The sequence below is a fragment of the Chaetodon auriga genome, chromosome 10, assembly GCF_051107435.1.
Source record: "Chaetodon auriga isolate fChaAug3 chromosome 10, fChaAug3.hap1, whole genome shotgun sequence".
Lineage (NCBI taxonomy): Eukaryota > Metazoa > Chordata > Actinopteri > Chaetodontiformes > Chaetodontidae > Chaetodon > Chaetodon auriga.
The window spans coordinates 19,829,827-19,901,915 of NC_135083.1; the positions used below are offsets into that span (position 1 = coordinate 19,829,827).

A 72,089-nucleotide genomic window follows, 5' to 3' on the forward strand; every position below is an offset into this window, starting at 1 on the left:
CTGTGCAAGTCTCTCTCTCTCTCTCTCTCTCTCTCTCTCTCTCTCTCTCTCTCTCTCTCTCTCTCTCTCTCTCTTCCACTCTCCTTCTCCCCCTGGTCTCCCTCACCCTTTGGCATCACATGGCTCCTCTAAGTGAGAGACATTAAGTTAGTCTGTCACCCAAAAATGTTTTGCCATTTGCAGATTTAACAATGCATTATTGGAGGCACTGAGGATAAGTGTGTTTTTACTGCATGACATTTGACCATAAGCGCTGTGTAATATTCTGGTCTTCCTTGTCCTTCTTAAGCTCATTATCAGGGCTATAAAATATCTTTTTGGTCTCAGTTGGAGGATTAAATTCTAATCACAGATTTTAGAAAAAGATGGAGGGAGCTACTGTGATGTCACCTCTAGGTTTTTCAAGGAGAATTCAGAGCTTGGATTTGGGTTTACTGTGCTGCCATCTGCCAACCAGAAAATCCAAAATTGGTCAGGCACTGGATGAAACTGAAGAGTAACGGGTAGGTGTCAGCCACCCGGCTGATTCTGAGAGCTTGAAATATCCATCAATTTTAATCATTTGTTAATCACAATAAATAATGAAGAATGACTGAAATTCAGATTCATATCATTAGATTATGACGTTGCAGCCAATGAATATTATATGAGATCACCTAGCTGGGCTGCACCAGCTATGCTGAAGTTCAAACGTAACCTAGTTTGAACATATTTTCTATGTTTGGACAGTTTATACACTTCTAAAATTTTTGGGCTCCACCAGTCAGAATAGTTACTGTTAGTTAATTTATAACTTAAATCGTACACCTAGCCCTTATGTCAATCGTTATTTTACAGAGGACTTTACACCCAGTAAAGTCCTACCTAAAATAGTAGTTGACTGTTGGCCTTTGACTAAATTTGACATTAGACAGTACCATTAATGGGTTGGCAAGCAAATGTAAATAGCCAGATAAGTTTAGAATTAACAGCTCGCAAGCTGTTATTTATTAACAGTAACTTGCTGACACATCCAAACACTTTGGCATCCATGTCTCCTAAAAATGATATTCATCAACAACTAATTTACATTAGAAAATACATTTTGTATGGAATGTAGAGCTGCTCACATTATGCTTCTTATCAAATGTTCATACCCTAACACTGATCGCTGAACGTCCACTTTCACGACATCAGTTAAAATATTGAAAACACTGTCTTGAAGTATAAGACAGAGGGAAGGAAGAGGAAGAGGAGCTGTACAAACGATCTTGGTTCTGTGTATTTACCAACTGAGGCAGATTGGCAACACCAACACCTTGTCTTTATTTGTTCTGTGCAGGGATGCGATCAAACGTCTAAAGATGACACGGACCACACCACGTCTACAACTGCAAACCAGACTGGCAAGATGACACACAGCTGCAAGGCTCAAACACTCTGTCTTTTGACTTCTTATTGGAGAGCACATGGTACCAGCTTGTCCTGCTGTTAACCCAATTCTTGAACCTGGATTGTATGTATTCTGAAAGCTTACCAGGCAGGGACACTTTTGGAGCCTGGATGATGCTCTATTAGAAAACACAACACAACAGGGTATAGGATGAAGCTTGCAGGATGGCCGATTTCATCCTCTGGCTCCCCACCACTGCAGCTTTTACTCTGGGTAAAGGCACTGGTAGGTTAGCTTCACCTGTAGCTTCAACTTCCTAAGCTGGCTGAGGCACAACATTTTGAATTCGAGTTGTTGAACTGTTAAACAGGTGTGCTCTGGAGGGAATCCTGATCAGCATGCGATCAGAGGAAGGTAGACCCGCTGTCTTTCCAGCACAAATGGAATAAGGAGAACATCTTTTATTCAGGAGGCAGCAGAAATTTGTGATCTTAATTTGGAGAAGCACTGACAAGCTGACCTGGATAGAGATGACCAATCGCCTACATCATGGCTGTACAACTTCCTGAAAAAAACAGAACTGAGTACAATAGTTTGGTAGTCTTCTCAGTCATGCCCTCATCTGTCTCATCTGCCAGTCAGAAGTGGCCTGGTCCCTCCACTCCACACCAAACAACAAGGAGCTAATCAACTTTGACTGCACTGTCTGGGTTTGGTGGTGGCAGAGTCTTTGATGGGTGCAGGTTTGCAGCAGGGATTAATCTCAGCGTACTAAAGTGTCTCCCTGGCAGCTGTTGGCATGTGCCGTCCACCCCATTGATCGGGCCCGTCTGTGCAGGCAGGGCTGCATAATTCTATTTAATGTATGAGGAGCGAGGGGGGCTCCAGGCCTGTCACAGTCAGTGCAAACCGATCCAACTGGCCTCATGCTAATGCGGCCTGCCAGGCCTCCCCGAGGACAGAGCCTGGCTTTAGGGAGCACAGAGGAGGACTCATTCTGCCCATGCCGATTCGTCAAACAGGAGAGGAGAACTGTATCTCCAGGTGATCCCAAAAACAGCCAGAGCGCACGAGAGAAAGCGAGGGCGAGGCAGAAAGAAAAACGACAACCTAGAGACAGAGAGAGAAGGCAGGAGAGAATGAGAGATGCTCCTGATCATAAGATTAAGGTTGTTAAATGGAAAAACGCTAACAGCCTGCATGGGGACATTAGCATTTATTGTCTCGTCGATGTAATCAGCTGTGTGTGTGTGTGTGTGTGTGTGTGTGTGTGTGTGTGTGTGTGTGAGGAGTTAGGAACTTTCTCTGCCCATTTTTTTTTTAGTGCCTGTCACGCACCACTGATAGCATTTTGCTAAAACCTGCTGAAACACTTCCCCATATCTGAGTTCCTGCATTTCAAAATTACACAAATATAGTTCAATTACAGCAAAAAGTGTGATGTTATAATTCCAGGTTGAAAAAAAGTCAAACAAAGTGAAACTGCATCAGTCATACAGAACAACAATTATTGACTTGAAATTAAATATTACTCCTTCAAAGCACTAAAGCAGTATGCTGGAAAAACACTCCACTGGTACATGCTGCAACCGCCATTTGTACTGTTAGGGATCATATGTCACATTAAAATTACCAATCCGTATCCAAAAAAAAGTTGGGACTCTGCGTAAAATGTAGAAGCAGAATGTGATGATCTGCAAAACACTGACAAAGACATCATCTACATCAGTGGGTGAAGTCGGCACTCCAGGCAGACCAGTTTAGCAGCTGGACTCTTACTACAGAGCCATGCTGTTGGAATATCTGCAGAATGTGGTTTGACATTGTCTTGCTGAAATAAGCAAGGCCTTCCCTGATAAAGACATCGTCTACTTGGCACATAGTTGCTTGAAAACCTGTAAATATGGTTCAGCATTAATGGAGCCTTCACAAATGTGCAGGTTATGTGCCATGTGCATTAATACCCCCTCACACCATCACAGGCTGGCTTTTGATCTGTGTGCTGATAACAAGCTGGATGGTCCCTCTCCTCTTTAGCCCGGAGGACGCAGCGTCCATGATTTCCAAAAAGAATTTCAAATTTTGACTCGTCAGGCCACAGGACAGTTTTCCACTTCGCCTCAGTCCATCTTAAATGAGCTCAGGACCAGAGAAGGCGGTGGCGTTTCTGGATCTGGTTTATATACGGTTTCCTCTTTGCATGGTAGAGTTTCAGCTTGTATTTGTAGCTGCAGTGATGAACTGAGTTCACAGACGATGGTTTTTGGAAGTGTTCCTGAGCCCATTCAGTGACGTACACTACAGAATTGTGTCTGTTTTGATTGCAGTGCTGTCTGAGGGCCTGAAGATCACAGCCTGCCAACACTGGTTTTCAGCCTTGTCCCTTGCGTACAGAGATTTCTTCAGATTCTCTGGATCTTTTAATGACATTATGTTCTGTAGACAACAAAACCTCCAAATTCTTTCTAAGTTTATGTTGAGAGACATTATTCTTAAATTGTTGCACTATTTTTCAGCTCAGTCTGTCTCAGAGTGGTGAACCCCTCCCCATCTTTCTTTCAGACAGACTCATCCTCTCTGAAGGCTCTTTTTATACCCAATCATGTCACTAACCTGCTGCCAGTTAACCTAATTATATGTGAGATGTTCCACCAGCTGTTTTCTTTCAGCATTTCACAACTTATCCAGTCTTTTGTTGGCACTGTCTCACCTTTTTTGAAATGTGTTGCTGACATCAAATCCTAAATGAGGATATCATTTTCAAAAACAGTTTCAACATTTGACATGTTGTCTTTGTACAATTTTCAATTAAGTATGTTGTTTCAGTGTTTAATAAATCATCATGTCTGTTTCTATTTACATTTTACGTAGCATCCCTTTTTTTGGAAACAGGGTTGTAGTTATAAGACAATATGTTAAAGAATGATTCTTGTTTATCACAACTTACCGGATCTTATTTTCGTAGGTTTGGCTTTTTGTCAGATTGTCGAACTCCTGCAGTTTCTTGCCCTCCTCCCAGATTGCAGCAGTTACTTTAGTGAATACAAAATGTTAAACTCACAATATACAAAATAGGACCATGAATATTTAGAGATATATAGTACACATAGAGAGATATATAGAATGGTTAAAATGCATCACAAATAAGAGAAATAACACGTAATGACACAACATGAGAGGAGCACAATGACTGGTTCTTGGTGCTCGTGATATCAGCAGCTTTTTTATGTGAGCTGGTGGGATCCGGTTGTAACTTTGGGTGAATGCTAAACAGGATTCTCCCTCCAGCCTGCAAAACCATTTTGACACGAATATTAAACAAACAGGGGCTGTGCTCACAAAGCTTTAATCATTGCTATTATTAATGATTGACTGTTCTAGATAGGAAGAAAAGCCATATGAGAAGGGATTTCACACCTTAATCAGGCTGAAAAATAGCTATCACAGCACTTATGGCTTCCCCTACAAATAGGTTGCTGCTCATTCCGGAGCTTCTTATCCAGACGGACCACAGTGCCAGACCTATTTTCATCAGTTAAGGAAGGCCCCATGCATCAAAGCCAATAACTAGACCATAATTATATTGACAGTAACACAGCGTGACATTATATCATCAGATGCTTTGCACTAATTTCTTTTTAAACATCAACAAATGTTCCAGTGTCAGTGACCCCAAATAGACTCCCCGTTCATCACATTCACCCCCATGAAGAGATAATCCCACATTCACAACAGCCACTCGCAAACACTGAGAATCTCAGCGATAATGATATTACACTTATATTAACACATGTGGCCAATGCAGACCTGAGGCAGGGAAGCACAGCGGCTGATGCCCATGAGGACATTTACTGAATAATAATATGATGATTTAAGATCCTGCAGTAGTCATGGCTTTAATAAGACACACTCACACACACATATATAAATTGTAAATATTCAGACATTTTTTTTTTTAAAGCTGCCGCATCAATTGAAACATGAGTCTCATGTTTTAACCAAGAGCCATTAAAGCTAACCGTGACAGGAGGCAGGTGAATAAGGGATAGCTCTGGGTTATCACAGCTATGGTCTTACTTTCCTAGTTCTCGCCATCATTTTTGCTAGTTATGACAGCAATATACTCAGCAAAGCTAGTTTCTGAGACGTAGGAGCAGGGCGACAACATATAAACCAACTAGCTGCGTTAACTTTTAACCTCTGTACGTTGTTCTTGCTGGAACTGTGGCTCGTTGCTGTGCCTTTGTCTTGCATTTTCAGTTTTGCAGGCTTTTTCCAACCTTTCTCACTGTGTTTTTAGTGATGTTGCCTTCTTCAAAGATCTCAGCAGTTGACTCGGTGTAAGTGCGATGCAATTTCTGATGGGAATTATGGCCGAAAGTATCAAGAGAAGAACAAATCTTCAATAAAATCAGTGATATTCCAAACATCACAATAGTGAGTGAAGTTTCGAAGGAATGCGGAGCGCAGACATCAGTCAGTATCAGTCATTCCTCCTGTCATCTGTCCTCCTCCCTCTGCTGATGTGAATCACTGCCTGCAGGTACCGCTGGCAGAGGGAGGAGGGGCGGCTTCATCTCAGCCAGCAGCCGAGTCTACAAGAATTTAAGCTAAACAGGCAACACAAACACAATCTTTGTTTTGGCTTGTTTGGAACAGTTAGCCGAGCTAGCGCACTGTGCCTGTGTAAAACATTGTGATGGTGAATGAGAGGCTGTGGACAGAGCAGGTCGAAATATTTTTTCTGCATGTTTATGCTTGTTGAACAGATGTATTAATAAAGTATTGGCTTTTTAGCCACAAAGGTTTTATTGCACTTGCAGAACAAGTTGTAGTTGGAGGAGCTCAACCATGACACAGAGAGCAGAGGAGACGCTTTAGTGTGGTAATAAATTACACCAAGATGTTGAAAAGTGCAGATAAAAGAAGGGATGACATCAGAGCTTATCACCAGTCTTTAATGATTTAGCCCTGGGGCCTGTTCAGCACCAGGTTTGAGTACCATGTGTTTGCCACTCCCTCGCTCCCTCCCTCCTCCCAGCATTGAGTCAGTTATGTCTGCAATAACAACATCACAAAAACCTCTCATACACACTTCCAGCTGCAGCCTTTTTTGTCGAAACACTTTTCATTTTGTTTCTTCATAGTTCACCTTTTGTGTCTCTGGTTCTTCTGTTCAGTACTTTAGTACTTTAGTGGCCCTTACATATCAGCAGCTAGCCAGCAGTGAGTACTGTTCACTGTTTCTGTCGATTGTTGAACTAATAGGTGTGAATGAATCACGATGTTCGTGGAATTGAACCTACAGGAGATACTTGGTGGGCGCAGAGTAACTTTTTGGATCATCAGGCCACAGTTAATGTCGAACCCTGAGCTGACATGTGCAGACTGTCACTATGACGGAGGTTTCTCATAGAATAAGTGTATTTCTGAGAACAGCTGCAAATAATTGATTTGTCATTTATCTGGAGATCACACTTTTATCTGAAGACAGTGTAAACAGCAAAGATTTGGCAGTGTGAGAGGCCCACATGCATTTAGGCTGTTCTATCTGGACAGTTTAATGTTCTCGTGATACCAACTTTATTATCTGATAGCTCCATGATCAGTTATTGTAATAATAGCTTTATTAACTACCTATCTAACGTTCATGTTTTGTTCTCCTTTTCTCCATGCAGAGAAGAATGAGACTAAAACAAGATAACATTATACAGTAATGTTATGTTACAGTGACAAGTTCTATTCATTTTGCCCACGGTGTCTTGATTATATTAAAAACATCACATAGATGAGCCCCCTTTCACTGACTCTGTTGGTGTTGGAGGATCCACTGTCACAGTGTAAATGCCAGTGGATGCTGATGCTCCCCTTAGCGCTGATCTCATTTGTTGGCAGTAATAATACTAATGTATTAAATTTAGCAAGATAATTATATATTGATTAAAACGCTAACTAAGCATAGCAACTTTCAAATTAGCATGTCATTTGATTTGACAGACGCATACAAAACCCAGCCTGAATTCATATTCAAATGTTTTATTTCGTGCTGTTTGCCCTGATCTCTGCTCTCCCCCAGACTCACTCCAAGAAACTCCCTATAGCACAAGCCCATGTTGTTTTACATTTTATTAATAGCAACATCAGAGTACTAAATGTACAGAGGACGAATCCAATGAGAATCGCATTTACAGTGCTTGCAAATACAGAGCTTAGTAGTACAAGAGTAACCAAATCAAAGTCACCTGGAAATCGAAACGTTTACCAATAACTACAAAAGGAAGAGATGTGGTTCATAAGACACAAAATAAAAGTTATACAACATTTAGCCGTCACAGAGACAGACTGGAGTCCCTTTTGTGGAGGTGTACTGTGTGTGTATGTGTGTTTGTATATACTATTATAGTCTTATACAAAAGTTAACAGAGGTACTCATTGATATATTAAACACAAATATAAAAAGTTTAAGAGTCACAAAGTACAAACTCTTCATTTTTATGGCGACAACACAACTCGAGTCAGGTTCCTTCATGGTAGGTATGGATTGTGATTGTAAGTCGGCTTCAATGAACAAACCGGTGTGCCAGCATGTGGAACCACCCCCCCCACCCCCCAAAACAAAATAACACCCCTACACATCCTCATCCTCATCCTCAGAAATTGAAACTGTACGTATGATGTATTTTTCTTTTGACACCTCTGTCATCTCTGATTTTGATCAACTCTCAGGGAACAAAGCAGCCATGGATCCACTGTATATTTCCTGTTTTCCCAAATTTCCTCACTGTGCCAGTCACTCGAGGCCGACACTTTGTTGTTAAAACATTGCACGACGTCTGATGCCGTCTACGCAAATCAAATGCCGCTACAGCAGATTTGGGTCACGCAGCTAGTGTCTATCTAGCAGAGGGATTATGGGAATTATGGCAGAATCGAGATGTTGCAAAGCAAGTGTTTTTCTCTTGTTTTCCTCGGTTCAAGTCTTTGACTGTATTGATAAGCACTGACAGTGACAGTGCCTTAGCTCTTGTACATAGAAAAGTAAAAACATGACCCGAGAGGAGAGTCGGAGCCCTCCACTTTAGATACAGTAAGCGCACAGTACGTGATTTTGTGGAAAGATGAGGAGAAGCGAAGTGAGGAGCTACAGTTTTCTGGATTCAGTGAGATTCATGTCAGCCAATAAAGATCACCTTCGTCCTTCCCTCTGAGTTTAACTTTTCACTGTCCAATGAAATATTTTCGTCTCCCCGCCGAGTCTCACTTTGCTGTTTGAGTGCTTATCGACTTGTTAGAGAATTAAAATCACCACCGCATCACCATCAATGCCAGCTGTGAAACAAGTTTCTATGCTAATCAGACAGCCAAAGGCCATGATTAAACCAGATCGATACATCGACTCCTCCCGTCTCACGCGTCCGATGATATGGGGAAAAACAAACCTTGGCTTTGTGGATGTTCAGCCCACATCTAATTCAAACAACACATATGTCAATAAGTTCCACTTTGTATGTCTGACATGCAAACAGGAAATCAAGTCCCTGCAAATGAATGCCCGGGACATCCTTTATCGCGACAGGAACACTCTTGCTGATTGATAGCTTTTTTGTGCTGACGGGAGCATAGGTTTCATGGGGTTGCTGAAGAGACACTGGAGCCGCAAAATATTCATTCATTGTGAAAAAGGCATGTCAAGTCTTTGGTGTCTGTTTAAGACTTTTCTACAAGACCCCCCACCCCCACCCCACCCCCGTTCGCCCTGCCTTTGCCTGCACTGATCTCGGATCATGTTTCCTGAATCAAATCTGACCGGCGCAGTGGAATCATTTCTCTCCCTCTTAGCTATAATACAGCACACTCATCAGCTGTCCTGAAATATAAACTGAAAAGGCAAGAAAGCAGGAAGGCATTTCCTTACATATCAGTTTGATTTCAGACCGAGCGGAAAGGAGGAAGGGTGATGTATGCCGATGTCTCCAGGTATTCGTACCTGTTTAATATATACATACATATATATGTATGTGCTGTATATGCTGCAGTTTTCCTTGTCTAAATAGGCAGCGTGGCTCTAATGAGGGACGCTAACAATGCAAACAAGTTGCTAACTGACATAAAACCTTGCAAAACCTTTTCCCTACACTACGAACACAAGAAGAAATTCAAAATGTCAAAGTTTCGCATCGTTCATTAATCTGATTCTGAAAGAATGAGAGATTAGTCAAACGCAATTATTATTAGCTTGGTACAAAATTTCAGCGTTTTCAGTGGGGTCACATTTTACAGTTTTCAGGGACAGTGTTAGTAGTACAGAAACTTGGCAACCACAAGTACCTTCTTTTGATGAAACTGTTCGCAACAAGTCAAAGAACTAGCATGGTCACAAACGGTCAGCAGTCCAAATTTCAAAAGGTTGTTTGTAATATAGGAAACTGTACTTCAGCAAAGATCTCCAACAATCTTCAGTCTGCACAGTCAAAGGATAATTTGGTATTGAGTACAACTTGGATCTTATTTGCACACTTTTGGTGCTAGCAGCTCTGTGAGACTGTATTTAGACACAGCCACACTTAGAGCTAAATGCTAACATCGGTGCACTAACAAGCTTACAGTGACAATGCTAACATGCTGATGTTTACCAGATATATTGATCATGTCCTCTATCTTAGTTCAGTGTGTTAACATGCTAGTCAAGGGATCACCAAAGTCATTAGGATTCATTCGGGATATCCCTCTGAATCCACAATAAGATATATTTTAGCCTGCACCAAAGCAGTGGACTGGCTGACCAATAGCTAGCATAGTTAAAAATTAGGTAGAAGTTGAAACAAACCAGAATTATCCTTTAAAAACTTTGATGAGTGAAAAATGGTGAATGACTTCCCACATTATTGTGTGTAACTATGATCTTTGTGTTTTTTAACCAGGTCAATTTTGCAGAGAGTAGTTAATGCACAGTTTTCCTTTCACAATTCTTTCTTTAGATGTCATTCCCTGATTATTTCATATCCTCATAAATGCTAATATTAGTTAGTTTTAGCAGTCATTACAGTAGAGTATGTGGCAAATTGTACATTTTCTTGGGTGGTTGTAGCAATATTTATATACAAATACAAAATCAGAAATTATGTCAAGTGAATGCAAACCAGTATAGATCAAGTTCAGTTGGTTTCTTGGCAGCTACTGTTGGAGTTACACTGTTTTTTATCCATGAGATGAAGCACTATATTAGAATCCATGTAGAAATGATGTTAAAAACAGAGAGTTATTGGTTTTCCAGCCAACCATGAATACAGCAGAACCCAAGATATGATCACAACACTTCTTGGAACCACTCAGCACTCAGATCCTTTCAGACATTCTGCCTGGAAATCACTCCCCAGTCTCTGAACTATTGCAGCGTCTACTGAAGTATTATACTGGTTAGCTAAAGATATAATACAAGTACTGCTTGAAAGTGCAGGTAGGAAGCTTGGCACAAGGTTAGTTTTGTGTTTTGAAAGAAATACCGTAGTTACACATGTAAACAAAGACACTATCCCCGACCTAGCTGAAACCTTCCCAAAAACTGGAGAGGTCTTGAAAAATAGAACACACCTGTACACAAATAGAAGCAAATATATAGAAAATACATTTACACGTGTATAATATACAGTAAGTTTTGTAACCTTCTGACTATTAAGATAACACTCTTCATTCAAAAAAATATATGTTATGTCAAAGAAGCAACTCCGCAGCCTGACACACACACGTGAGGCTGAATTGGTATGGGTCATTCATGAGAGTGGTTTTCATGTTGTGAATGGGCAAAAGCAGGAGTTTTGCACCACAGTGTTTATCCCAGGCCGTCTCAGCACCTCCTGAATGGCTCACATTTACAGATACTGATCTCACTGGGACAACCTGTTTCCTTCGAGCCTTTAAGGAAGTATTTAAAATCATAAAAACCATCTTTGTGAATTACTGGAGATCTACTGTCGACACGCAATAAAACCCACCTTTTGAATCTGTACATATTGCTGTCTGCAGCCAAAAACGTTTACAATTACAGAATTGTATTTGTGCTTTGTACAAACCCACAGCACAATAAAAGGTAGATTCACAGGCGGCTTCTTCGAGAGCTTCATAGCACAAAGGTAATCTGTCTTTCAGAGCTTGAGGTTGATAATAAAATTATTGGTGCTAGAAAACGCTCAAGAGAGCTTCACTGTCCTTCCTGACCATGGAGTTCCTTCACCTTAGATAGATTGTTGAAACCAATTTGGCAGCGGCTGATTGGCTCGTCATAATCCCCTTACTTCAACAATACACTGACAGTATTTTTGGGTTTTGAAAGAACTTTTCTTTCTCATAAGTCTGGATCGTATTTTCACTCTGCTTCCTTTGGCACAAATTAAAACGATCTATTTGTGCACATCTACCGACTTCCTGGCTGTGATAGCTGAAATTCTGATATGCTAGAAATATTGTCCTCAAGTATTGAGTGGATCTGGCTCTGAAGAGAGCTAACTAACCCATACCGCACATTTGGTGCGAAGCCCTCCCTGCTAACATCTTCCATTGAAAACACACGGTGCACATCACTCTGACCTTGAGGGACACCAGTTTGCAGCACCTCCTTCACAACTTCTTCTCCATTCTTAGCTGGAAAACTAAGGATACGTTCAGGCTCCATCTTCAACAAATGGGTTCATGTTCTTCTTGACTTTCTCACTAAAATTCAGACTTTTGGGTTTGAAAAATTATTTATCAAAAGTGAACCACTCTGGGAGTTGGGTGCGGATATTCATTCACTATCTGTGGAGGGATTCATTTTTCAGTCTCTTTCCTGTTTATGCAAATTATCGCATGAATTATTTGAATTTGGAGTTCAAATTGAATGTCGTCCACCCTTTTAGCGTTACAGCTCAGATCTAAATCATAACCAATGATTAGAATTTATTCCAAACAGCTGCTGAAATTCAGACCAACATAAAATGTGCAAGAGAGCTAGACAGACCTGAGGCAGTATGAATGTCCTGTCGAGCTCCATGCAGTCTGTTGTGGCTGTCCTTACTCAGTCTTTACATGAATTTGCTGCTATGATTTGTTACAGCAGTGATCCTGCACCACAGAAGCCTTTTGTTTGTTTTTCCATTGAGCCAAATCAGGTACGAATCTGACATAATAAGCAACTGGAGCGGGCATTGAATTGGCTTGCACCGGGTGTATTCAGATTGTTTTCTTTGTTATAATCTCAGCTCGGGTGGAAGTATTTAATTAACAGCGCTGAATCCCAAGTGCGTCGGAGCTCCACTATTAGGGCTGTGGCAGACTCTTCTGTGTAAAAAAATAGACATAGACAACTATTCTGTTTTTAAAATGGGACCCATAGAAACAATGTTTTAAAATCAACTGTTCAGTAAAGCATATACCATTTCTTTTTTTTTTTTCCTCCATCTTCTCTCTTCCCCAACTTATAGAATAGTGTTTCATATAAATATCTTTTAGACTCTTTTGCAACATATTTCTTAAAACTATTTCAAAACATATTCAAATACAGTTGTAGTATTTTTTATCTTTCACATTTCTTTGAAAAAAAGAAACAAACAAAAAAAAAAACAATGTAGTTGGAGTCGATACAGGGTTAATATAGCGCTCTTTGTTTAGTCCATCATTTGTTGTTGAAACTTCCTTCTATCCAGGTTGTGGCACATAGTGGCATTATTGGCACATTGTTCAGAAATACAGTTCATCTTCCACTCACAGCAGCTCCGTGGGTTCCTTTTTCAAATGTCAAAGTGTTTCTCTTGAGACATCCTTGACGTCCACAGTCTTGTCCCACACATCCTGTAAATATACCTATATATAATCTATATCTAAATGACTGTACGTTCCTGGAAATATGGATTGGCAGCGTTGAGGCTGCTCTGCTTGTCATCTCTAGAAAAATAAATATCTTCACCAGTGTCCAAAGAGTGATCACACTATTTTACAAAAGAAGCTGTTTTGTGTGTTTCTTGTTTCCAACTGGATCCTGTGGAGATGCGGAGAACAAAATCACAATTACCCCTCATTATGGGCTGAGTGCAAAATAAAACAATCACTTGAACAGATAGGATTCGCAAACCCAACCTTGCTTTCCAGTTATGTTAGGGGAGACGTATCCAGCTCTGGTCTGAACAGGTGCTACCCAGTGCTTTTTCAAACCAGATGAGAAGGCAATGCTATATTAAAAAACCTGTACTGTCAAGGCCTGCTGTTACATACACTTAAGCCGAGGAAATACATTCAATTTGCAGTACAATAATGAGAGATCTTATGTCTTTTGAGACTGCGGCGATGGGAGTACGCTGTGTAGAGCTGAGCTGACTGAGACTAATGTGTGTCCAGACAACGGCGAGGCGCTGTCCTCTCACTACGCTACCTGCAGGCAATTCTATTCCTTTTAAAATCTGGGTCAATAGCAGACGTTACACCTCCCCCGGGGCTTCCAGCAACACTGTGGGGCTGGAGCATGTGTTTAACTTTCACGCTTTGAATTTCAAATGCAGGTCATTCTGGCATATATTATCCATGTATAAAAATATGTCAGAAGTCAAGTGAAAGTGCCTCTTTACTCCTAGAGATGTTCAAAACAATATGCTATTGGTGTAAGGATGAGAGTGCTGACATAAATATTAATGTTTCAGATACGAAGAGTGAAGACATTAATTGTGAGCATATAGCTTATTCACACTGATGTCTACATAATTACTTTCTTATCTCATCTACTAAGACCTCTGATATTGCACTGAACTGGATGTTTTTTCATCACTGTGCACAAGAGCGCAGAGGAGCATAATCATGTCACAAATACCAAACATATGCCAAGTTCCCTTCTATTCCCAAAGTGGGGCAGCATCACCACAGGGATCGAGGTAGCTAAGGCTCAGATGATGATTTGCAAGGGGACAAAGTGGCACAGTACCCACCAGAGTGTGAATTCAGGAAGTCTCTTCCACCCACAGGAAGTGAACAAGGCCTTCAGCTCGTCAACAAGAGATCTCGAACCATTTCTCTGACACAAAGGCCACAGGAATCAGTTGTCTTTCGGTGGGGGAGGGCCTGTAGGATAAAGTGCAAGAGGTAAGAACATTAAGTGGACGTCCGTTGGTGGATATGATGCAGTTTGATTGGTTGTATATTTATCTTACATCCAATCTCATCCAAGCCTTAAAGACCTGCTATAATAATCTCCCTTTTGCGCCTTTAGTGCCACTGTAAACATTGTACCATCGATCACAGGCACAGAGATAATAACACACTGATCAGAAATTAATCAGCAATGTTGCTGTTGAACAACACCAGTAAAAATGTACCCATCCTTCCACGACTTTCAATAAATGAATCCAGACACTGTGGACTATTTACACCAGATGAATGATCCTACCCTCACTGCCAGCATAATGAATCTGTTAGAGGGTTTGGACACACAGAGTAAGTGTGACCATCTTTTCTGGCCCTGCAGCTTGGATGACTGTTTCTGTTATCCACTCAGTCGGTAAACACTGTTGAAGCTCTACCACATTTTATCTTCAGATTACATATGAATGATAGTTTAAGGTATAAAACCACAATAGGCCAGGTGTCTACGTCAAGCACACCTGCCTTGTCAGTTCATATCACAAAGACAGACAGATCTTCACCCACTGAGAGGAGCAAGAGTCAAATGCAAACACACCAATGAGTCACCAGTATTGCATCCCTTGCCTCTTCTTTTGTTATAAAGCAGCAGAGATTAGCTGGGTTGGAAAACATGGATGTCTTCTGTGTTGTGTCTGTATATATATTTATATATATATGTGTGTGTATGTGTGTGTGTGTGTGTGTGTGTGTGTGTGTGTGTGTCTACCATTTGAAACGCTGTTAGAAACATCAGTTGGACAGAAAATGGCGGTGTAAAGACTTAAATACAGTGAAAATCACGGGTAGATTTGGATTTATGTGTGCAGCTTTAGCATGCCGAGGCACACCGCTCAGCCAGGTGTCGGGCAGATGGACGAGGAACGAGGCAACGGACAGCGGCATTAAAGGCAAACAGTTTATGTGTTGATTCGCTCTGACGGGAGCGATTGTTGCTCAGAGTAACAGCACACACGAGGAGAGGAGTGAGAGGAATCCAAGCATTTCATGAGGAAAATGTATTCACCATGATTGTTATTTCAATGTGATCTTTCTCATCCGTCTGCAATTGTCTTCTTTTTTAATGTTCTATAATTTCATGTGGAAGTCATTAGAACATTTATCCCCTCATAAAACCATCATTATTAGGAAACAGACATTGATTTCTTAACCCAATTAACATTGATCTAGCGCTGCCATTCAGCATGGGCTTTCATAATACTGAGGCCATTAAAACATTAGTGATAATAACTGTAGTGGACAGAGAGATCACTTTGGACTTCCAGTGCTGACTGACTGAAGATATGCTCCAGTGTGCATCTGCCTTTTGTGCTATAAAGAGCCCTGCGCTGGCGTACCTGTTTCCGTTGTAAGCAGTCTTGTACACAGGCGTTTGCTGGATCATCTCATCGGTGTAGATGGGCACGGCAGTCCGCACGCACTCATGTGAGCACTGCAGGCTGTCATTGTAGGCAGTGAATATGTCCACCTTGCTGGGCACCCGGGCTGGGGTGAAGTCTGTCAGGTTTTGGCAGCTTTCTTCCTGCTGGTGGATCTTGCGCTGATGGCTATTGTGGCGGCCATTTCCCGACTGCGCACAGCTACAAAAACACGCACCAAAGACAAGAAACAAACATAAAATCATACCTTGTACCTTTGGTCATCCACAGTAACTTCTGACAAAGCATGTGCTTCTGCAGTTCACGTATTTATGAGTCAAAAAGTAAAGGAATCTTTCCTACCAGTTTTTAAGGACGAGTGTTGTGATCAAGGCTGCAATAACCATAATGAGAGACACAGTGATAGTGATTATCTGGTGAACTGCCAAACCTGCGAAAAATCAGAAATAAACAAAGAGCAGAGAATTACAATCATTGGAGGAGGAAATGGTTTCGCTCCTGTTCACCGCAGATAACCGCGTACTTCACGTCTCTGTTTTCTGTACTGTACAGACACACTGCACTCTACAAAGTATTGAGGGCAGCTCATTTAAAAAGAAGAAGATGACAACCCAGAACAATTTTGCTCTTCAGTAAGTATTGATGACACTGCCATCCACTGCTATTTATAATTTAAGAGTATTATGAATTATTCCATTATAGTACAGCCGACTGTAATAGATAACCAAGTCCAAGTTTTCTCTCAGTACTTTTCTATTACTATTCTTATGTCATTAAAATAAAAAAAAATACACCCAAAATCATGTATATGTTTAGTTATTGTTTGACAGTATTATGTATTATGCTTACTTTAGTTTTACTGTTCAAACTAGTATCTGTGTAGGTTTTGCCCCGAGGCTTCTATTTAAACATTAAGGAGGAGCAAATTACTTGGCATGGTACATCAAAAAAAGCATTTGATCAGAAGGTGATCTTGATATATAGTCAGAACGCTTTGAAAAGGGCGGCATGTCAGTGCAGGGTAGAGGAATGAGGATAGACACAAACACAAGCATTGAAACTGGTTTGATAAAGCAATAAATTAGGTGTCCTTGCTATTCTGAGCTTCAAAGAAACACATACAAGACACTGTTAGCGTTTATCACACCTTGAATTTAAATGAGATTTAATACCAAAATAAAAGCTTTTTTTTTGTGAATGAACAAAAAACATTCCTTTATATCGTGTTTTATAATTTTGGGTTGATGTCAATTTTACAATGTGTCAACTTGATGAACTTGACTTGAATTTAACTTTAAAGGCACAAAATTAACAAACTTTACTGATAGATCTTACATGTAAATAAAATTCCAGGCTACTTACAGCTGTATTAAATGGGTTTTTGGACCCCTGGGAGCAGAACATGCTAAAAACACAACATCTGATGGTGTAAAAATGGTGACATGTCATGGCGAATGTATTAGGCTTAACGCAAGTCTCATATTTCCTCTTTTTTTTAGCTCTGTTTTGGTCTCCACCTCCTCCTGAAGAAAAAAATATCTCCTCTCGGTATCTGCTGCATGCTCCACTGTTTTCCCCTGATAGTCACTAACTATGGGGATTACCTTGGTCACTTTGGCAAAAGCAAAGAGACTAAAATGCTCTGCAGAGCTAAGGGGAACTGCTAAGGTGGTGGTGAATCTCTGAGTTTGTCACAACAAGCAACCTTTTCAATTGTCATTTGATTGAATGGAAATCTAAACATGTTGAATAGCACTGATTTCATGAACTAAGCTAGATGGTCTGCTGCATTGCAGGAAGGCTAATTGATTCCATTATTTCTGTGGTAATGCCACGCTCTACACAAAGTATCTGAACCAGAGATGATTTGTGACAACAGGAAGTAGCAGCTCGAGTCAGGACTTCTCCACAGGCCACAAGCTTTCATACTAACTAACCCCCTCTTCAAGCGCATACACACCAACTGTTACTTTTCATGATGAACTGGGCTGTTTAAGATCTAGTTGCACTTGTCTGCCCTCATTACAGAAAATCATTATTGGACAAAATTAAAACCCAATTACAGTGCTATCAAAAGAACAGCAGGGACACTGATTGAGAAAATGATAAATTGTAACGACTGGATCCTCTGGATTTCATAAACACTGACTGGTCAATAGACAATGAATTCTTGCATGGATTGGTGAATTTCACTGATGTCATTTGTTTCAAGAAGGATTATAAACCCACCAAACCTATATATATAATCACAAGACAAATCATCAATGAAATCAGATCATCATAATTCCACACACCTTTGTGACACCTTCCAGGTATGTGGTTTAAAGTCTTGTTTGGCTAAGCTGCCTGGATGGTGCAAAGCCATACAATTACGACTGTTCTTTAAGTGAATGCCTTTTGCTCATGAACGGCATCTGAACCACATTCTCTTTGTTCTGTATGACTAAAGTACAAGAGCATTGTTCTTATTTAAACTCTTAAGACTCCTGTGAGTGATGATCTCTCATTTTTGCCAGAGGACAGTAATCCACAAACAAAATACATGTCTAAAGTGAGGATTAGCGTGAGCTTATTCAACTGCACTGTATGGCTAGTGTGTTGGGTATGTGTGTGGGTGAGTGGTAGAGCGGCTAGGACACAATGACACACTGCAGCAGGTGACATGCTGCAGGAGGGAAAAAAAAAACTAAAAAGAAATGCCGCCATGATGAAAATGCCTTATACATCTCACCTCTCCATCAGCCAGCTGCCTAGCTGCTGATCCAAGCCAATTTGTCTTCAGAAGGCTCAAAAGGAAGTGCTGCTCGGTCATTTTGGAAAGCACACGGCCTCCTGCTCTGACTGCCTGCTGCCTGGACAGCTTCCTCTTCGATAATAAACTTCTGTGGGCAGGCCCGTGCAAAAGGCAGTCCCGTGCTAAAGGTAGGCCAGGTCAACCTTGGATTAATGATATCTCAGGCTGGCTCAGGGAAGCCTTACCTTCCCAGTGCAATCAGAGTCTCTTGCCCCAGCAAAGGCACATTAACTTATCTGGCAAGCCATTTGCATTTCCCTCATATCCTGTCTCTATCCTCCCTCCTCTCCCGCTCTGCCCGTCTCCGGCTGACGTCAAGGCTGTTAAGATGAAAGTGTTCAGTTATAAATTAACATCTGTCCAAGTTCAGGGATAATAGAGCTTGCCCCTGACCTTGATCAATAGCTGAGGTCTCCACTGAGAATTGTTTCTTTTCACACTGATGTCAGAGTGAAAGGAGACACTTCCCAGTCGGGATATGTCAAATGAAAAGCTGCACTTTGCAAATTTATCCTACAAAACCACAACCGATTAAATCACATTATTGCACTGCAAAACACAAGTAAAATACAACTCATAAAGCACATCTAAGTATCAATTGGGGAACGTGATGTCAGTGAACTCGACACATGCATGCTTAGCAGTCTGTGAGTTTATACCAGAGGAATCCAGTTGGCTCAGTTAGTAACATTAGCATACTGTGTGTAGTGGTGCTATGCTACATGTTTTCAGGGTATTTAAGTCCAAATAGCTAATTAAGAGTTACTTCAGGCTACCATTTGGAGCCAAAAATACACATGTTTTCCTAGTACAGCTTTTTAATGAAACAAATGAACCCAAGCACATGAGGTCCGGCAACACAAACATCAACATCAAGTCCATTATAACCTCATTTTCAGGGTAGTACGTTTAAGGGTGCAGGGATAATAGAGCAGATAATGACATGGGTGACAAATGCGAGTGCAGAGGCCAGTTCTATTTTCATCCAGAACTGCCAGTTAGAGGGAGGGAAATTTGGCCTGGCTATCTAAAACTCATTGTGCTTTGGCAGTCAGGTTGAAAAATCACCTCTGGCAGTCACCTTGCTTTAGAGATACCCAGTTAGGTTTTGTTTGGTCAAATCACTGCCAAACAAAGAGGCTGAGAGAGAGAGGGGGAGAGAGAGAGAGAGAGAGAGGGAGAGAGAGACAAAAGGAAGGGAAGAGAGGCATGCAGAGAGGAGGGGACAGCTAGCTTGTGACCTCTGTGGCAGCAGGATTTGAGCCCCCCCTCTCTGCTCCCAGCCAGAAATAAATGAGATTTTGGGCCTTCTTGGGCATGACAGTTTGATGAAGATGTCAAAGGAAAGCATGGCGGTTAAATGAAATTTCTCCTTGCTACAATACCTACTTTTAATAAAAGTTCTCTAGCTTAGAAGCAAAGTCGCAGTGTGCAGTCAATAAACGTGTGCAGCAGTTCACACCTGCTTTGAAGCACCTTTGAAAACTCCTCGGTTTGGTTTCTACTATTGTCACATCACATTATTTTGCCATTATTTAGGCTGAATGCATTAAAGATATATGCTTTTGATTTTAAATATATTTGCCACTTTGGCACTCTGCCTACACTTAGCAAAAAGATCAAGACAGCGATGGATAAAATCACTTAGCGTAATGTGAGAGGTGTTGCTCGAAGTGACAAACCCAGAGACTTATAACCAGACTCTGCAGTTCCCTGAGCTATGCAGAGCCTTTTCAGCTAATTGCTTTAAGATCCTCAGCCTTCCTGTATGCATGGTTCAGTCTCATCACACATATCTTGTGTCACTAGGCAGCTGGTTTCAGTGAAAAAGCTTCACTTGTTTTTATGAAACAACCGATCTGGTAAACTCCAAACGTCAGACAGACAAAGTCTGCAACTAGTTGATGAAGGTACTGGAGCATTTAGCAGCTGAAGAGACAAATATTTGCCTCAGGAGTTGATGGAGACCAAAATCAGAGGTAAAATGAGAGCGAAAATTAGACTGGGAGTCTGCTGTAGTCAGAGAAATGTAGATTGTATTTATCCATATTCCTTCAGTTGTGAAGTAGTAACTAATGCTGTGTTGCTGTATTAATCTCTAGGTCTGGTTCATTCAGTTTGCTTTTTAGTGGTTAAAGTGATGAGCTGTTGTTCAGTCAGGTATGTGGCCATGTGAAAATTGTGGTTGCAAGTGTCCTAAAGAAAGGTGTTATTTGCTAATGTCGGTCATACAGAAGTATCAAAAGCAAACTGAAAACAACAAAAAACTATTTGTAGTTGCTTCACTGAAACAAAATAATCCTGAAATTTCATTTCACTTGAGACGTTTTGTCAGAGTAGGAAAAGCACATGTGTGTTTAATGATGGCTCTGCTCTATTGAAGTGCTGCAATGAACCATGACAGTGTGAAAGTGAGCCAGTACGCACAACACAAGGACCTTGAAATGGAGGCATCTAACGTGAATCCAGCCATTCATTTTATTATTTACATCTGTGCGTTTCCTTCGGTGACATGTCAAAATGGGATGGAGGAGTCATGTATTTTCTTCCCCTGTCTGGACACACTCCATAAATAAACCTCCTCTTAATAAAAACATCACTCATATTTGAGTTGTCAATGACAGACAGCACCCCACAACAAAAAGAGCATATTGATTATCAATCTAACATACCTGTGGACATATGTTAGACATTAAAATAACCAATCATTGCATTGTCAGAGTAACCAAAAACAATTCAGCCTTGGCATGCAACCATTTACAGAGCAGTTTTTGACCATGATGAAGTCCTGAATTGTCGACCTGCAATTTACATGGTGAGCTGTGACAACATCTAAACTGCATGCAGTTTGTCCTCTGAGTAACAATGCCATAACGAGGCATTGTTGGACAAATGATGAGGAAAAGAGAATGACTATTTAATTGCTATTCCTGTCTGTATAAGCGATTGTTAGCCTGTAGTTAGTGTGTGTATGTGTGTGTGCATATATACTGAGCTATGTAGTGGTAAGCCCTATCAGCATCTATAGCTAAGAGCCATTTAGGGCTAATGGTACCTACACCCACAGTGTCGGCTTAAAAAGCTGCTGAGAAATGTGGGAAAGGCCCCTCATTTGTAAACCAGAGTTGCGGCTTACTGAGGGTGAGCCACCTCACTCCCACGCACCACAAAGCACATTTGTACAGGCATATTCAATACATGCTAATACGCTGCATGACCCCTCAACAATTGTCTCTCCTACCACCGGGCACCTGAGTAGGACAGGTTTGGGGGAAGACTTCCATCAAAGGCGGCCTGCTGATAGTTAGGAATTGCCAATTAACATCAGTGTCAAAGTGTCAATCTAGGCTGATTTCCACTGAGTCACCAAGCAATCTAAAACACTTATTGAAGAGGAGGGTGCTGAGAGAGAGAGAGACAGAAGAGTGGGATGGAGAGAGAGAGAAGGGGAAAGTTGAAGAGGGAGAGATCAGAAACAATTACTCTACATGCCTTTTCTGTCAATGTCAAAGGCACCACTGCATAATTCAGCCACGCTGGATGGCAAATGCCTGAATGACCCAAAAAAAGGGGGTCATCCAAGTATATTGCCTCGATGAAGGCACCCTTTACAGAAGGATACACTTGTCTTGTGTGCCAACCTGTAATGGGAACAGTGTGGAACATGCAGTCACTCATCCTGTTAACAACAGACAAATGGAAATGACTGCAATTTTCAGGTGGGTGTAAAATGGCATTGCTACTGAGGGAGCTTCAATCAACCGTCCTGAAATCTGTGCACCATCATGTTGGTGACAGGAGGTATTCTTTTTACCAAACAAAGCTTAGCTGAATTGTTTAGCAGGAGACTTGGCTGAAAAACACACCATGCACCTGCATTATTCTCTCTGTCTTTGCTGTCAGTTTTCAACAAAAATGGAAATTCTCTCAAAAGCTAAAATAAATAATCTCAATTGAGTTTGAAGAAAGGGGGTCATATTAAAACCCTGCCCTAATCCCTCTGATTGACAGAACAATCTCCTCTATCCAAAATAGTGTCTCAGTCAACATCTGTACTTCTCTTCCTTCAGGCAGATGTGTCAAGCCATGAAGAAAGAGCTGAGCAGCGATGAAACAGAAAGTGAAACAGCATCTGCTCAGTCTGGCCCCTTCATCTCCTCTTGGCTGAGTTTTCTGTAAATCAGGGAAAGGGGGTTTGACTCTGCACGCCTGTCACCAGGCATCAGCGTTTAAGTCCAGATTTAACGCTCGAGAAAAGGAGATTCATTTTTACCCACTTTATTGAGAGTCAATACAGAGAGTAATGGCAAATTTATTGGATTGCCATGGTAACCGTTGGGAAAAGTGGTTTCTCTCTGTCTATGTGTGTCTCTCACTGTTGAAGAGGCTGTACTGTACGCCTCTACAGGTCTACCAAAGGTCAAAATGCTGCATCACAATGTTCACTGAGCTTGCTCCTTTAAAAATAAATTCCTGAGACACTTAACATACATTGTACATGTGCTCACTTTGCTCCACAGACTTACTTATTTACTCGTTCATTTGACCCTCCACTCCCTTCACCAACTTCATACGTGACGTGAATTGTGGTCAGATGGATCTATTTATGTTAAACAGCTCCTGGCTGCTACGCTGACTGTCTTCTTTTATTTCAAACAGCCAGTAAACGTGCTGGATTCAGGGAGCCACGGGGCAGGTCTGCAAGCCTCTGCTGTATCTTAGTGGAACACATGGTGCCTTTTGCTTACTCCACACAAACCTGTAACATTTAACCTTGCGACTCTCACACAGTCTAACAAGACCCAAGTTATCAGCAGTGGCTTTACTGACTGCGGTTTTAATCATCTCACACCAATAATGCAGCTGACAGCTCCATCTGCGTAGAGTAGAGGGGGGTCGCCGTTACTAGGAGCACAATCACTGGGAACAATCAGCGAGCATCTGGAGGCACCAAAGCTATAAGCTATAACCCCCCACCACTACCACTCACCTCCTCCTCCTCCTCCTCCTCCTCCTCACACCTCATGAATGATGGGCAGAGTGCTGTGAGAGCAGCATCAACAGGGCTGTGGCATCCTGTCAAACTCCTGTCCGAACTGACTGATAGTACAGAGGGAGTAGTTCTGAATAAATACATAAGATGTAATTTAATATATATAATGATGGACAGGAATCACACAGGACTCAGTTTCTATGGCCCTGTAATTACTGGTTTTTGATTTTATTTTATTTTATTTAACCAGGGAAAATCTTATTTCAACCAATCCTGAATTCCTGAGTTTTGTTGAGTTTTATTTTGTTTTTGCCACGTTTGAATGACCTTTGTTTTTTGATGATGACATGACGGTTTCTGTGAATGGAGTCTGGCTCATACTCTTTAACAAAAAGAAACCTCTTCCATATTGTTGTCAGACACTTATTACAACAATCTGGTGGCAAAAACACTTTCAGTGGACGTACATAGACAATGCACGCAGAGGGGATTACATTGCAGCCCTTTCCGTTGCTGCTGGCTGCAGCTCTCATTGACATGCACAAAAATAGATATTTGAACAGTTTGAACACGTTTTATTTTAGAGGGAATATTCGAACGTCATCATTTTTGACAGCCCTAGAAAATATGTGCACTGTCTCAACACAGGAAATCTCACATTAAATGTCTGCGGCCTCTTCCCTGTTTGACTGCTGTGTTATTTTAACATGGGGCTGTGCCTGATGACAGAATAACAGCCACCTACAGCAAGATTGCAAGTCATTAAACTTCAACTGAGACCAATGTGCTGACAGCTGACGCTGGTGATTGGAAAACTGTGCAGGAAAATAGGGTAAACGAAGAAACCCAAACTACTTAAATAAGACAGAAAGCAGGCAAAGGGTATTTGCTAACAACCTTTTAACTGATTCTAAGCAGCAGTAACTTCTTTATCTTGGGAAAGGTGTGAACTTGAAGAGTTGTCCTGTTTGCTGTCCTGCAACATTGATGCCAACAGTGAGTGGGAGAAAAGACACATAGCCTGCAGTCAATAAGTGCAACACAGTCAAGCTGTGGCGAGCTGTCATGTACTTTCTCTGTCATTAACGTAGCTGCTTTCCAACCAAACTGGCTGGCCAAATGTCACATACGAACAATTAGTGCAACAGAAGTTGTCCAGGCATGTGGATATAAGGTCTGTGGCTCATTTCTGCACACTGACCAACCACTCCACACACTTAAAAAGACATTTCTTTGATCCAAACTGGATCTTTATCAGGTCATTTTGAGTTGTCAGTGTGCAAATATCTATTAGAGGTGTATAAAATTGTCTATAACACGTTATTCCTTGATAATACATTAAAAATGTGCAATGACAGCACGTTTTGCAGATTTGTTCTAATATTCCCTTATTCCCAAAACACATTGACTGACCTTATATACACTCACTGACACAAACAAAACAACACTTGACAGTCAAATCACATTTTCTCTTTTAAATTAACTTTAGGATGTATCTGTCATCATTTCACCAGAGAAAAAACATATTTTTTCAGCCTTAGAATCTAGACTCTACTATGTAAGGCCTTGCTAGTATCACACACGGCGATATTTTGAATCAAATGTGTGAATGGCCGTATATATATATATATACTTATTATCATTATGGTTATTATTAGCAGTATAATGTCCTCGTATGTGGACACCAGGCCCTTGTAGAGCAAAATTTAGTATTGTGGTCTAGACAACCCAAAATACGATGTCCACATATGTGGACGCAAGGTGCTAGGAGGTTAATGAGGAGACTCAGAGTGATCACATTCTGCCTGTTGGTCTTAAGTGTGTGTGTGTTTACTGTGCAGCGAGAATGTCTGACTTAATGTGAGGAGACGTTTCATTTAAGGGGGCAGGAATCTTTGACAACTTTTCCAGTGTGCTCTGAAGCTTGCCACTCCGAGTTTCTCTTCCGTATTCACGGTGAAACAGGTGCAACACACCATCAAAGATGGATCATCACTCTACGAATCAATGATTACATTCGATCAGATGTCTAGCTAGAAACTGCAAGATTCAGACTACTGTTCACTGTGTACAGTACCTCTATCTGTGTCAGAGGCATCATTTCCTCCCCCTTCGCTCTACCTCCTTCCACAAACGAGCACTTGCATCCATGTTTGACAGTGATGTGCGCACAACCCCCCCACACACACACAGCGTGAGATGATTACGGTCATGATACACACACATGCCTTACGTGGCTTAGACAAAGTACACTAATGGCTTGCATTTGTGCTGGTTCCCTACAGTACTCATGAGTCATAGTGCCTTGTTCCATGCACATATTGTAATCTCGCAGTTACTGAGAGAATGACTAGCAATTATATACTGTACTCTTTTTTGAGCTGCATTGTCTGCATGCATGCATTAATGTGAAATCACAATTAGTATTCTTCTTTAATAATGTTCATTCTAATTTGTTTTTGTAAGGAAACATACACATGTCATATCCTTTTCATGTAGATGATAATAAAAAAAAACAGGAGCCCACATCAGCTCCATCCTAACTATTCTAAACACGATGAGTACAGACAGAAAATGAGCAGCAATTAGCTGTGATGTCAGGGTGGATGGGTTCGTTTCTCCTAGAGATTTGCCTTGAACTGAGGTGGTTCTGCCTGAGACGCTGGATGAGAAAGACACACAAAAAAAGAGAGTGAGAGCAGAGCATCTTACATGCACACTGGTACTCTGATTAATGTCAGTAATCAAATAGTATGGACAACAGTACCGAAGACCATGATTTCAATGATTTTCCATGACACTGGGCACAGATCACCTGGGCATCACGGTGGTGCATGTTTTGCACGCTGCCCCGTATGTATTTGAACATTCAATGTGGAGTGCGTCAGCATTGCAAAGGAAATAAGCAGATCTTATACTATTCACCTGAGACAGTTGTCCAATTAACTTTGGCACAGAGAGTATAAGCCTGCAGGACGACAAGATACAACAATGGAAAGGAAGTTGCATACAAACGCCACCCAACAGCTGGGTGCCAAATGCACACAGCTGTAGACTCAAGTCTAAAAGTCTGTGCATGCATGAAAGCAAACATACATAATGCATGCACAGTCTTTGAACTGGTTATGCATTTTTCAGTGTATCACATCTCAATTATCATGATATTGTGTGCATGTGCACCAGCCAAACTCCTACTCAAAATGGAAGTTGACACGCCTCTGTGTAAATCTGTTTGAGCATGAACCAGAAAACTTCTTTCAGCAGTGCCAAAGCAGCCCTTTGTTTTAAGCACTGACATGTCATGCTGTAATGCAGCAGCCCCACTGACTGATGACAGAAGCAGCTATTTCATGTTATTTATTTACTTTCTAAATTGGATGATGATGTCAACTCATTCACCCACTAAAATCCCCAAAAATGTTTGTTAAAAGGATGCATACATCTATTTATTATTCACTATGCAGCTAACGTGCTACTATGACATCCCGAAGATAATGAGGATCAAAACAACATTTCACTGACACTTTCAACTTGAATGCATTGGATAGCTATCTCACATCAAAAGAGCTACAGTTTATGTACATGCAACCAAGCAGCAATGAGACATGTTTTCTTAACCAATACAAAAAAAATTCAAAAATTAAGACCCCAGTTGAAATAAACCAGAGTAATGCTTTAACCAATGTAAGACAAAATGTTCCTTGCATTAGAAACATCAGATCTGCATGAGAAAGTCTAGCTCTATATTATATAATATGAGTTCAATATGTACATGTCCTGTTTGCTCAGCTGCTCACAAAACCACTTCCCTCAAATCCTCCTGTGAGGAGCAAAGTATTTTTGAACTGAACTGAACACATGCTGCAAGAAATCAAGACATAAGCAGAAATCTAGGTGAGTAAAATTGGTATGTGAGCTCTAATTATCTCGTTACTTTGATTAAGATAATAACTTTGAAATTTTCCTATCTAAGTTTGCATTTATCAGGCTGAGACTGAATGGGACGTATCCATAAACAACCTCAAAGACAAAGCAGGAAAGATAAGAGCAAGAGACAGAGACAAAGTGAAGCACTTCTTTGTTAATAGTTTAATTTCATCAGCAATCCAATGCCGTGCTGTTGGTGCGGTAATTATATCTTGCCTTGGGGCCAATATGAGGCAGACATGGGTTAATGTGTTGTGAAGGCAAAAGCAAAGTTTTCCACAGCAGTTAAGCACCCGGGCTTTGCTTTGAAATGCGATTCTATTCATCTGCTCTGATGAGACACAGTCTGCTTATTGATACAATAATGTGCACCCAGTCGGAAAAATCTGACTTCTTTTTTTGTCTCATCAGCTTTCAGTTAACTGTGGTGACTGATTTCCTCCAGGATACAATATCAAGCCATCATTTTGAATCGCAGGTGGCTCACACTCACCTCCCAATCACGAGAAAATGAAGAGATCACAACAACGCTGACAAGACAGTTACATACTCTTAATATGAACAGTGCTGAGAGGCTACAGCAGAACCAGCTATTTCATCCAGGTTTGCTTGTGTCCCAGTTCAGGACCTGGTGCTGTCTCTGTTTACTGTCTGAATACTGGAATTACTGTATAACACAATTAAAGGAAATGACAGGAAATTACTACAGTTCCAAGATAAAGTTGATGCATTTAGGACCACCAAACACACAGCTTCTCCTATGGATGCAAATTAACGATTGATGAGGTCATCTCAGGACAGCTTCACAAAAACCAAAACAAGTGTTTGGAATGAAACTATTAAAAAGTTTAGGTTTAAGCTCCAAAACAGCACCAATGAATTATCTTGTGAATTTGTCTTGAGTTCATAACTGAGCTAAAACCATACCTTGTGAAGGACTTCTACTGTACATTTCCATATTCCTCTTCAGACATTTTCATTGCAATTGTGAAGGAGGGGGCCAAGGACTTTTGATCACTCTTACTGCCTAATCTTATGACATTTATATTAATGCACCACATGGGAAAGCTTCAATTAGCATAGTTCTTGTTCATAAGTTGTTAAACAAGACTTAAGTTTTATGACTACCTGTATGGTCCATTTAAAACACTGTGTTCCTCATGAACTTAATGAAATGGTAAATCTAATATGCCTCGTTGGAAGGTCTGTGTGTCTGCAGCACAGACGGACTCTCCATAAAATAACATATGCCCGTGTACAGTATTTCAGCCACAGTATGGTCAAGGACATTCACTGTGAAGCAGGTTATTTTCCCCTGCTGTAATATCATATTAATGAAAGTAGATCATTACTGTGGATCACTGGTCATGCGTTACAGGGAAACTGTGAGAAGAGTTTGGTTTGCAGAGTCATTAGAGAAAACAGGTAGGACAAAACTTGAAATGATTGCTTTTTATTTTATTTAGTCTTGGCAATTTACTCCCCTTTCACACCAATTTCACCCAATTGTCTATGCATCAAGGCCTTTTGTCCCTGTTGACCTGGGGAGGGAGCGAACAGCAAAGTGCTGCATGCCACATAATGTGGCCAGATGCTTCTTTTCACCCACCAGCAACAAGCTAAAATGTGTAATACAAGTAATTTTTCATTTTATCCCTCCTCTCCCTCCAGGATCCCACCCCCATGAAGTCACCCCAACCATCCAGTACTAGTCCATACTGTAATGGTAAGAATATGATCCCAAAGCAGCTCTTCACATGTGAACCAATGCCAACTGTGTTTGTTGGAACACACAACCAAGCTGGCGATACCAGTACTGGTAACCAAACCCTGGGTGTCCGTGGGGGCGGAGGTGGATGAGAAATTTCCCCCCGTGTGATCAGTATGCCCTTTATATTGATATTATTTTGTTCAAAATTAAAGTTTCCTCTTACATCTAGACTTTTCTGGGACTACCTCCACAATGGCGTACATTCAGCTGATGCTCTTTTGGGTATAAATGGCAAAATGTCTGGCAATGTCTGATTCAGTCTTTTTGTTTTGCTTATCGTTGTGTGGGTGCATTGCTCTGTTGATCCATATCGGCATAAGCTGAATGTTAAAAATTTTTGATAGAGAGTTGTAAAGTGTCAGCGTAGCCTTAGACACCCCATAACATGACAAACTGAAGTCATATGAACTTTGATACACTTGAGACACCACTCTAAATCCATGGTGTTTATTTCTGTACCATGCAGGTTCTCATGTGTTTTCAATACTGTTTTCATGAATGTATTTATTGTCTCTGGTATAAGGTGAATGGAGCTATTGTTTTGTTAAAATGGCAACTTGCAGAACAAAACCTAAGGCACAGGGTTGGACACAGCTGGCTTTGAGGGAAAATCGTCATAGCACTGCATCTGTTTTGTATCAAGGATACAGAGTGAGTCTGTAAAGCGTGACCAAAACAAAAAATGTAACAAAAACAACTGAAAGAATGATTTCTTTAGCTTACTGACTCGTTTTAACCATAAAATTCACACTAGATGTTTAGTTGTTTCGCATCTTACCTGGTGTGTCCCCATATGGCTTTGGTGGTTTGACAGTCTCCCCGAAGCTGCCAGTGGCCTTGGTGGTGCTTAGCCTCTTGGGCTCTGGTGTGGTCACCACAGTGAACGTCCTTTGAGAGAGCCTGGTTGTAGTGCTAGTGGTTGTGGCCACTGTGGTAGTTGAGACCCTGGTGGACAACGTTATGTTGGGCTCCAGTTTGCCATCGTCATCTATGCTATCTGTCCCTGTGGGTCCCCAGTCGATAAATCCGGCCACTGTGGTAGTCCGGCCCTCCTGAGACTTGTCATAGCTGTCCCATTTGAGCTGTCTCCTGGCTCTAAGTAACAACCTCACTGCGTCTCCTCTGCTTGCACTGGATAAAGCTGCTGGAGCTTCAGCCATTACCGCCAAAGGATCACCTGTCTCCATTTGAGAGTATCTCAACCGGCACTCCTTACACACTACTTGTCCTTTATGTGCTGGCTTCCGATGCTTTTGACCCTTGACTTTTGGCCCTATCCCTGCCCTGTTGTCTTGGGGTAGAGGGATAGGATTTAGGAGCCGGCGGGCGAACGGGCTCACCGGTCTCCAGTAAAGCTTGTTAGGCGTGTCCCAGAGCGGCTGCCAGCGAGGTCGTGAACGAGGCACCAATTTAGGAGTGAGTTTGATCCCCAGACCCTGGCTGAGTGGGCTGCACACAGAAAAGTCCAGGGTGAGGTGGGTCATGGCCAGCAGGATCCACACCCGGTGCCCCACACAGCTGCCTGGCCTCAAAGCAGACGGACTGCAGAGAAGGGAGAAAGTAAGTGAGAGAAAAAGTTTTAGATTCAGACACAGTTCACTTTACGTTCAAACCATACATTCAGGTTCCCTCTATGTCCCACCTTCAAGCTAGTGGCTGATTGGTAAAGATTCACATCTGTATTCACCCTTAACTTGCACAATTGTCAAAGTTCTACTGCACAACTTCTTGGCCTCCTACTCAATTAAGCCTCAATAATAATTAGCTTTGCAGAGCACCTCTTGAATTACAGTACAAAGGTCAGACACAACGTAAATGTTGTAAAACGTGAAAGATTGTGGATTCGCACTCTTTGCTCTCAGCTGTCAGAAGTAGTAAGGACTTATCCTTGATGTTACAGATTCATATCAATCCAGGGATGATTACACCAACACACAAGGTCAGGCCTGGTTTAGCTGATCATCATATTCTGTATTATCTCCCCCAGACACAAAGTCATCTGATTCCCAAAGGGCAATTTGATTATGCAGTGCAATGATCAGGGAGGTAACACGCAATGCCAGCAGAAGACGAAGCATGACAGGTATATCACAGAAATCTTCACTCTTACGGCTATTGCATTAATTTACTGTGTAACTGTGTCCCAAAATGTCCTTTGATACTGCACAGACCTCACTTCTGTGCATCAACATGATAGCAAGGTGATAGATAGGCTAGGACCCCGCAGTAGAGTGATTTTACAGACAACCTTCAGTGGCCCCTGGGACAAAGCTACACATTGATTCCTAAGGGAGAAACCTCATTATGAGCTATCTTTCATCTCTGCTGTCCTTGGCCAATTTAAGCCCACACAGAGGACTCATTTTGGAAGCATCACCGAGGTGATGATGGATGGAAAAGTGTGAATGGGTTCATCGACTGTTAGAGGCAACACGAAGATGTCTTTCAGTCCCATAATTAAGAAAGTTATGTTTTTACAAGTCTCTAGCTATCGTCTAGCTATACTGGAGTGACGGCTGACAGGACAAACTGGACCTCTGTAGGGAATGTGGAAGACTGCTCTACATGCAGATCTACAGGACTGTGTTCCTCAAACTGAGATATTCAGCAAATGGAACAAAGGCAATAGAGAAAGCTTGCACCACATGATTTGTGATTTGATGGATTATAACTGCTGTGCAATAGATTTAACATGTTTTTTGTCAGCTCTACTTAATAGGGATGTCAATTTCAATCAGAATTTCAATCTGTCTGACCCTTTGCATGCCCTGTTTTCCTGTCAGTAAATTAGGCTATTCTCTTTGCTAATGCAAAATGGAACAAATGTGTGATTTTGGATTTGATGTTTGGCACGGGTAACAGTCAGGCAGTTTGCAGGGTTTGTAAAATGCAGCTGCCTGACAGTAATGTCAGCTTGTCACTTCAGTAAGGTGGTTGATTACAGTTCTGTAACGTAGTTTAGGATTAGCTTTCCTGAGTTGCGTCTGAATCAATCTAACAAATTGATCTTTTCAAAAAGTGACAGCTTTATTTCTGCACACAATAGCATTTTTATATGGCCATGTTACTGTCACAGCACAGACTTTGATGGAGTGGTGAGTAGTAACAAACATGTTGGACAAGTTAAAATATGCTGAATTGTGCTCTCATTCATCATTGTCATGTGGCTCAGTGGCACAAACTCAGCAGACTAGAGTAAGAACAAAACAACTTTAGACTTTAAACAATTCAAGTGATGCTCGGTGAACGTTGTATAGACACTTAACACTGGCTTTGAGGAGTCATTCTGAACTGTGTTTTTCTCATTCACCCCCCTTTCATTTGAGCTGTGAGGGACCAGCAAACCACTAACTGATAAATAATCTACAATGGCATTTTAATTGAGCCATAAATGGTGACTGATGTGGAGACGAGAGAGCAGCGACAAGGTCAGTGCATTATTGACAGTTAAAAATATGGATAATAATTTGTCTTTTGAGTGTTTTGGCCCTGACCTCAGATCCTGGCATGTTCCCAATCAACACACTTGAGGCAAGTCAATTTTAACTCTCCAGGCCAAATTATGGCAGTATCTGATAAGCAAAGTGGTCTTATTCATCATGAATAATATGATCCAGAGCAGGATGAAAAAAAAGGCCAGTACAATGTTTAACCTCCATGTTTGTTAAGTGCCTTGCTCTTAACACTGCTGTGCTCAAACATGGCCGCAGTCTTGAACACTCTATGTAATGAACTCATGAACACATGAGAGAGAGGAGCCCTGATGCAGAATAAAAAGGTAAATCTTCATGTTTTTCCTTAACAATAGGCAGTGATCTAAATTGTTAATTACTGTAGTTTTTGCCGCTGCACCAGCCTCATCTTTAGTATCACCATCAGGACTGACCCTGTCAACTAGCATCCTATTAACAGATGGAGAATGTGTATAAAAATGCTAAAGCTGCTGGCCAGCACGGAGCATGATCAGTCGTGCCAGACTTCTGATAAAGCCATTTAATCTGCTAGTTTGCTATAATTTAGCTCTTCTTTTGTATTTACTACATATAGAAAACACTTTCCCATTCATCCGTCAGTTCTTTTTATCTGTCCTTATATTTTAATTTTTATGGCAGCTGTAGTGGGTCCCCTAATTGTTTAAGACTTGCTTTGTGTTGAACTGTTCCTTAATTAATGAATATAAAACAGTTTGAGGTGCTTAATTAAAAAGACATTTAAAGTACACAATTAATATAACTCTTAATAAACCAGATGGTGTAACTGTCATTAAGTCATTCAGTCATTGATTGAATTTCAACATTGTGTCTTTAAGTGATGTACATGATTCTGAATTCATAGACAGATTTGTAAAATTACTTTTCAAAATCTATTCTCCCGTTCATTGTCCATCTCGCACTATATACCTACTGTTGACACATTTACAGGTTAATTAGCTGACATCCAACCAAAGATAAAACAAGGTTCAGCCCAGAGAGCGGTGGAGGAACCTCCGCTGTCCACCTGTTAAGTGTACTGTGGTAAGCTTATCACTGGGTCTCTAAGCTTTCCCAACTACAAATATTAAAATACAAGTGTCCAGCAGATTGACTCCATCGCTCTTAATTAGCTTGTAGGAAAAGGGTGATCAGTGTGAGGAATAACCAGTGTATTATGTAATGATTTTATACGTTGTGTAATTTAAGTATGATGTAATTGATTAACTGATTTAATTAGAGCCTGAAGCACATAGCAGATTCTACAGTTTTTGAATAAACTGTCTGATAAATACCAATAACTAGCTAAACCCTAAAATTTATTTTTTATGATTATTGCAAAGGTTCTTTTTCTTTTCTTCTGTAGCTGTAAATCACTGATTAACAATTATCAAATTGTTGCAATTGCTTCTGAAATAATTTTAAAATATGCCAGTGCAGGGCAGCATTAATTACAGTGACAACGTAATGCTTATTTTCACTTGTACTGGCACTCCACGGTCTTGGTCTTGGTACTGACGTGGAGTATAATTGTCAGCACCCAGACAGCTGAACAGCACATGCTACAGATAAAATGGACTGGAAATAACAATTTCGAAGACTTTCAGATTCATTATTCAAGATTGACTCTCTAATATTCTTTGACATCCCACATAATGAAATATCATTTGGAAGTGTACTGCACAGATGGCAGATAAAGTGCAGTATTCACAGCATCAACATACCAGATTGCTTTCTGGTGGGAAAGTGTGTCTGGTGTCCTATTTTATAAGCACATGCTCCATCATACCGTCATTACTAACTTCAGTATAAAGTTAAGCCTCTAACAATATGGCACGAATTCCCTTTAGTGGAGATTGTGATCCCCTGATTGTCAGATCAGACTGTTTTTGTTTTTTTCATTGCAAAGTATTGTGATTGTACATGCAGTCGCTGTGGGGCAAACAGGCAAATGGATTGTCATGGAAAAAACATATTTCACTGAAATACTGAAAAACTGGTACGTTGGTGGAGGAGAGCCCATTCGTATGCATATGTTTATTGGAGAACTGGGAGAGGTTAAAGTTGACTGTAAGCTACTTTATATGTATTATTCGGGCAGTTTCAAGTCCTGGATCTCAGTATGCCAAGTCCATTCTAGAGCCAGACATACAGGGAATGAAATTACTTTGTGAAGTTATGGAGCGAACCGTTAATTAGCGTGTCTGTTGGCCTGGAGGACTTGGGTTTGAAGGTCAGCTGGAGACTTGCTGGAATGATGATTTTAACCAGGACTTGACAGACAGCAGATGAAAGCTGGCAGCCTGAGCTTCTGCTCTCAGACAAACCAGGCAAAACAAAATCTCTGTGCACCGCACGTACACACACTCCTGGTGCCTCTACCATCAAAATACACACACACACACAAACACAATACTTGCTGTATAGGTCATCTTTGCTGTTATCCCTCATTGTTTCTCGTAACTATTGATCAAGTAACCATGATGCCTGCCACATGTCCAATTATAACAGATCGCCAGAGCCAAGAGGAACACTGTGTGTGTGTGTGTGTGTGTGTGTGTGTGTGTGTCATCCCAACCTCTGCTGTCCCTCATCAAACTCAAGCATGTAGAATGTAGAATTTCAACAGAAAGTCAGTGATGTAACAGTATATGTAAGATGTGATATTTCGGAGCAATATACTTGGATTATGCTTCTCAGCCCAAAAATGAAAAAGCGCTGGAGGAAGGTTCACCAAGCTTGACTTCTCCCTCTCCTCAGTGCCAGCTTAAGCTGTACTATATTCAGCAAATCTACTTCCAACTTATTCTGCAGCTTCCTACAAATGCCACTGTCATGGGGGTTTGGATTAGGCCTTGAGAGGCACCCCAAATTAAACACATGATCGTCATGCTTGAGAACCAGTCATCAGCACATAATTAGGGTTTCCCATTTGATTAAAATATCATTGACATATGACTCAAGCGCTGATTTATACAGCTAAATTGTGTTTTAGAGTTAGTCATAAATAAATAACATTCTGCAACTATGTTTACAACATGCCTATGGCTAAAAAGGCTGTCCTAAAAGTGCAGACTTGCACACGAAGAAACTTTGAAAATAAGGTTTACAAAGTGGAACTGAGGACTTTGCCAGCAGACTCACTGTCTGTTGCACAAATGCTGGAACCAAAATGGACATTTTTATGAGTTCCACGGTGCACTGCTGTGCAAACAGGAAAAACATTAGACTGAGTAATCCATTGCATACAATACTTAATACCATTTACCTGCCCTTGAAACTGAAAACCTCACATAACCAACATAATGCCATCAAAAGAGCAGAATGAATGAGGAGTAGCCTTTGAAGTCCGTGCAAAAGATTCACAGCATAATTTTGAATCAAATGCTTGACTAAAGGGTGAGAGCGGTTAATAAAAAGGGCCATTCATACAGCCTGTTATGCCTTGAGGATAGAGGTTGCTTTGCATAAGAGGATGTTGTCTACATCCCTCATGTCAGATTGTTGACATGTGAAGTGCTCTACTCTGGTTTGCACGGTTTAATGATCGCTGAGGTTCCAGCCTATTGTTTTTCACTCTTTCATGATCTGTGAATTTAGCCATGGCAGCCTTCAAGGGTTCTTATTCTTCAGAGACTACAGCGCTCTAGATTCCATTTCTCCCCTCTCTGCTTCGCATGTAGCATCAGCTCAAGGGTTTCATATGGAGATGCTAAAACCGATTAGCGTTTACCTCAGTGACAGCAACAGGCTAGACGTATAGTGTGCGGTCAGAGGATAGCTGGCTTTATGTGAATGTTAGAGTTGTCAGCATGAATCGGTTCAGGGTATAAAATCAGGCCGGGTCAAGAGTTGCGACCTAGCTGCTATCAAAATCCCATGATGGCCTTATTCATCATCTTACTCATGGTTCACAGTCAGCACTGTTTTCTGCAACACACTTTGTACCAATACAATGATATTCTTTGTACAAAACACTGAAAAAGACTTTTGGTTTAGAACTCACGATAGCTGTTGAGCTCTCCTTGTGGAATTTTTGGCTAACCCTCTACATGAGCCAAACGCTAATTTCAGCAGTCACGCATATAGAGGCCTCACTGTTTCATTCACTACATGGACAATGACCATGCATGCACACAAACAGACAAACTGAATAATAAACTCTAATGTACAGTACTTACTTTATGTACACACTGTAGCTACTAATAACTACTATTTCTACTGTAGATTACTCTGCTGTCTTCTTTTCTCAATTAATCCTCTTGGTTTATAAAATGTTTTATCCAACCAATGGTCCTAAAACCCAAATGTTGTTTACTGAGACATGAGACAAAGAAAAGCAGCAAATCTCTTCTCACAACTAAGAGGCTGGAGCTGAATACGAATGTTTGACATTTTTGCTTGAAAAATGGTTATCGATGTGATTATGGATTATTTTAAGTGTGGGCTCTCAGGCAGGCTGGTTGCACTGTAACCTCTTCTGTTCACAGATAACCTCTGGCGTCGGATGTGAATGTCCTTCTCTTCTAGTGACTCCTACTTGATGCTGTGACCAGTTTCTAGCTGATGCTCACAGAGCATGCCCCAAAAATGCTACTGAGGGAAAATCAGGGGATTATTTTGTCACACACATTTTCCAGCTTTTTTTATTACTATTTTTTATGTTTGGTTAAAATATTGTTAGAGGAACTGCAACACAATATTGATTTGCAGTACTAAAGACGGATCAAATCAGCATTACCTAAATGAATTGTACAATCTAATCAGACAGTATGTGGCCAATTTCAAGGCCGTTACAGTCACCGTTTTATTGCCAAGAAGAGGAAACTCATCAAACACGCGAGGCTTGCATCATGTCAAGCATCTTGAAAAAGGTGAGCAAATGCCCAGTGCTTGATGAATCTGCTCTTCCCCCAGAAAAGATCAAAGTAGTTGAGTGCTGTGTAGGCTATTATGCACAGCAATTCTGCAAACCATGTACCAGTGGGGCACAGATAAGCAAAGAAACAAAGGGCAGGATATCATCTCTCTGAATGAGGCCAGCTTTAACAGCTCTTGTGAAGCCTTTTCAAAAAGCTTCACAGAGCCTCCATGTTTTAGTAATCACAGGAAGTCAAGCTTAACAAAAAGTGGCAAAACAGTTAAGAATACATTAAAGTAGCACTACTCATAGGGACTATTAAAAAGTCTCAATCTAGAGCCAAATTCCTTCCTTGCAGCGTATGTAAATTATTGTCATGAGAGTACAACGGGCTAATGAGGGATTATCTGACTCTTTGAACTCATCCTTTGCATCATGTCAGACCCAGTAAAACAAAACTATTATCTGTGCTGCTAATCAGATATTGCACCTAATTATTGGCTCCTGCGCTGTATCTCTGGCCCACTTCTTGTGTCATCGTCACACTGTGATCACTTATGCGAAGTAGGTCTTAATTAGAACTTCTTGGGAGTTTGCAGGAGTGAGGCCTCGGCAGATGGGCTTCCCACCTGAGGGAGGTGAAAAAGGCATGCCTTCTTCAATCCCCTCGCCCTGCGGCACCAGGCTGCCATCAAGAGAAATTTTATCAGCATGGTCTCAACAGCCCCGCCACTGAGTACACATCATTTTCTAGCCAACACAGCCATTGAAAGGTGCCTTGTTGAAGGTGACTCCACCTTTGAGGGGAAGCTGGGTGTGATGGCAGGTGCTCTCTGGCAGGCAGGATTTTGGACTGAATCAATGGTTCGCTTTTTCTTTTTCACCTCTCGGTGGGGTTTTTCCTGAGTTAACAATTTCAGAGTACAAAAAATAACCAGTGTTTTTATTCAGGGTACACTAGCAATTGAGCATTTACACGCTGAACTATGCTCTGCATGTCTCTCCCACACACTTCTAAAAAAAGCGCTGTCCGCTGGGGAAAAGGTGCAGCAGCTACAGTTCGTGAAGTTTTGGAGCTGCAGTGGGTGGCTTTCTCCAGGAGGTCCAAACAGACACAACGAGAGGTTAAAATGAGACTTTGTGAGCGTATACGGCAGCACTGCATCTCGACAACCAACTTGTTTTCACTGAGTTAAATTTTTCTTTTTGACATTTCATTTGGTTGGTGCTGAGCAGACTCCAGGAAGACTCGTAAATGCACAAGCTTTCTGGAAATCCTGTGATAAAGAAAATACAATAAATGTTCATTGGTTAAAAAATGTTACTGCCTAATTTCTAAAATTAGTAACTTAGATTTTGCCTCAGTACAGCTGACCTGTTTTTTTTTTTTCATCGCAGCCGATTTCAAGCTTTTACAGACACTGGCTTTTGGCAGAGACAAACTGAACACTGTCCTAGTTGAAGTACTCTTTAGCTGTATGAACACATCCTAATTTATTTTTCAACTGATTTGAGGACATAGACAGACATTAAACATTAATCCACTACTTCATTTGATCCCAACAGGGTGTTTGTACGCTGAGTATTACAGTATACTTGAGGACTGAAACCAACTGTCTGTAAGTTGCAGTGAATCTTATCCTGAAAACACTTGCTTTACCTCATTCAGGGGAGCAATTGTGCAAAAGAGAACTTGCTAATATCCCTGTCTGGTTACAGAATGCAACTGATGAGAGCGCTGATATATTTTTGTAAAGGGATCATTTTGCCACAGAGGGCTGCTACAAATGTTATCTGCTTATCCCTCTAGTATAATAATTCAGCTGAAGTCCAGCAATTGAAAATGGTGGAATGAACAAATACAGTAATGAGTCTGAATGTCTACCAGGACAGCCAGTGACAGAGGCAGGAATTCAATAACCGTGTATGTGCTGTTGTGATACTGCACTTGTACTACAGTATTAGCTACAGCTGTCAGTGCTGATATACTTTATCACATACTGGGACGCACATGTTGGTTAGTAGCCGGCGGTCATGTTAATATTTCTCTTTGAAGAAAGGGGAGGTTTTCCTTTTCTTTTTATTAAACAAAGTTTCAAGAAAAACCCTTTCAAGAACAAACTATAAAGGAGCTGTGATTCATGCTTTTGTGTTGATCTGTTGTATCATAACCACTTTCAAATAGTGAGGCCTCGAGGCTTAACCAAACACTTGAACTGAGCAGATTGTACTGCTGGTTTCAGCACAGTAAGGATTACCTCGTCGTTTACACTGGTGATACTCTTGTTTAAGGTCTCATTGAGGTGAAGATATGCGTTTCCTTTTATACTGAATATACCAATTAAAAGAAGATTCCTGCTCTCTAGCTGAACAGTTTTAGTTTAATTTAATAGAGCAACACGATGGAAATCAGAAAACAGGAACAGGTTTCCATGGTAACCTGTTTTAAATGGGACTAAGCAGACTTCTTAGTCAGGATCTTGTGATGATTATCATAATCTTACAATGTGACATCTGGTTAGTATCAGTCAGTCAATGAATATTTTATATTTATCAAGTCACACCATATACTGTACATACTCTATGGGAGAAGATCTGTCAGAATACAATGTTCATCTTCTCTTTGAAAGTGTCTGCACAGTCAGATACATTTCCAGTTGGAGAAATCCATTCTGGTATTCAGTGCCTGTGTGGATCATTGCATTAGATGCTATTTATAGCCAAAAAACATGACACTGTCATGGCTTTTCCTCAAATGCCTCCAGGGGTGTGGGTTGGTTATGTCTTCCTTTAAAATCATGAGGCATACTATTAAGCAGCTCCAGCAGCCATGCTGCTAGATTGAACAACTTTAAAGGATTATGGATTAAGAATACACTAAAGACAGTGGGACGCTGGTGAGAGCTCATACAATGTGTTTCCATTCATTCCATCTTCCCTGATTCTGCCAGCCTCGAGCACAGCCCGCTCACACTGGGGAGAGGACTCTTAAAATAGAGATGGGGGGATACGGAGTATGCATTTGCATTGCCCTAAGAGAGCGACAGAGATGGAGAAAGAAAAGAGAGAACAGGGAAGGAGCTGTGTGGCAGTCTTACCCCTCTGGGGGGCAAAAACTCTCTGATAACATCCAGGCCATAGAACAAGGACACTTCTCCTTTCAGATGACTCACTGTGAGGGCAGCACACACAGGAGTGCAGATTGGACCCCACTGGCAAAGCAAGCTGCATTTGACTGCTTCATCAAATTACAACAATGGCTCCTTGAGTGAGAGATGTACAGTATATACTGTGTGTGTGTGTGTGTGTGTGTGTGTGTGTGTGTGTCAGAGAGCTGGGTGATTTTACTGAAATCAATATTAATATTTTTCAGATGCCAAACGTCTGCAAAAATTCACATATAATAGCTGTAGTCCTGATGCCAACTCAGGGCCAGCTGCAGATCCGCAGGCTTCAGTAACTCAGGGCCATCTCTTATTGACTTTTACTGTTTTATAAAACATTTATTGAATCTCCTACTGCTTAAAAATGCTTAATAGTTGCACTTAAAGTGAACCGCTACCCATTTTGTTTATCAGCCATTCTGAAAACATGCATGTTCCTGTGGTTTATTATCCGTATTCATAATAACATTAATCATCATCTACTGCAGCTCTTGCTATTAGAAGTTGAAACCTCTGAGAGCTATAGAATAAATGAACTATGAAAAATGAAAAATTACCAGCACAACAGCACATCTACTTCTATCATTGCTACTTGGCTTCATTCATATCTTTGATATCCAAGAATATCTTATGTCTAATGTTACTTTTTCAACTTTTCTAGCATGAAAATCTGTCATTACTGCTATTGTCACATTGTTGATGGTTAATCCACGATGACCCAGGGACTTGTGTTAAGGTCTGCTAAAAACAAAATAAAAAAAATACAATTATTTGTTGAATTACTTTCAAGCTCTGCGTCTGTCACGATGATATTGTATTCTGGTCCAAGTCACCCAAACACTGTACATGCAGCTGTGACAGTGGGATGGTGTTGTTGTTGTTTGGTGCACCAGCAGCTCAGAGAGGTTCTGCAATGTGACATATTATCGCTGAGCCCAGAAAATAATGTTCATGTCTAGGTGAACTCTCCATGTCTGGAAGCACACCACTGTCCAGGAAACTCATCCATCTTCTGCTCCATAGATCGCTGCCTGGTCAGCTGAGACTGATGAATGTACAGTACATAAATGACATCACGCACTGTCACACTATGATAACAGGCGTAAGCTTTCAATAATAGAGGAGGGTTCCAGCCATATTAGCATCACAGCATAAAATCAAGAGTGCATGAAGCCTCAGGGAGCTGAAAATGCTGCTTAATCTCCCCTAAGACTAAACTGACCTCTAAAAAGAAACATGAACCACAACGCTGACGCACAGTAAATAATATCATCACTCTCACTTATTGGAAACGCCTTTAATATACTGGTAATTGCCTTCTCGTAGAAAACATAAAATTCAGATCCCACGGAAATTACCATGACCCCTCTGGGATTAGTGAGGGAAAACTGTTTTTTTTTTTTGTCTCAACTGCAGCATATTGAGAAAATGAGGGCATGATAGCGGTCCTTCTCTGCCCTTCCCAGTTCCATTAATTCCAGCATATAGCTTTAAGAGAGTCTGACCCAGAATAATCACTGTTTTCAAGAGGAGGTCAGCAGAGATGTACTGTAATGCTGAGACAGCCTCAAGTAGGGGAGCTCTAAACAATTGAACTGAACTACTGCTCTCTTTGTAAAAGAGAAGCAGTACAAGCGAAGGTATTACACATCAAAACACCCCATCTGGCCAGTGTTTTCGGTGATGTATTACAGGGTTAAAGTGATACTGTGGTTTACAGAGGAGCAGAAACAAAGAAAGGAATCTGTTCTGTAAAACCAGTACAGGACGTTTAGTTTTATTCTATTTCACTTGGCACAGATACTCTCTTCTGCCTTTTAAGTCCTATTTCTGTCCATCAAGTTTCCCCTACAGAATGAGCAGGGTTATAATCCTTCAATGAAGAGTGAAAAAGAGAACAAGTTGCATGCATTTCTGGGACAGGTTTCTCTTTCAAACCCTCTGCTGCTTTAAAGCTTTCAAAGAGCGACTGACATATTCACTGAGCAGGAATCACAGGGGCTGAGTTGGACCTGGGGTTGTCTCAGTGGTGCCATGTGTCCACCTCTACAGAGAGCGGACGAGTTCACGAGGCAGAGGGGAGCTCAGTTGGACTGCCTGCCTCAGTCCTTTGAAGCAGACTCGTTTGCTACTTCATCCAGATCAAATTCAGTATTGAAACAAGTGTTTAATACAATATTGAATAGTTAAAAAAAAAAAAAAAAACCTAGCAGAACAACGTGTAATCATGGAAAATGTGTCAGAAAGACGCTGCTTGAGGAGATGTCTCACTATCGTCATGGTTGTGGTGGACCTTAACATTAACTAAGAGAATATTATCATTTATCATCATTATTCTCTTTATTTTTTCATATGATTGAAGTTACAAAATGTAAATATGAAATAAATTTTCTGCTTCAAAGCAAAAACGCAAACTTCTCTGCTTTTTATCTAAAATGTTCCTTCTTTTGATGAAAATGACAAACATTCAAGTGTTGATACAAAAAAAAAGGATAAATGAACTAGAATAAAATAAAATAAAAAAACAGAGGCCCTGTTCTTTCTTTTGATAGATTCAGCGTTTACATATTCATGGAGGAAAATATTCTGGGGGGTCTTGAAAGAAAAGTGAATATGATGAAAAATGCTTGCTGTGGCTGTCAACTTCTAAACAATACTCCAGTAATGGAAGTGTTAACGGAGGCAGCTGCTGTCATGGGTGACCTGTAAACAACGTGCCGTGACAGCCATGTGCAGACGGTGTCGTTTGCACAGGATGCTGTGGATGTCTTACATAATTTTAATTCTGCTGGGTGTTTGAAAATGCTGCCATGTTGTTCAGTAAGCGCTCAGTTCTTGAAGCCCGTCTTCTCGGACCGTGTGTTATCTGGAGCCGTCGGCGAACACCGAACTGTTTTGGGATGTGGTGACTGACTTTAACTTTAAATCAGTGGTGCCGGTGACTGACATATCCACAGACTGAGATTGACAACAATCTCACACTTGCTGATGGTGCAGCTTCTAAAGCCAAAAAATCATAACAGGGAATGAATTTCTTTTAATAGATAAACAAGTCAAACATCATTAATCCTTTAACTGAACAGAAGGACAGTGAGGACGATCACAGGAATAGATCAGGCATCACTTACAACTTTACAATGACCTAATTATAAATACAGAGTGATGCAAACTACAGTGCTCTTATAATGAGACATTTGAGCTGCGTCAGAAGGTCCAAACACTGAAAAAAAAGTCTAAACTATATGTATTACTGCTCTCACAGTGCACTTTTTACACTGCATGTAAAGTATGAATGTAACACAGTGAGTCGAGCTGTTCATTGTTTGGAAATACACTGGAGGCGTTTTCGCATGACAATAAATTCCTTCCTTCCTTGTCACAGGCTGAATTTATTTCTATATTGTGGTTTAAATTTTGCCCTGCTGCTTTATCTTCTGCGAGTATGTGTGGGGTAAAGCAGACAATTGGGCTGGGGACTTTTGGGATTTTTAGATTATAGAGCGAAAGCGAGGCTCTTATGTGGCGCAGTGCTTATACAGTGCAAAACTCTCAAAGGGAGTGAGGGAGTATGTGGGAGCTTCAAATCAACTAGCTCCAGAAACCCACTTAGTCACACAAACTCTGTGACCACTCTGCCCTCCTTAATACACCTGTCTCTCAGGTGGTCCTCCTCCTTTTACATTGTTTTCTACACACACTGGAGACAACAAACTAAAGAAACGCTGTCTGGAGACAAGAAAGCTCAGCATTAACATGGAAAACATGGAGGCCTTGACGGATTATTTACACTATAAAAACAACGATTTCAGCTATTTCCATGTTTGTAGCTGGTGAATTGAACTGTAGTTAGGGCTGCAGCAGTACACCAGTTTCATGATACAGATTGGTATGACAATGGACAGTTATCATACCGTGTACATTTGGTTATCTACAGTATTAAGTTCTACTGTATTGGTGTTCTTAAACAAAATATTTCAAGTTTACATCACATCAGTCAGGACAAATTACTTTATGAGACTGTAATTAAGTGTTTGTTTGACAAAGACCCTTTTAATTTTATTCCTTTAGGGGTCATTTAATTGATAATAATTGCATAACACTGTGATACCATGAAAGTGCATTTTCTGAGATGGTTATCGCACCATGAAAATCTCAAACTGTTGCAGCCCAGCCTGCAGTTTAATCTGCAATGCTAATGTTGCTTTGCTAATTTTCTTAACTCACTCAGAGACTCAAACAGCTTTTTTTTTTATAACAAACATGATCTGAATTTACATCTCTGATAGTTCTCCAAGCAAACATTTTTGGTCACACTATCGTCTGCTGGTTGGTCGGTTCAACACCCTGCTGAAGTGTGAAGAAGAGTAAAGTCTCCAAACAACTGTTGGACGGACTGTCATCAAATTTGGTCCACACATTAAAGGCTTCCAGAGGACAAATCCTGTTGATGTTTGTGATCATTGGACCTTTCACCTAGTGCTATTAGGAGGTCAAACTCACCACATACCACACACAAAATAATGGAGCAAGTGCATGCAAAAGCTGTTTTTCTGCAATAAAGGTCAACAGCGCTTTGACATTCATTTTACTTAAATCGCTCTATAACATAAAACAAATGCAATGGAGAGATAATGTGCACTTATTCCTAAACTCTCAGGCTATGAGGACATCACACATGACTGCTTCACACTAAAGAAAGTCTGCAGATCAAGTTCATTAGAAATTAAATATCTATAGTATAATAGTAATTCATGGTGGACCACAGTATTTACTGATCATACAGTTTGATATGAAGCCATTCTGATCTCACCTCATTACCCTTCCATGCTTCCAACGCATCGATCACTGGAAGCTGACAGGAAGATCAGAGCTCCAGAACAGTGTAATCTAAGTGTCTCTTGAGAGATAACGCTTAAATTGACTGGAATCATCTCCTCTAGCAAAAGGAAATAAAATCCACACAAGAGAGTGTAATCATGCGTACAGTTTGAAAGAAACACCCAACTGTCATTTAGGAAAAAAATATGGCCATTACAAAAGGCTGAACTTCTCGGCGAAATGTGTTATTCATATGAAAAATATGGCAGGGCTGCCTTTCCAGTCCAATAAACTCAATAAACTGTTAATGATAAAGCAAATTGAAAATGTCAGAAGGTATACAAAATGCTGAAAGGAAGTCTCAGCTAGCTTGATGAATGGTGCTGCATATTGGATATTTATGAATTATGAGGCTACATGGCTTGTTCCATTATTCCATTTAAAACTCGTTTTAACTGGCATCCGGCCCACAGTCCTGGACACAATGGAATCTGTTATGACACTGAAGGCAAACTTTAGCACATTGTTGAAGAAGTGCTTCACATTCTGTCAGACTCCAAAGTAAATTCTTAACTAAAGGAAAGCAAAGCCTAATTCATCAAAATTGTCCGCAGGCCTTAATGTGCGTTAATAAGGTATCGAGTCTGAGGGGAAGAATGACAGTCAGCATAACTCTGCTTTCAAATAGCATTCTCACACAGTACGGCACGCGAAGCTTTGGACTCCTCACACACATCAGCACCTTTCTTATCCGCCATAATTCTCACACAGACAGTATCATATTGTGGCAGCAGCTGAAAATGAACCATTAGCAGAACGCTCTATTGTTATTTTAATCCAGTTCTGCTCATTTTTGTCCTTTGCTTGGCACTTTTTTCCACTCTCTCTTCTCCCATTGTGCAGAGCACTTTTCAGGGATAAGGCTTGAACAGCCTTTTTAATTTCTGAGGGAAGATCAGGGTGGTGGCAGATTCTGGGGGTTAAAGTCCTGATGTCTGAAGAGTAGAAGCCGTTTTTTGATCCTCACGGCTGATAAACCTTGTGTGTAGTGTGCATATTTTTCAAACCCGGATGTGACGTTGGCAAAATTATTTTTGCAGTATCAAATGACGATGTGAAAGTCATTCGTAGTGAGGATTTAATAGAGAATTATCACATGACTCAGCTGCTCCCCTCGGCTTTACGGAGCTTTACCCTACAAAAACATGGGGCATGGACACGACGCGTCACATTTGCTTTTGGTCTTCATATGTATTTATATGTATGTATGAGTATATGAATAGAACATGTTGTAAATACAACATGGAAAACTTCTTCTTACTTCATCTTAACATATTATAAACCTTTTACAACACATTTAAAGGGGTTATTAAAAGCTACTTGACTTCATTTGCATTTACTGGACTCATACATAACTGGTGAAGTCTTAGGCTGAATTGATTTACAATTAAAGATGTTTAAATGTCTTATGATCGGGGTCTGCAGGAATGAATACAGTATCACTCACACACTAAAACAAAACACAGCTGACATCATCTGATATAATTATGATGATCGTTATCATGTGTTTATGAAGTCTTATGGTGATTTATGGCTTCATGACCAACATTTAACTGCTACATATTTTCATATTTATTATATTTTGGCCCTGTTTTTTGGTTGTATTTTGACTGAAGTTGTGGAAGTATTGTGCGTTTCATGCAGTACAGCCGAGGGGGTTCATCCTCCGTCCACTAAAAGGAGGAGCTGTGATACCTCTGAGTCTCTATTTGCAGCCTGTTGAATATGTAATCATGCTTTTGTTGGAACTGAAGAGGGCTGTGTGCTCAAGCTCTCAGACTAAGCGACAGGGCAAATATAACCCAGCATGTACACACACACACACACACACACAGTCACATACACACATGTGAATGGCTCTGTGGTGGCAAGCTCTATTGCCAAGATACACAGGAACCAAATCGCTTATTCCCGCTATGTTGTGTTCCTAATTTGTTGATTATGGTGGAAAATCCTTCTAGATCCTGCTCCAACTAAGCAACATGCCACTGATATAAACCGAGTGTGATAAGCATTGAGACTGGACAGGTGTTCACACCCCTGCGCTCATCTCCAACCAATCAATGACAAATCACGAGAGAAGCAGACATGTGACTAAACATGTGATAAACTACATCCCTTTTACAACGACCCTTTTAAAGTCTTATTTAGGGATGAGATTGATAAGATACCAATTCCATTATCGCGTCTGCTGATCAGATTCTCTTACAGATTCCTGATCAATCTTCTGTGTGGAAGAAAAAGCAGGACTGCACAGATTTTCACAATCAATGCAACAGTTTCATTATCTCTGTGTCTGAACACAGTACAGAAACAGACGGTGGTGTTCATAAACAGTAGCTTTATTTCCTCTGCAGCAGAGAACACATGGCCTTCTAACTACATTGGGCTGCAACCTGAGCTTATCTGGACACTTGTACACAGACTATTATAACTCACTGTCTGTAGTGTGTACTTTATGGTGTCTGCGATAACATGCAGGTACTCTTCGCTCTCACACAACAACACCCGATGAACTACATCACACCCACACAGATTAAAAACAAGGGGAAATATGGTTTTCAGAGATCTGTGCACTGCTGCAGCTGGTTTGTGCACCGTCAATGCTCGTCCACTGACAGAGTTTCTTTTTGCCACTGACAGGCTCAGATTGGTAGCCACCAGACAACATTCACAGAAGCAGTAATTTTATCATCATAAAAGACACTTCATCCAAACTAGACAAAAACAAAAACAACAAAATCTTCCTGGTTCATCTTTTCACTGTTCCAACAATCATCCCCAACTCTGGTTTGGTTGAAACAAACTGACCAAACTGGGAGAAGAGCGAGAGAGAGGGTGGACGTCAGAGAAGCAGCGAAAGCAGAACATCGAGCTAACTCTGGAATTGTTTTCACCACACATTATCTTTTATTACCGGGCAGACCTAAATATGTCAGACTTCAACAGATTTTCCTGGTTAAAAAAATAAACTCATTAATTCAATGATAATAATAATAATGACTTTAATGTCATTGTTTTGGAATGTGCAACTGTCAGTGAAACACGCCGGCACCAATAAAAGGAACTGGTAAGCTCGGAGGCATATGATTCCAATGGAATGTGCAATTTAGAACCAATTTTCAACTGGGACCGCTTCCCATCACCACCCTTATTCTGACAAAATTCTACATTTAGCATTTATTTCTATGCCCGGGACAGAGGCAAATGATTACACTGAAAAAAATTAACCATGCACAACATATTTTCCAGCGTCTAACCTTTATTAGGACATGAGCTCTTTTCCAGGATGCTCTGGACACATAAACAAAACTGAGAGTCAGAAACATTCAGTGGAAGGATGCTGAGAATCATCTTTGTAGATGCACAATCTTCTGTTTTGACCTTTTCTTTTAGAGAGAGCGCGCCACAGCACTGGGCCTGAGTTCCACTGGATTTCTATAATACATTTTACCTCATCGCATCTTTTCATCATTAATCAAAATGCACTGTTTGGAATTATCTCTACATGTTTGTTGTGTTGTTTTGAATATCAGCCAGGACGTGGTTGTGTAGCTTTGAAAAATGCAGGCTCTGAGGTGTAGGAGTTAAGCTCTCCTCGGTAGATATCCTGTATTAGGGAGATAAATACCACAGTTGGCTCTCCAAAGAGTTCCAGAGATTTATGGATTGCTTCTGTGCAGCAGGCCTCTGGGAGGCAAATATTCTATGAAATCTTCCACATGTTTTGGTAGTGTGCAACAAACACACACACACACACACAAACAAACACACACATGCACACAAACAGACCCCATCCGTGCCCGTGAGCTGCAGCAGCTGCTTCTATGGTTGTAGTTTAAAAAACATTGTTGCACTGCTGAGGTCGAAGCATAATTCATAGAGGAAAACAAACTAAAAAGTAAAAGGGTGGAGTGGGTGGAGTGGGTATATGTGTGAGGTTTTGAGGGGGTCTAAGATGCAACAGTCAAGGGTGTTGCATCATCCCATTAATTACTCCCACTGCATAATGTCCTCCACTACAGCGTGCATGACCCACATGCTCAGAAAGATAAGCAGGGTTGTAGAGAGCATGGGAATGGGCTGAAAATGAAAAAAAAAAAAAAAAAAAGAGAGAGACAAACAGGACAATGCCCCAATCAACTCAGCCCCTCACTGTCAAAGATTTTATTCCAGCATAAGCCTCAATCCACATCAATCATCACTGAGTAGCTGGGAACTATATAGAAAGCGGGGGACGTTCTTTTGTTCATTTATGAAGTATTATAGTGGAAAGTGGCCCGCTGAGAGACGCCCCCTGTGCCTGGAGACAGCCAGTTAGTGGGAAGGGCCATGACGGATAAATCTGATCCTTTGTAGAGGCAGTATTGATCCAGCAAAAGCTCACTACATGAATCAAGTATGAGCTCAGTGCTGTTAGTTCCTTTGCTCTGTGGGATGGATGTGCTTCACTACAATAGAAACACACGCTTTCTCATGTAGCCCAAACTGGACAAGCTGGTCATAAAACCCAATCAGGCTAAGGGCCGCTGGCACTTTGGTAGGAACTTGGACTTGAATTTCATGAGGTCTGAATGTGGGGATCTTATTTTGGAAGAGAGCAGGGTCATTGTTAGCACAAATAGCTCATATAAAACATGTGAGTTTAAAGTAAACTGAGCAAAATACAGTAAGACTCATTGCCAAAACTGAACCTTTATGACCAATTCCAATTGCAAAAGTTAGAGCAACTCCTTAAACTGTCATTCGCTGTCACCTGCACAACAACCTGCCTTAAGAAGCTGTTAGCCCACCTCTGTACAAAAACATGCTTTATATGGTTTTTAGTGGAGAGGTTTCTGTCCTATGATGGTCTAAATCCTGTTTCACAGGGTTTTCAAGTCCAAAAATACATTAGAATGTACTTATAATCCTTGTTGTGCAGTACTTCTACAAAAATAAATAAATAAATAAATAAAAATTGGCCAACAGAGCTTACGTTCAAGTATTTGAGAGTTATTAGTTTTCCAAAGTTCTATGTGCTGAACTCCAGGTCTCTATTTCAAGCATCCACCATGGAGCTACACATTATGGTGGGAAAATCAACTTAACAGTGACAGCTATGGTCCAATTCTGCTTATGTCTCTCCTCTAATTGCTTTGCCAGTCAATCATGAGTCGTCGTGAATATGGCTCACCCCTGTCCTTTACCAGCAGCAAGTTTCTTTCTTCTTCTCTTGCCCTGCTCTCTTGGTTATCTCTCCAACATGGTTAGATGAACCAGCTTCCATGTCTGTTTTGTCTCTTACGCTATTTCAAAAGGGACAACCTGTTCTGGTCCTTCTGGATTTAACAGACTGCGGAGCACAGGGTGTTTACGACATGCACGCGCTCACACACACACACACACACACACACACACACACACACACACACACACACACACACAGAAATCTCCAGAGGATAGGATCTCAGAGAAGCAACACAGCCTATTTCACTGCAAATTAGGTTAATCACGCTCCAGAGAGGCCCAGTTAATAACCCTCATAGAGGATATTAAGATGGCACCTAAATCACAGGAATATCTGAATATCAGATGGCCCCTCACACAGTAACGCCATGTTTAGCCCCGGAGTTCTTGGCAGAGCTCGCTGTGAGGACGCTGACTGCTCATAAACACCCTAAGAGAAAACACCTCAGTGCAGAGTATAATATATTAGAAACCCTGGTTCATTAAGGCAGCGATATTCATCAGAATTAGACTATTACTCAGTGGGATAAGACACTGAATGCTAAGCACATGATCACCAGGAATATCAATACGAGGACATAATTCCTGACATCTTGCAGATGAAGAGTGATTAAATCCATTGTCTGGCTTTTTCTTTCCCTATTTTCTGAGAGTCCTTTAGAATGAACACTCCAATCACTTGGCACATCACAGTTTACGCAGGCCAGAAAGAGACAGACACGTGTCGCAACAGTCACCTGTACTTAACAAGTGGAAGCTGACAAATGAAGCCCTCCTGAAAGGCAACTGGTGTCTCCGCCAGTAATATTTCACAGCTGCAGTGTGCCGACGCCTGATAGCATCCCCAGTGCCTCAGCGGTATGAGAGCTCACCGTGGGGAACCTAAGACTGTGTGACGTCCATGAAAGATTGAGCCCGGAGATGCCGAGCCTGGGAGAGATGAATCCCTGCTGGTTAACCCTCAAGTGAGACACTCTCTGGCTCCAGCATTTTGTAATTCTGTAGCACTACCAGCACTCACGTCTTGAATCCTAACTAAATTGATCTTCTCTGAGATACACATCCACGTATGAAATCTGAGAAACCCATTACTTCGGCTGAAAAGTGTCAAATTTAAGTGGCAGCGCAGCATGTGCTTTTTACTCAAGCTAAGAAAACGTGTAGCTTCCTACCAGCACATTTTTGTTTTTCTTCCCATTTGCATCCTGAGTCATAGGTTTGTGTTCGGTGGTTAATGCTATAGGGAGAAATTAATTACACACCCCATTCACAGCAAATAACAAACCTCTTGCCACTGCCAAAGTTTCAGTTAGGGGTGGTTTAATTACAAAGAAGCACCTTTCCAATGTTAGGAGTGATTCATGAACAACATTTTTACTTATCCAAAACGCTCCAAAAGTTTTCAACGAGCTAGTTAGAGTTAATCCACCACAGTAAACAACAGGCTTATTTAACGAGCAATGTAACTGCAGCTGTGTGTGTGTGTGTGTGTGTGTGTGTGTGTGTGTGTGTGTGAGTGTAATGGCTAGCAACAACCATTGATCTAAGCAATTTATCAAGCAAACGTTCAGTGCACTTATTCATCCAAGCTTCACATATTTGAAGATTGGCACCTGTCCTGTTTTTGTTGTTGTTGTTGTTGTTGTTGTTGTTGTTTTTAATTGCTAACTGAATATCTTTGGGGTTTGGAGTGTTGGTCGGACAAAAGAAATGATCCGAATGATCTGATCTGCCATCACTTGGACTGTGGGAAGTTATGATGGGCATATTTTTTTAACCATCTTCTGACGTTAAAAAGCTAAAGAATTAATTCATTATGTAAACTTCATCGCAGCCCTAAAATATCTTTTAGAAACTCTATTAAGCAGACGTGCCTCTAATTCTACAGTTGGACAGAGCAATATAGTTACCACACTATGGAATATATTTCAATATCAGTATATTAATATTATGGCAAATCTATGATCAAATCAGCATAATGATACCATTCCACTAAAGTCTAGAAAGGACGATGCTGAATCTTCACCCAGCTTTGGTCCACAGGGAGTCTTTATGAGACAGTTTGTCTAGAAGACATGAACTACAGTGGTCATCTACAAAATCCTTTATTTTTATCTATTTCGGTATTTATCCATCCATTCTTCTCTCCAGACTTGCTAGTCATTGCTGTTGCAAATTACGCCCACGTATCAAGTGCCTGGAGATGTTCTGTTCTTTGTCTGTTCCAACAGGTACAGAAGCTTTCACTGCCCATTTCTTCTTCTAAAAAAATATGTTAAATACAACCTGTACTGGAAAGCAGGACTTTATCCCACACATTAAATGTAGGAAACCAAATGTTGCCATCACTGTCTGATAATAAATGACAGTAACAAACAATGCAAGCTTTTAGCCTGAGATGGCAAACACAATCATCCCACATCCCATCCTGATGCTCCACATCATGTCAGCAAACGACAGGGAAATTCCTGAGGATGGAAATTGGGTTCTCTCTGCCTCTGACCGATTCAACTCGAGATACAGTGTGGGAGCTAAATGCATTTCATCATCTTATACAACTGTTTTGTCCTACGGCATGTATTGCCATTATCCTGCGAGGTCAGCCCTGAGATGTACAGTGTTTGTCATGCATAAGAAATGGACGGCTGCAAATGGGCAGGAATTAGAGCTACCGGTGGGAATGAGATCCAGCAGGTGGCAAGAGAATCTCACCGCTGGCAGGTCTGGTCTCATTTCACAGCGTGTCATTACCTCTAAACCTATTTTACAGCAAATGAATGAGCTCAGTTTCAGCTTTTGTTTGCAGGCTTCCCAAGTCAGTAGACTGGTCTCCATGCTGCTTCAGTTTAAGGATACCATTTTATCATAGAGGCAAAGAACGTATACGTTCATTATTCATATGATGAGAAAATGTTCCACTGGAAGGGATGAGGTAAAGCTTACCTCCCCATCCAGCCTGTCTACATGCCATCCTCTCCTCTATCTTGGATAAGCACTACTCAGTACATACACCCACTAACTCCATATTTTCGGGGAGTAAAAGACTTACAGAAGAAGCCACAAACTCAAATTTGTGTTCGATCATAACCCCGCAAAGAAATGAATTTATAAATGCGTATTTTATAATTAATTTCACGTCTAATTTCACCAACTAATCACCCTATTAAGTGCGTGTTTCTAAAAGAGCGCGTGCGTGTGTTTCTTCTCACAAGTGCGGAGGAGCTGACAGACCTAACCTTGAGGCGGTGCATGCGCGTGCGTCCGTACACGTGTGTTTTAAGCGCGCGCCTGTGTATGTGTGTGTGTGTGTGTGTGTGTGTGTGTGTGTGTGTGTGTGTGTGTGTGTGGCTTGCGCCGTACTGTTGGCGACCCCCAGCGTACGGGACGAGAAGTTTTCGATCAAATTCTTCCTTTAAACATCACAGAACATATCCATCTTCAGCCTCCGCCTCAACATCCCTCAGTGTCAACAGCACACCGGGAAATAGTCGGTGTGTGTGAGGAACTTTGGTGCAAGGGAACCTGCGTTGGCACTGTTTTTTTTATTTATTTTATACGGAGCTATTGACACACAAACCAATCATCAATTCCAGCAGACTCTCATAAGTTGCAGTGGCGTACATTAAAAAACTGAGACATGTTCGTCGTGTAATGTGAAACAACAGAAAACATCTACATGTCTCTTGCGTTTGTCGATTACAGTGTGATTCCTATGACATGAAATTAAATTGTTCGTGTCTTACCTGCGCGCAACACTCCGTTTTATCCACATTTTTCTCGTCTGCCGAATCCGACTCAGTCCTCCAGGTATCCTCCCATTTAGATGGGTTTCCACCAAAGTCGACAATAGCTGATAGAAACACTCAAGTGACGGACCTTACTCCAGCTGTCAGTAACGCAACCATTATTTAAGCCATATCCTTCAACGTTGCGCACATCAAATTCCTCCAACAGCGCTGCCAAATCCCTCTAAAAAAAAAAAAAAAAAATACCAGGGCAATACTCAGGTCTCTTTGAAGTTGCTCGTCAATTGTTCTTTTGGCGATAATCTTCCTCGTTATCAGTTAAAACGAGATGGGTTCACGCGAGCAGGCGGACAGGTGAGCGGTGCCCTCAAACTTTGCCTTCGCGCAAATCTTTCATTCCTGCCCCCCCGGCTGGAAAGACGAAGATGTGAGCTGCGAAGAGCAAAAACAAGGCATGTAGTTGGTATCCTCGTCGCTGAAATGACAGCGCACCTTCTCCTACATTGTGGAAAGGCAGATGAACGTCCAAAAAAAAAAAAAGAAAAAGAAAAAGAAAAAAATGGGGGTGGAAGATGAGGATGTTCGTTTCTCTGAAGCACGGAGGAGACAAGTCACCGCTGGCAGGGGGTCCTCATTATCTCCTCACATCTCTTTGAGGTGTTGAGGGGTGCGGAGGGGTTAGGCAAAGTTAAATAATAATAATAATTAAAAAAAAAAATAGGTGCAACTGAAAAAAGGAAGAGGGGAAGCGACGGAGAATCCTGGAGGTTGAGAGTTGTTTCAGAGGAGTTGGGCAGAGGGGGAATGAGGGCTTGTCATGAGAGAGGAGAGGAGGCTGGTCCGTCTCCTGCTGCTCCTCTTCTCTCAGACTGACGAACGACCTGCCTGCTGAGCCCCACGCTGTCGTGACGTCATTTTAAAGCCAAATATGTCATGTGCCGGAGTGTCTCACGTCAGACGGGTGCACGCTCAGGAGTGTCAGATTGGGTATGACAAGGGGCAGCGCTGGCCAGTACGGCACGGAGCTGCACGGCAGGATGCGACCGAGGCAGAGGAGTGGAGGGAGAAGTGCGTGGGAATGGCTGGAAGTACATTTAGAGAACGTATAGCATCACGTTAAATACTACAGTCCCATCAGCTGGGTGTGAGGACCAGCTGAGTCTAATAGTTAGATGATGTAATCTTATGTTTGAACATGACCATGTAGGCATGATCTGAACTCTCCTTTCTACCTAAGGTCAAATTGGGACTGACTTAACCTAAGGCAACCTTTAATAAGTACAATCTGACTCCCCCAACTCCTAGTAATGTAGTTGGATCACTTAATAATTATTGTAATTACTGAAATAATTGATGCTGGCAGATAATACTGGTGGCATTAGCAACGGGTGACAAAACAAAGCAGCATTAAAGGCATTTAAAACTGATTTCTACTGTAAGAAATAACTGCAAATGTGCAGAGCAAGAATCGGTTAAAATGACTGAAATAATCAAAGTGCTTTAAAGCTACAATGAGTTGTTTTTTTAACGTAATTAAATGGTGTTTCAAACGCTTCTGATGGCATTAGGTTTTCTTTCCATTAAAACTGACAATCAACATGAAAACTGGTGCAGTCTTTGTGATGCTTTCAGCACATTCATCTGAAAATGCCCATAGGTTGGACATATGTTGGGGGGGGGGGGGGGTTGCTTTGCTGTATGCTACAATGTATTTTAGATACAACCACTAGGGGGCACCAAAGTGAAATATTTTCAAATTCTACACAAACAGCATCAGTTTGCTTGTTTGGGGCCTCCTGATGGCCAAGTTGTGGGTACAGACATTTAATGTGCTTTTTAAAATAAGAGGTCTGCTTATCACAAGGCATGATACAGCACTTTGGCGAACTTAATTCAGTATCACCTTGAGTTATTATGTGATTCAAATTAAATATGTTGCATTCAACAAGTCAGTTAGTTGATTATTGCTTTGTTTTTGTTAAAGCTGGTGCTAAAATATGTTACTGGGAGCAGATAAATCCGCTTGTTTCTAATTCTGCTTTGAGACTTAAAGGACCATGTGTGGACGGATCTGGTAGATTGCAAAACCATGTAGTTTCACATATTTATTTTTGCAGCAAAATTATGAGATTATTTCAGTCTTTACCAATATATTTATTATTTTTATCATTATTATTATTATCTATAATTAGAAAATATGGCTCCTACCAGTTTCCAGGCCCTACACATGATCTGTGTTGCCTCAGGCCTACCTTTACCTGGCAGTAAACCAGGATGGTGGTACTATGTGCAGAGGTTCATGCTAGCTGTTAAGGGATCACTAACATCCTGAAGGGAACCTGAACAGGCGTAACAAATTCATAGCAAACTATTCTCTCTTCTCTCTCTATTCTCTTTTTAGTTAAATGTATCAACAACTGAGATGTTTCTCTTAAAAACAATGTCAACCTCACAGTGGTACTGGAGGAAAATTCAGGGGATGATTTCAAGTCAAAAAGATTCATTTACTGGGGACAATGGCTTTTTGTACAAAGTTTCATGGCAATCCATCATATAGTTGTTTTGATATTCTACCCAGGACAGAACAGACCAATATTGCCGTCCCGTGTGTAATGCTGCAAGGGTGGCTAAAAAAACCCATTTTAAAATGTTTGCAGATTTTTATTTCGCTTGAAGCTTTGAAGATGCTTCAAAGATATTAACTTTGCACAGATTTTGGCTGCTCCCTATCCAAAAAATTGTCAAGCCCTGCCAAGAGTTGTGAACTTTGCTGTGTAATCTTTGCCTGATATCAGACAGAATTGTCAACTTGTTACGCTCCGTTTCCATCTTCAGTTCAACATTGCCTCCGTCCTAATCGATTCCCGTGGCGGAGGGGGACTCTGTTTTCCTTAACCAACTGCTAGAGTCCAACATATCTGCCTGAATCTAACATCACCTTAAGCTGACACTCATGCATAGCCATGCCAACATACTGGTTTTGCTGTGGAGCAGAGTGAAGTAAAACAAACCTTGATGTTGGGTGAAGAACAGCCTCAGCAGCAACATCTATCTTGTTTATAAAAGTCGCCATTGTTGGTTCCGGCGCACAACTGGATAATGCTTAACAACAGTGTCAGTCCTGTCCATGGCACTGATTGGATAGTCATGTCATCCCACTGCACTCATCGGATAAATTGCTTTGCAGCCTAGAAACTACTGTTTCGTGTCATGATGCCTCGACCCGTAGTGATGTCACAATTCAGGCGGCCTCACACAGGAAGCTTCAGAGCAGTGATAACTCCCTGAGCTGAGGTTAACTGTGTTTTCTCATAATATTTACCAGCTGAGTGCTGAAGTGAAAGCTACTTTCTAATAGGGGAGCGTATATCTACCATCTTTCCCATATGACATGAATGCAGCATTAAACTGTCATCCTGGAGGCTTTTTGCACACCTGTACTACAAGATGTCAGAGCGAGGCAAAATCCCATTACATTAGAATCAATGTGCAGAAGTGACCGCACAGCAAGATAGGTGAAAATATTGCCTACGACAAGATCAACTCTTGCGTGAGAAAAATAGAGAATGTGGCGGCCTTTCTTGTACACCTTGAGGTCAAAGTGTCAAACCGATGAACACATCACACCTGTTTTAGTCTCTGCGACTGCTCTAGCCTTTCCTGGAAAAAAGGATTGGATTGTTTACGCTTGCTGTATTTGGACTGCACTTGTTTGGTACACAAATTCTCAATGTGGACTAATGTGAACTAGCTTCCCTTTGCTTCAGGTGTGGTTCTGCAGTTCTGTCTGTCTTTGGCTCACACTCCTCTGAATTGCCTTGATCAGCGCACACTGTTGTAATGAACACAGTCGCTTTCCTCTCAATCTGATGAATTGCAGCTGTTTATATAATTTGACTGCTCCATACATGATGAGAAACTTTCCTCCCCTACTAATTGTTGCCATAAAGCACACTTCTGTCAAATACCCTCATTACTGCATTAGTGTGTATACATATACACCGATCCAAGTGGATTCCTCTGTCTGAGGAGCCCATAGCTCCCCAACAGATGGGAGCTGTCATCTCTCTCTGTCACTTTCTCCATCTTTTCTCTTCATATTCACACTCTCTCTCCCACACTCACTGTTTTGCATGTTGTCTTCCCGTGTTGCATGTTTGTGTATGCGCTTGTATGTGCGCGCCTGTTTTCCTTTGGTACATGCAAGCAACATTAAGTGTGATGCAGTGTGAACAGGCTTATTTTGCCTCAGAGACCAAGTCACAGGTTGTCATGCATGTCTAAGACTGCGGGTGGCTTCAGCTCACATGGACCTAAACACAGCATACTAAACATCTGTTGTGTAAGCCATTAACACCCCGCCACGAGAGTGCGAATTAAAAGGAAGAGGGATTTGAGTATTGCTGTGTATCTGCTAAGCTGGATTGAGTCATTCTGAACGGCAGTAGTGGGTACAGTTTAAGTGTGCAGGATGAATTGGATGCTACAGAGGGGGTTTATGGCTGTGGTCTTACGGGGGTTGCAGACAGAAAATAGTGTTTACATGGCTCTCACTGGGAATCGGTTCAGTCTGTTTTTTCCTGTCTTTCATTTAGCACCCATTTTTATTATCTTAGGAAATAGCAGGAGATGCATGCTGCAGCTGTCTGAGGCTTTAATTTGATTTTAAGAACGAAACTCAGAAAGCTTTGTACTAGTGTCAGCATTATTATATCACCTTATCACCTAACCCTCACCACAACAAAAATGTTTGGGGCTTTAACTACCGAATACTCCATATATCTGTCTATGCTTGGGGCTGGGGAGGTGCTGGGTTTATCACTAGCCTGCTGCAGCTGAAAGTGAAGTTGAAGGGAATAAAAAATCAAAACAATGGGAAAAGTCTCTGTCATACTGTGTGAATCTCTGTCAGGTGATAATGTCTTTGGGTTCGTGACAATGAGTGACATCTATCACATTACACATAGTCACTTAATCCATTATTAATATGGAAATATTAATCAGTGCTGCTTTAAGGAGCAGGGACTGTCCATCCAGTTATAGGACAGTGCTGGAAAACAACGAACCTTTCTGTAACAGGTGGTTTAGGACCTTACTGCAGTACCACCCAAACACACATATATCTTATGTCAACTTTAATCTCAGACTTCTCAGAAACAGCAGCAACAGATACAAAGGCAAGCTTGGATGTAAAAATCTCTTTAGTTGGACTAAATGATGTATTTACCGGGGAACAGGAGAACAGACCTGATCAAAGGCAGGCAGGTTCATCAATGACACATCAGTCCAATCGTAAATACTGGAGAGTCTTGCATGGAAATAAAGAATAATCTGGCACTCAGTGAGTGTGGGAGAGCAGCTTAAATACTGGGCTGATCAGGTGAGTGGACAGGTGGGCGTGCCTGGCAAGGAGAGTGAGAGTGCGAAAGTACTGGGTGAGCAGGTGAGCAGATGACAAGGAAATGGCTGCAGGTAAGAGGCTGAATGCACTGGCACCTTTCCTGTTGTTGCTAGCTCTGCTGCTAATCGACAAGACAAACCTTTATTTATTTAGTCAATATTAAGTTTAATGAATACACATTTAATTGCACTGTTTGTTTTTTAGATTTAAATCTAATATTGCAGGTTTTTCTTTTATAACAGAAGAAGGGACTGTGGTGATGGAGCTGCTGCAGCTCTATTATACTGTGAAATGTTATTATAACTTAAACATATATACGGTTTGGGTCTGAGTGAACACATTGCATCGATGCGACTACAATATAAGTAGATGTTTTAATTTAAAGGTATGTTCTTTTGAATATTATTATAAGATTGGTTTTTACCAAGACTGAATGGGAATAAATGGGAAGCCTTTCAAATTGCATGCTATGCATATGCACTGTGCAGTCTACTGTTACATCACTGGGTTAATTGAGCATACTCAGAATATAAAATTTTATTGTGATTGGGTTAATTCTTGTGAAGTGATAGCACCATAACAGCTCTGTCCATATGCTTCCATTAGAAAAATCATTTAATCCAGTGTTTTGGCAGCTTTTCAATTCTGGCCTGTGCATGATTACACAGGTTCTGTCTACACTGTTTTTATATGCAAAGAACCATTTAACAAGTAATTAATACAAGGTTTAGTGCAGTGCTTTTGTACAGTGCACATGCTTTAAAGGAGAAATCCTCACCTTTTTAGGGACAGGTTAGTCTGTATTTCCGAACATTGACATTTTTCTCAGTTGAAACAACTGTTTGTTTCAGACATAGATTAGAGAAGTGGGACACATTTGACTTTTGATTCATAAAGCAAAGCAATCACATCTCAGACGTCTGTCACATACAAAGAAAAATGGTTCATCCTGAACAAGACTTTGATGAATGTTTCACATTCTTTTATTTGACGATCAGCAGGTGGACAACTATTGGGTAGTTTACAAGGAAAAGGAAAAGAAAAAAAAATATATATATATATAAATATATATACAAAGTAACTACAGGCTGTACATCTCACAAATCCTCTCGCAAAACACCAGAACTATTCTGCGCCCCTGGTCATGGCTCCCTTGCCAAAAGTTATGAAGCACTGACTCAGAGACTGTTTTCTCGGGTTTCCAGCTTTCAAAGTCATTGCTAGCGGGAATTTCAAACTGAAAATCACAAGCATAGATAAAATATATTGCAAAGTCTGCAACATGGACATTTGTCTGTTTCTGTTTCATACTACAAGAGGGTAAAGTAGCGCCAGTCAGAACTGGCTGGCAGACATGTCTCCCCGAAGCCCAAAAATAATGCGAGGACTCTACATTTCTCCAAGCAACTTTTAATATCACAAAAATCATAAAATGCGGTGTAAGAGCAGAGGCTCAAAGATAAAAGTATCCTTCTCAGGTAGATTTACTTTCCTAAAAAGTTTACTGAAGTCAAAGTTGCATTATGGAGTGAAGAGTCATTCAGATCAAATGTAGAATATTTGCAACAGTAGAGTTTAATGTAGTCTTGTCGACCTCTATTCCCACAATTATCAACGATGGCATAAATGCTGGTGGTGATATCTATCTAAAGTTAGCCAACATGAGCCACCATAAGCTGCTCAGGTTGTTCCTTTGTGGGAGTGCAGTCGCAACAACCAGCCAACAGCGGGAAGTCTTTTATTATTTTCTCATGCTGCTTCATCACTAAGATCATTTCTGACAACTCACTTGTACAAAACAGTGTCGATTTTGAATATTGATAGTTTTACAAAAAGTGCTCCAACATTTTCAGAGTTGAGAAGCTTCACATGTGCCTGCAGGGGTAAATATCGAGCCAGCCAGTCATGCTCACAGACCCTGTTCACCCCACAGTCATTCAGACTGCCAGCCAACACAACAGACCACTGCAACACCTGCAGAGGAAAGCCAGGCCCATCACTGAAAGATAGGTTTAATTTATAACATATTTTATTAAAATTACGCAGGTATTGCCAATGGGGAAATGCTCACAATATGACCAAACCAGCATGGGCAATTAACATGAGCAAAAATATCGTTAACCAACATGTTTTATGAAAAAGCACCCAGTTTGATTGAAGAAAAGATAACAAGCATAACGTCCAAACCAACGGAAATACCAGGAGGACGAGCTCCAACTCGCATGACAGGTGCAGTGAAGTAATGTGACAAAATGCCAACGATTCTGTTTCCCTTCAATTGTCAGATAAGTGTTACTCATCTCTCAGGTTAATGTTCATCCTTCGTAAAACTGTGAAAATCCACATTCATAATTTCTCTTTTTCTCAAGCACAAGGGGAAGCTACACAGTTGAGGCAGTTTACCATTAGTTGTGCTATTGTTTACTTCTGATTTCCAAAACCTGGCCTGGCATACTGCAGAATAAATGTATTTAACAGTTTCATACTGCAGACTATGGTACACACTACACACTGTGTTCTTTGGTTGCATGTAGAAGGCATTTCTGAATACAACCTGGGAAAGGTGATGAGCCGATTGCAGACAGGTGTGCAGCGTGAGCAGCGCTGGGAGCTGGGAGTGAAGGTAGACCACACCCACACACACAAACACAGACAGACAGGGACAGACAGGGGAGCACTGTGATCACAGGGAGGGGGAAAACACAAGAGAACACTGCAGAATGAGCCGGAGTTTGGCCACAGCCATAACAGGCTTGTATAATTACTTAGAAATTTATGTTTACCGCTCGATTTCTCCAAAGCGCTGATGAAAACAAATACATCAAGACAAAAAGTTGGTGCAAGTGTAACAGATGACCTTTCTTGATTTCCATTTAATTTGATTTATGATATAATTTTGTCAGAGGTGTCACATTGAATAATGGCCGCTTATTGATTCGTGCTGAGTTGCGCACCTTCAGTGTTTCAGGGGGAGGACGGGCCGAGCTGCAGCCATAGTTTACACAAAGCACGTTCAGAGAAAACTCTTAGACTGCTCATATTTACCCTCTTGATGCAGTCACTTACCATGGTAACCATACAGCATGTCACGGAAATCTGACATAATTCACTGTATCTCATGCACCAAAAAATATGGAGCATGAGACTGAGAAAGCTGATGTGTTACTAAGGCAACATCATTTGGAAGAACATTTCAGTGGCAGCTGGGAAGAGCACTCCTCATTTCTGGGGATCGTGTTCTTTTTTCTTTTCTTTTCAACAAATGAAATTTGCACAGAAAAGCCATTTTTCAGTAAGAAACAGCAGAAGAATGTGTAAAATGTTTATTTGAGAAGTTAGTATATTAAATCTTTGACAAGAAGCTGCTACTGCATGAATGGTGAGGCGAGTGGTTGAGGAGGAGGAGACGATTACTTCATTTCTTGGGGGTTCAATCCTACAAAGTGGAGAGCTTGAGCTCAAGGGATCTGTCCACTCCAGTTTTTCATCCAATGCGTTGTCTGTTTGCATAAAACAGCTAATTGGCATATGAGGATATTTAACATGAAAGCAGCTTTCAGCTGAAGGCAGGGCTTCTACCCTTAAATCAGATGACAGCAGACATTACCTGCATCGTCTACTGCCCACTCACCGCTTTGCAAGGGAGACTAAAAATGCAGCTTGCTGACATTCCAGTCAAGTAGACTACTTCTCGTTGATTGTTTTTCTTCTAATACTCCCGCCAAGCAATTCATCTTGGCTCCTATTCATTGATATACTTTTATTTACTTCTACAGTCCTGTCAGAATACATTTGAGGACACAGCTCTTGGTTAACACTATTAAATCAAATGCACATGAAAGTACAACTGCTCCTGTCCTCTCCACACATGGAGCCACAGTAGCACTAACCTGTGTACAGTTTGAGTATGGGAGATTTGCCTAAGCTAAAACAAACAAAGAGATAACATCAAATATACATTATTATATGCATATTCTTATCAACTTGTGGGCCAGACAGGGGGGTGGAGTTTGTCATTGCTCACATGAGCCGATGTCAGCCATGACAAGTGAACTTTCACATTAAAACAGTTTCCTGTGGACTGCCCACTATGATTCTGGATAAAGGACAAAACGACTGAGAACTAAGTGTAATTTACTGTCGTACAACCCCATTTCCACAAAAGTTGGGCCGCTGTGTGAAATGTAAATCTAAACAGAATGCAATGATTTGCTAAACATTGAAAGTCCATATTTAGATCAGATCAAATGTTGAAACTGATTTGTTTTAGGAAATGATATCTTCATTTAGAATTTGATGTCAGCAACAAGTTTCAAAAAAGGTGAGACAAAAGAGAAGAGCTGTGAAATGCTGAAAGAAAACAGCTGGTGGAACATCTCACATGCAGTTAGGTTAACTGGCAGCAGGTTAGTGACATGACTGGGTATGAAGTCTGTCTGAAGTAAAGATGGGGAGGGGTTCACCACTCTGAGACAGACTGAGCTGGCAAGTAGTGCAACAATTTAAGAATAATGTAAAATAAAAAAATAATGAAATTGCCAAGAATTTGGGGATTTCATTGTCTACAGTACATAATGTCATTAAAAGATCCAGAGAGCCTCTCTGGTCCTGAGCTCATTTAAGATGGACTGAGGCGAAGTGGAAAACTGTCCTGTGGTCTGACGAGTCAAAATTTTAAATTCTTTTTGGAAATCATGGACGCTGCGTCCTCCGGGCTAAAGAGGAGAGGGACCATCCAGCTTGTTATCAGCACACAGATCAGAAGCCAGCCTGTGATGGTGCGAGGGGGCATTAATGCACATGGCATGGCTAACCTGCACATTTGTGAAGGCTCCATTAATGCTGAACCATACTTACAGGTTTTGGAGCAGCATATGCTGCCAAGTAGATGATGTCTTTTTCAGGGAAGGCCTTGCTTGTTTCAGCAAGACAATGTCAAATGTATTCCAACAGCATGGCTCTGTGTGAAACATAAAATACAACAAAGGAGATCGAACTGTTGAGCAGCTGAAATGTGTTGCTGGCATCAAATTCTAAAGGAGGATATCATTTTCAAAAACAATGAAATTTCTCAGTTTCAACATTTATGTGTTGTCTTTGTGCTATTTTCAATTAAATACGGGGTTTCAGTGTTTTGCAAGTCATCCCATTCTCTCTTTTTATATTTTACACAGTTTCCCAGCATTGTTAGAAACATGGTTGTCATTAGGAGCAGTGCATCGCCATTAAAATTCTCCAAATTATCTTGTTAGCAAAAATTGAGAACATTTTGACAAAAAACACTCCAGTAATTCTTGAATTTTCCCAAAAATGTTGACACTGACACTGAAGAAAGGAGCTTTTCTTTCTATTATTTCTACTGTGACAGACCAACCTCCTCATTATTTTCAGACACCTCCCGGAAATAGAAGGTTCAATGAAACTATGAGGTGTAATAAAATGTCATCTTAAATATCTGCAGAAGACGCAGATTTTGATTCTACTGTATTTGAAAGTGTTTTAGTGTTTTTCTTTTGTTGTTTTTTTGTTGTTTGTTGTAAACAGTTGAATGGTTGCACATTAGATAAAATAATAGCTCATTACCAGCAGAGTCAGCACCTGATCCAGTGGTTGTTAGGTTAGATGCTTGTGTTTCCACCTTGGTCGAATGAATCGTCGGCTTCTCGTTTCCCCGAAGCCCCCAAGCTGTGCACATAAACACGAAATACATCTAACAATGGATACTGCATTTCACTCTATTTCTTGCTTGATTTGTTTGTTACGCCCTCTTAAATGAAGATCAATCAGTAAAGATGTGCACCCCCCATATGTTTTATAAGGACATTATATAATAAAATTGAAATAAAATATTTCGACTCATGAATTAGTCTTGTGAATTGTGAGTTGTATGTAGCAGTTGTGCACCATGATTTTGAGCCATAGTGGATGTGAAGAGCTAATTGTGATTTAAATCTAACACAGCTGGGCCTTGAAGAGAGTAGACTGTATACCAGGCATGTCCAAACTATTCCACAAAGGGCTGAAGAGTGGCTGAAGGTTTTCTTTCCAACCAAGCAGCAGCACACCAGACTTGACTCATTTCATCAGCTGATCTCAGTCTTCGGAGAGCTGATTGGTCAGACTTCGTGCTCTTGATTGGTTGGAGGAAAAACCTGCAGCCACACGGCCCTTTGTGGAATAGTTTGGACATGCCTGCTGTAGACTGATCGTGTGTTGCGGTCCTGACAGCATGTTGTCTTTTGACGGTCTTTTGCTCTATTTAAATAATGGACAGTTAGCTACAGCTGTGTTGTTTGGGGGTTATTTAGCACTGGTGGACAATGTTGGGACCAAAAGCAGACTGAACAGACTGAGCAGGTCAAGTTACATTAACGGCCCTTCACTCGCTGGTCTTACATGGTTCTAATGGGGAGTCAAAAGGCAAACAAGGTGCAGGATGAATGGTCGGCTGTAAGTCTGACATGATAAACGGGAATAGCTCTGCATTAGTTACATAATACACACAATCAGGACAGTGCATGTGGGATGCTGTCTCTGGATCTACTGAGGAGCTAACGAGCCATTAGGAACAGCTGTGTGGGGAGTTGGCTGTTGGGAAGAGCAGTCAGGTGAATCTGCAGTGGACAGGTGTGGTACAGCAGAGTCTGGAAAACAAAAAGAGGAGAGAAAAGAGAGGAAAGGAGCAGCAGATGAATGATTTTTTTTTTTTTTAAATCTGTCACTTGCAATTCTTCCAATCTCAGTACAATAGTCTCTTCCAATTGAAGTACAATAGTGAACTGCTGTAGTAGCCCTTTGATGGAGCAAAAGAAAACTGCTCACACACTCACGCATTTTGCACAAAAGATGACAGATTTTCTCACAAATTGTAGTAATTTCCAAGGACAGAGCAGAAAATCAGGTCTGTTACTGTACTTATTTTTAACTTTCATTTAAAACATCATTGAATATTTTTACCTCGCAAAATTCTCTGAGGCGTCTTTGTTTAGCCTGATTCTGATTTACCTGACATCATCTCTGTGACGTTATTTGCTCACAGGGTCTGTGACTGAGGAGATAATAGTATGACCAGGTGTGAGCGGGGCAGCTGTCGGACTGTCTGGATGAGACACCTCCGCTGATCTCTTGCCATGCAGGTCCGCGATAGTGGGCCACTCCCCCAGCAAAACTCTGGTGTCGAGCTGGACAAACAGTTATTCTGTCTCTTATTAAATACAGGCCCACACACACACACAGAGAAACAGACAAAGGCGCCCTGTAAGCACACTGGGCTGTTGGCCAGGTTCACTATTTTCACGCAAATGTCATATTCTGTCAATTCAAAGACAAGTAGCAGATTTTTACTGGGCTTCACAAGAGTGCAGGAGGAGATGTCTGAAAGAGAGCTGGCAGTTTATGTCCCGACAGATCGCTTGGAGATGAATGCTGAAGAAGTAGGGGAGGAACTGCACACTTGTTCAGAACAAAATGTACCTATTCACCTGCTCCGTCTGTCTGTAACAATCGTGTCTTGATACACTACTTTCAACTTGCTTGTCTGCTTTCACGCAACTCTAGTGAAGTCACACATTTTTCACATGTCGACCTGGAAGGTTCAGACTGGCACCATTGAGTTGCAACATTGACGCTGCAAGCAAGATTTTTAACAAGGTAGCACCTCAGATGGAATTAAGCTCAGTTTAATGAGTGCAAAAAGAAGACAAATCAGGGAAAGGGAAAAAGTGAGACTGAGGAGATTGTGAAATTGAGTAAACAATGATGAACAATTTCTGTCTTTGTTTGCAAAAGAAAACAGACTGGACTTCTTTCATTTGGCATCTATGGATGGTCACAGACATATGCCTGGAAAAAGCGAAGAAACGAAACAACAAAGTGACTCGGTCCATTTCACACACTGTGCGGTCCTCGCTGGAAGTGGGAAAGATTGGCACGTCATAAATCACCACAGCACTTGAGTGTTTTGCATGATTAGATGGTGGAGGGAACATTAAATCAAGCTCGATTTGCTAATTGACTAGCTGCAAGACCCTTATCCCTGTGCATTCTGGCTGCAAGCAATTTCTGTGCATAAATGAAAATGATTGTCCAAAAAAAAAATGAGACACATTGCCAAAAAAAAAAAAAATCACCCATCATCACATAAACCCTATCAAGAGCTTATCGTTGTAATGCATGGCTTTAGAGGCTGTTATATGTTGCAGCACATCGCTCCTGCTCCAGCTCTGTGCTGCCTCTTGTATTTGGTCGTTTTGTCGAATCATACAAAGGAAGCCAGATAAATCAGTTCGAATATGAGCAACGTCAGCAGAGCCGGAGGAAGGGGGTGCAGTGATGTGAAATGTGGGGAGCTGACCTTGAAGAAATGTTTAATTTGTGTTAGCGGTGGGGGCTAAATTCTGGCTAAACAGCGTATTCTCCAAGCCCAGAGAATGCCAACGTATCCGGTGGTTAAGCGTAATGTTACAATTGCTGGCATAATCAGAAAACGCAGCATAACTATGTATAGAAATGGAATTCTGTGCTCAGTTTCTCACTCTCCCTTGATATGTATATGTAGAGTAAAAAAAGGCATCGCACTCCGTTTCCTCTTCTTCATCCCCTTTTATTCTGCTCAACTCACGGAGACATAAGTATAAAGCCACTCTGGTATGTCGAATGTTAATGCCTCAGCCTTCCAATGAGATATCAATGAAAATTTATTGGAGCACACTCAAGGACAACTGACGTACCGCTAGAATATCTCTCTTTAGTCTAGCAGAGGAGCTCTAATGATGAGAAATTCTTCAGTGAAGCATTGTCACCCCAGCGGTGCCTACCTGGAAGAAGAGAGAGTGGGAGCACGGGAGTCATTGCTATGGAAACAAGCATAACACTGCCAGCCAAGAGGCACACACAGGGCATAACTTAAAGCAGCATCTGCGCCACCGAGGAAAGAATGCTCTAATTGATTGGTTGATAGCACTGACGGAGGTGCAGAGAAATACCTCGTTCCATTTTCCCAGGTCACACATGTGCAGCACATTTTTCCTCATGTCTAGGAGGGAAAAAAAAAAGTTGTAACAAATGGCTGCACTGCTATACAGAGACATTGGATAAAAGCCTGCAGGCAGGAGCACTGTCTGCACAGTAGCTCCGAGCGGAAGTCTCGACGGTACGAGAACATTCGGCCCAGACAAAAAGCTCTCTCTTTGACTGATCCTGTTAAGTTACCTGGAGGAACGTGAAACACATCTAAGCATATAATGGCAGCCTTTAACAGGAACTTAAGTTTGAATTCCTCATTGCACCTTGCAGACAAAACAAAAGATTCAAAAGACACATTTTTCTTCTCTAATGAAGAAGAGCAGGCTCCACAGACATCTCCACTTTTTCCTGCAGAATTTGATGAGGCAGCGCACGGGTCAGGAAGACAAGCTCCTCGCCTCCATCTCGAGAAACAGAGCATGATGACCAGCATGACCACAGGGGTAATTTGATTTATTTCAAGTCACTTCTGTGCCTATGTCGGCGAGAAAAAGGTTGTCCTCTTGTAAGAAAATTTGAGCCGGAATAATCACGGTTTCCTCACGATTGGTGAAGCAACATACTGTTGGAGTGCGGTGGGTGGATTGTGGCCACTGGAAAGCCAGCACAGCCAATATCACACATGGCTGGCTTTGATATTAAGTAGGATGAGATATCTATGGAGGGAGGGAGCAAAAGTGGACAGACCACAGGGTACCAGTTGTTGGCATTCTGAGAGGAAAGCCGATAAAGGAGTCGCTTTAACTTACAGAAAATGGTCCAGACTATAGAGAGATATTACCAACGTTAAGAAAAATACATTTGCTGTGACTAAAGCTTTAAAAAGTTATTCAAGGAAGTAGTTGCATATCTTAGAAATGGATCTTTAAAGCAGCACTGGGAACAATTTGAATGTGAAAAAGGCGCTTGGGTACGAAGACAAGTCGTCACATTACTCTCTTGTCACTTGTGACTGTACTAACAGCTTCGATGGTGCAGTTCACCAGTCTGTTGTCGTCACTGGTTCACCCAGCATTGAGTTTTTGATTGGTCAAAAGACATTTAAAATGAAGTTACATTTGAATAGGAATTACATTTTGAAATCAAATTACTGTCAAAACTAGAACAGTCCCAACAACAAGCAGGTGAAACAGCATGCTGTTCCATGGTGACTCTACTTGATGGCCAGAATGATGAAAGCAGCTATCGCAGAGCTTTCTCTCACAGCGTTAGTATTGTTGGTTCTCTGTAACTTTTGTTTTTATTTGGCACTGCATAATAAAATTAAATTGAATTGTATTGACCAGAATCTCTTGGGCTCTGTGCAGGCACCTCATCTCACCAGTACCACTGATGCTCATTAGATGGGTACCAATGATGTCCAGGGCAGTCTTAATCACCCACTGCAGAGCCCTCCTGTCCTGGGCCGTGCACATCCCATGCCAGTTTGTAATGTTTTGAGTCAGGATGTTTTCTATTTGTCCTCTGTAAAGGTTGACAAGTACTTGGCAAGTCTCCTTTAAAACTAAGGAAATTCTTAAAGAATTGGATTTAACTTGGTTTTACTAGCTTGTTGATGGAATTGTTTTGACAGTAATCTGACTTCAAAAATTGCTGTCATGATGCCTCTTTGGGACCCCGGCCTTTGTGCTACAATCACAAACTCTTCACTTGTGGCCACTTAAACAGTGAGGTGATCAGAGGGACTGGGTTTACCCAGTGCGAGAGTCTTGTCACCGAAACTGAATTAGGGCAAATTGATGGTATTACTCCTCAGGCTGCACTGCTTGGATGGTGTAAATCACTTTGCTGCTGAGCAATAAAAAAATGTCAGCACATGGATTAAAGACACTCTGGCTATGAACTTTTCTTTTTCTCTTCTCAAGCTACGCAAATATGACATTTGGATAGAACAGGACCCTTGAAGCAAAAGCAGCCATCATCCTTGTAACACATCCGGCCATACCATACCACGACTATTGTCTGCCAGGGGCTGAATAATAGTGTGTCTTGATAAGCGCTTGTGTGCCACCAGCGCATTATGAGGCAGTTAATAGGTTTTACTTGCTTTCATCTGCAATTCAAAGGATTTTGCTGTATGAACATAATAATTTGCTTTTTCTGTCCTAATGCCCCCGTTCTGTCTCGTGGGTAAATGCAGATTTAGCGCACATTCAGTCAATCTGGGTTTCGAATGGGGACATTTAAGGTTGTGTTATTTGTTTGATCTCATCTTGGCCCTCATCTCCACACCTACTTTCCTCCTTAGCACTCCCCTGCCTCTGTGGGCTATGCCATTGCTTGTAAAAGGCGGGTCACAAATCCAATAAGATTCATCATAGGCTCAAATCAGATTAGTTTAATCCAGTGTAAAGCAGGAGCCAAAAGTACTTCCTCCCAATATGGAGCATGAGAATCCTGACAGAACAATGACAGCACTGAGTAACGTTTTGTTATGCTTAAGGCTGTGTAGTATTAGCCTGAGTATATACAGTATGTATGACTAGAAGCAATATATGCTGTTTTTAGGCACCACTTAGCATTAATACTCACTTCACTCATCACTAAGCTATGTGTACTTCTCCAAGGGCTGGAAAATTTGGATAAATGCTTAACAAGTGTTGGAGTATTATGTTCAAAGGAACCAGTTAGACTCGGAATCTGCTGACGCATGAGTCCACCGGCATGTTGAACACTTTTTACCACACGCTTTACAAATGCTACAAACTGAAATCTGCACGTTCCAAAAAAAAAAAAAAAGAGAGCCTCCTCAACAAATCAGGGCTAAAAGAAAGCCACCTGCCTTATTCTTTTACACCCCTGTTCCTCATCGTGCGCCAACCTCCCAGTGTAGCAATTCACAGAGACAATGTTTTAATCACCTTGTAATATTGCCTCAGTTCAGTTCCCTCTTTCCCTGCTGGCTCCTTTCCCTCTATGTGG

The 72,089-nt window shown here is 41.1% G+C and overlaps 1 protein-coding gene across 2 annotated transcripts; it reads right to left on the reverse strand.

Moving 5' to 3' along the window:
- Positions 1 to 7,481: 7,481 nt before the first annotated feature.
- On the reverse strand, positions 7,482 to 55,733 carry ajap1 (adherens junctions associated protein 1). 2 transcript variants are annotated; one of them, XR_013077704.1, is made up of 6 exons: positions 54,740 to 55,733; positions 30,173 to 30,936; positions 16,252 to 16,339; positions 15,868 to 16,110; positions 14,320 to 14,452; positions 7,482 to 13,382 (listed from the first exon to the last, which is right to left on the reverse strand). XR_013077704.1 is itself a non-coding variant. In XM_076740603.1 (5 exons), exons 1-5 carry the CDS (start codon positions 54,766 to 54,768, stop codon positions 14,380 to 14,382), a joined length of 1,197 nt encoding a protein of 398 aa, XP_076596718.1. In that variant the 5' UTR covers positions 54,769 to 55,613; the 3' UTR covers positions 14,252 to 14,379. The 2 variants fall into 2 exon arrangements, 1 of the variants encoding a protein (XP_076596718.1); XM_076740603.1 differs by lacking the exon at positions 7,482 to 13,382 and having other exon boundaries at positions 14,252 to 14,452; positions 54,740 to 55,613.
- Between the last annotated feature and the right edge of the window lie 16,356 nt (positions 55,734 to 72,089).

Bases quoted from the DNA above. Each gene is read 5' to 3' on its own strand.
- ajap1 (XM_076740603.1), bottom strand. From the start codon at position 54,768: ATGTGGATAAAACGGAGTGTTGCGCGCAG. The intron at 16,340-30,172 runs GTAAGATGCGAA...GATTTTTCGCAG, and splicing joins GCCATATGGGGACACACCAG to GTTTGGCAGTTCACCAGATA. The intron at 16,111-16,251 runs GTAGGAAAGATT...GTGTTTTTGTAG, and splicing joins ACACTCGTCCTTAAAAACTG to CTGTGCGCAGTCGGGAAATG.